We start from the raw sequence: 71366 nt of genomic DNA, 5'->3' as shown, positions 1-71366 counted from the left end.
GTTTAAGAGGCATACTAGGGACTTCTTGTTTGTCTACATATCACACATGTACTAATGTTTCGGTTAATACAATTCTAGCATGATATATAAACATTTATCATAAACATAAAGATATAAATAATAACCACTTTTATTATTGCCTCTAGGGCATATCTCCTTCGATCTCCCACTTGCACTAGAGTCAATAATCTAGATTACATTGTAATATACCTAACACCCATGGCATTACGGTGTTGGTCATGCTTTGCCCTAGGGAGAGCTTTAGTCAACGGATCTGCTACATTCGGATCGGTGTGTACTTTGCAAATCTTTACTTCTCCATCTTCGATGTACTCGCGAATCGAGTGGTAACGCAGCTTGATATGCTTCGACCTCTTGTGTGACCTTGGCTCTTGTGCATTGGCGATGGCACCCATGTTATCACGATAAATGATTAATGGGTCCAATGCACTAGGAACCACACCGAGCTCTACAATGAACCTCTTCATCCATACCGCTTCGATGAAGCCTGCGAAGCCGCTATGTACTCGGATTCTGTTGAAGACTTCGCCACCGTGCACTTGCTGAGCTTGCCCAGCTTCTGCAGCACCATTCAATATAAACACGTACCCGGATTGTGACTTAGAGTCATCGGGATCGGTGTTCCAACTTGCATCGGTGTAACTTGTTACAACGAGCTCTTGGTCACCTCCATAACAAAGAAACATATCCTTAGTTCTTTTCAAGTACTTCGGGATATTCTTGACCGCTGTCCAGTGTTCCATTCCTGGATCACTTTGATATCTGCTAGTCAAACTAACAGCATGCGCTATATCCGGTCTTGTACATAGCATGGCATACATAATAGAGCCTACTGCCGAAGCATAGGGGATTTGATTCATCCTTTCTCTTTCTTCTGCCGTAGCCGGTCCTTGAGTTTTACTCAAGACCTTGCCTAGTAACATAGGTAAAAACCCTTTCTTACTTTCGTCCATTCTAAACTTCTTTAGAATCTTGTCCGAGTATGTACTCTGTGATAGCCCTATTAGGCGTCTTGATCTATCTCTATAAATCTTGATGCCTAATATATACGATGCTTCACCAAGGTCTTTCATTGAAAAGCTGTTATTCAAATAACCTTTTACACTTGCTTAATAGTTCTATATCATTCCCGATCAATAATATGTCATCTACATATAATATCGGGAATGCTACAGAGCTCCCACTCACTTTCTTGTAAATACGAGGCCTCTCCATGACACTTGTATAAACCCGAAGTCTTTGATCACCTTATCAAAGCGTCGGTTCCAACTTCTCGATGCTTGCTTCGAGTCCATAGATTGAACGCTGAAGTTTGCATACTTTGTCGGCATTTTTAGGATCAACAAAACCTTTGGGTTGTACCATATACAACTCTTCCTCAATGTCTCCATTAAGGAACGCCGTTTTGACATCCATCCGCCAAATCTCATAATCGAAAAATGCAGCTATTGCTAACAAAATCCTCACAGATTTTAGCTTCGCTACGGGTGAGAAAGTCTCATCGTAGTCAATTCCTTGAATTTGTCGGAAACCCTTTGCGACAAGTCGAGCTTTATAGACGGTAATATTACCATCAGCATCTGTTTTTCTCTTGAAGATCCATTTATTCTCGACAGCCTTTCGGCTATCAGGTAAGTCTACCAAAGTCCATACTTTGTTATCATACATGGATCCCATTTCGGATTTCATGGCTTCTTGCCATTTGTTGGAATCTGGGCTCATCATCGCTTCTTCATATGTCGCAGGGTCCTCATCATTGTTATTCACAATCATGACATTTAGACAAGGATCATACCAATCAGGAGTGGCACGTTCCCTTGTCGATCTGCGAGGTTCGATAGTTTCCTCGTTCGAAGTTTCATGATCATTATCATTAGCTTCCTCTGTTGCCGGTGTAGGCGGTACAGGTACATCTTCCGATCTTGCGCTACTCCGATCAACGAGTATAGATTCATTAATCTCATCGAGTTCTACTTTTCTTCCGAGTCACTTCTTTAGTGAGAAATTCTTTCTCAAGAAAGGTTCCGTTCTTAGCAACAAAGATTTTGCCTTCGGATCTGTGATAGAAAGTGTACCCTATAGTTTCCTTAGGGTATCCTATGAAGACGCATTTCTCCGCTTTGGGTTCTAGCTTGTCCGGTTGTAACTTTTTTACATAGGCTTCGCAACCCCAAACTTTAAGGAACGACTGCTTAGGTTTCTTATTAAACCATAATTCATACGGTGTCGTTTCTACGGATTTTGATGGTGCTCTATTTAAAGTGAATGCGGCTGTCTCTAATGCATAACTCCAAAATGATAACGGAAAATCGGTAAGAGACATCATAGAACGAACCATATCTAAGAGAGTTCGATTACGACGTTCGGACACACCGTTTCGTTGTGGTGTTCCGGCGGTGTCAATTGTGAAAGTATTCCGCATTTCTTTAAATGCATGCCAAACTCATAACTCAGATATTCACCTCCGCGATCGGATCGTAGAAATTTAATCTTCTTGTTACGTTGATTTTCTACTTCACTTTGGAATTCCTTAAACTTCTCAAAAGTTTCGGATTTATGTTTCATGAAATAGATATACCCATATCTACTCGGATCATCTGTGAAGGTTAGAACATAACGATAACCACCACGCGATGCTACACTCATTGGTCCGCACACATCGGTATGTATGATTTCCAATAAGTCGGTAGCTCGCTCCATCATACCGAGAAAATGGAGTCTTAGTCATTTTTCCCATTAGACATGCTTCGCATCTATCAAGTGACTCAAAGTCAAGTGATTCAAGTAATCCATCGGTATGGAGTTTCTTCATGCGTTTCACTCCAATATGACCAAGACGACGAGTGCCACATATAAGTAGAATTATCATTCAATTTAATTCGCTTAGCATCAATGTTATGTATATGTGTATCACTACTATCGAGATCTAATAGAAATAAGCCATTCTTTTGTGGTGCTCGACCATAAAAGATATTATTCATAAAAATAGAACAACCATTATTCTCGGACTTGAATGAATAACCGTCTTGCATTAAACAAGATCCGGATATAATATTCATGCTCAACGCAGGTACATAATAACAATTATTTAGGCTTAAAACTAATCCCGAAGGTAGATGTAGAGGAAGTGTGCCGATTGCGATCACATTGACCTTGGATCCGTTTCCAACGCGCATCGTCACTTCATCTTTCGGCGAGTTGTCGTTTATTCTTTAGTTCCTGTTTCGAGTTACAAATATGAGCAACCGAACCGGTATCAAATACCCGGGTACTAGAACGAGAACTAGTGAGATAAACATCTATAACATGTATATCGGATATACCTTCTTTCTTCTTCTTGACAAGGCCGCTCTTCGGATCTGCCAAATACTTGGAGCAATTACGCTTCCGGTGTCCCTTCTCCTTGCGGTAATAACACTCAGCATCGGGCTTAGGGCCGTTCTTAGGTTTCATAGGAGGCGTGGCAGCTTTCTTGCCACCCTTCTTGAATTTTCCCTTAGACTTGCCCTGTTTCTTGAAGCTGGTGGTCTTGTTGACCATCAACACTTGGTGCTCTTTCTTGATCTCAATCTCAGCGGCTTTTAGCATGCCAAAGAGTTCGGGTAACTCCTTGTTCATGTTACGCATATTGTAGTTCATCACAAAGTTCTTATAACTTGGTGGCAGTGATTGAAGGACACGATTAATCCCCAGTCTGTTAGGAATCACTATTCCCAAGTCACTGAGTTTCTTCGCATGCCCGGTCATGGCGAGCATGTGCTCACTAATGGAGCTGCTGACATAGGCATCCCAAATGGGCCTGCCTAATATAGTACCCGGGGTTTATTGAAGGCCCACTACCCGAAGAATAAGAAGACTCGAGAGCCCAAGATGTATTTAAGGAAAAGATAGAGTTGTAATAGGAAGTGTTATTTGTAATCTGGCGGGATGAGTTAGAAACCATCCCGGACTCTGTAATCCTTGTATAGCACGAATCCCTCGGCTCCACCTATATAAAGGGGGTCGAGGGACGAGAAGATCATCGAATCATTGTTTGCAAACCCTAGTTTTCATATTCGTCGAGTACTTTTCGGCTGAAACCTTCGAGATCTACTTGCCCTCTACTTCTAACTAAACCCTAGCCTACAATCCATAGGCATTGACAAGTTAATCCCTTGTCAATTGGCGCCGTCCGTGGGGATTAGAGGCGTAAGGATCTGATCTCGATGGCACGTTCAAGATCTTCGACATCGTCAACCGGAAGCAACACTATGGATCGAGGTAAACAGATCGCTACTAGTCCTGTTGATTTTGTTCCTCACCCACCCTCCCGTTTGGATGCATATGCGTATCTGGCGGAGCCCTTGGAGATGACGTTCGGAAGGTTCCACTTTCGCGTCGAGAAGGAAGGATCGTATCGTGTCGAAATTCCGATTTCGTCGGGATCGTCGGCGGTCGATTCTGAATTTTCAAGCTATGCATCATCAACTGAGTCAGAAGAAGAAACTTCGGCAACACGTTACGTCAGCATCGAGCAAGAGAGAAACTCGCCAAGATCTTCGACAACGCATCGTTTTGAGTCATCTGCGGACTCATATATAAGCGATGGCTCAAGCGATGTCGACAGTTACGACTTCATCGACAAATCTCTCACGGTGGGCAAGGTCTTCATCAATCTCAACAATGATGTCACCGAACCCAACATAGATCTGAGTACAAAATATCATCGGATTTATGCTATCGAAGAACAAGAGGAAACATCGGAGGCTTTCGACCAATTGGGAAATCCTTTTGTCGATCCCTCGGATCTAAGGAGAGGTATGGGCACTAAATATGTCGGGCCCACACCACGCGTCGAGTTCAACTTCCACGAGCAGCACTGGGATAGAGCGGCAAAAGCCATAGATGGTTCGGAACCAATGACGACGACGGCTACGGCTCAAGAGCTGCAAGCTTATCAATATATGCTCGCACGAGCTGCCGAGAAATAGAAAAACGGACGGCTGAGTTGAACAGGAGAAAGGAGGCGGCTTACGCATCTAGCGAGGAGAAGGGCAGATCTAAGTGGACAATCTAGAGTTTCGGGTGATAGCCACGGAGAGGCTCGGAACGAGAGGAAGATCAAGGTTACAACACATACCCGAAGCGAGAAAGAGAGCACTTGATTCAAAACCTCGACATGTCTTTTATGACGATAGATACAAGAGGAAATATTATCCCTAAGACACCGGAAAGCTGGGTATATGGCGACACAAGCTTACATCCTCGCATCCAAGCCGCCCCGGGAGATCCAAGGGAAACATTATACAACATGGCATTGGCGGGAGTTGGAGCTATGGGGACGGCGTTTGTAGCAACGCCTCCCGAAGGAGCGGCAAGGCAAAATAGTCCACGACCTGCGGCGGTAACGGCGGCAGCTCCGGAAGGACCAAGTGGAGCAAGAGACACGGGAGTGCAAGCAAGGGTCGACAGAGCAAGGCAAAGCGAGGAGAGATCATCGGCGGTCCCGGAGCTTAATGACGAGGATATGTGCGGTCTACCGTGCTTCACGAGAAGAGTCCGAAAAACTCGAGTCCCCTCGGGATTCAAGTTACCCGATCACTTCAAAAAGTTCGACGGCACTGCAAGACCGGAGGGCTGGTTAATTGATTACCTCGAGACGGTGAAGCTAGCTGGAGGAACTAGAGCAACGGCGATGCAAAGTATTCGGGTGCACTTAAGTGGAGCCGCACGATCTTGGATCAAAAAACTTCCGCCGGGATCCATCGGCAGTTGGGAAAGTTTCGAGGACGTTTTCGTCAAGAACTTTAGATCCACATGCAAGAAGCCTGCATCGTTGGAAGAGTTGAGGGCGTGTCGACAAAAGCCGGATGAGTCAATGAGAAAATACATCCAAAGGTGGAACATCATAAAAAACTCGGCGGAAAATATATCGACGAGAGAGCAATAGATGCGTTTGTCGCGGGAATCGGGCGTGGAGATTTTGTCGAGGACTTGGGAAGGACCAATCCAAAAACGGTATCCGCGTTGATGGAGATAGCAAATAGATGGGCGAGACGGAGAAGACGCTGTCCACAATAAACGACACAGGTCGCCGGAGGAGGACCGTGGTCGAAATTATCGAACGAGGCGACGATTTCCTCGGCGGTATCCGAACTACGACGCCCCGGGGCAAATTTCGGCGGGATTTCGGTCAAATACGGGAGGAAGCAACGAGAGATGATTATCGGAGAAGCGATGAGCAGCGAGGCGACAATAGGGACGACTCCCGTAACGAGGCAAAATAGTGGGCCAAGGTTTCCACGACCTTTTTTGTCTCCCGAAGAAATGTTGAACGGACCGTGCCGGATGCACTTCTTCCTCGACGACAATGGGAAAAGACGGTCGGGGCATCTACGGAAAGATTGTCGAAATTTCCAAGCAATGTTCGGATGTGCGAGAAAACGCTCACGCACGAGCAGCACGAGAGAAACCCTCGGGAGCCTAGGAGCGAAGTTCATCTACCGCCACCTCCCGCGATTACGGAAGGCAATCAACACCGGCTCGGAATAGCGGCAGCACTTGCACCACCACCCTATGTTGATCCTAACTCCAACGGAGCGGTGTCGATGATCCGGAAGGGAAGGCCATCTAATAGAGCTCAAAAAGTAATCTCACGACGAGTGTTTATGGCGGAGAAAATGCCTCCACCAACGAGTTGAGTACCTCAATTGGTCGGGGCAAGACATCGGCTTCACCATAGCGGACCACCCGCGGCAAGTTCCTCGACCGGGGCGGTCGGCACTCATTTTGCCGGCGGTTATCGCGAGGATTTGACGTTTCTCGAGTATTCATAGATGGTGGCAGCAGCTTAAACCTCATGTATGCGGATACATTGAGGAAGATGAACATATCCTTAGCAAACCTGAAGCCAACGGACACAAGGTTCCACGGAATCACACCGAGAGAAACCAAGTTACCCATTGGGGAAGATCAACCTCGACGTTCGGTTTGGAACCGAGAAAATTATAGAATCGAGAAGCTGGAGTTTGAAGTCGTGGATTTTCCATCGCGGTACCACGCTTTGTTGGGACGACCAGCATACGCTAGATTTATGGCGGTACCACACTATACATACCTGTTATGGAGATTGCCGGACCCAAGGGACCAATCACGGTCAAAGGGAGTTTTGCCTTAGCGCGATAAGTGCGACAAGGATTTCCATCGGTTATCGAAACCTTCGGGATGCAAGCTGAATACTTGGCGTCGAAGAGCATGACTGATTACGACGTATTGCCGGACGTCGGAAGGCCAAATAAAGAATCAACTTTCAACACGAGAGAAAAATTCTAAGGAGGTGCGGATTCACCCGACGGATCCAAAAAGACGACATCCATTGCAAACAACATGGATATCGCATAGGAAAGCGCGCTCGTCGAGTTCCTCCGTGAGAGCTGGAAAATCTTCGCATGGTGTCCAGGTGACATGCCGGGAGTACCCGGGGAACTTGCCGAGCACCACCTAAATTTGGATCCAACGGCGAAACCAATCGGACAACCTTTGCGGCGTTTTTCGGAACCAAACCGCAAATCCATGCTATCGAGAAATAAATCGACTAGAGGAAGCTGGTTTTATCGAGAGAGATATCTACGAAGCCACATGGGTAGCTAACCCGGTGATGGTGCCGAAGAAAAACACGACAGGTCCTTCGCATGTGCGTCGACTTTACGTGTCTCAACAAACATTGCCCTAAGGATCACTTTCCCCTCCCAAGGATCGATCAAATTATCGACTCCACGGCAGGTTGTGAACGTCTTTCCTTTTTGGATGCATACTGCTGGTTATAACCAGATCAGATTAAAAGAAGATGATGAAGCCAAAACAGCGTTTATTACACCTTATGGCGTGTTTTGCTACAAGACAATGCCCTTCGGTCTAAAAAATGCGGGAGCAACATATCGAGAGGATGATGCGAAGTGTTTAGCAACACGGATTGGGAAAAACGTGCAAGTATACATCGATGATGTCGTCATAACATCAAAAAAGGGAACAACGCTGATCGAGGATCTCAAAGAAACTTTTGACAACCTCGACAAATTCTGCCTCAAGCTGAACCCGACGAAGTGTTCTTTTGGCGTCCCGGCGGGAGAACTTACGGGGTTTCTAGTTTCAGCAAGAGGGATTGAAGCAAATCCCGACAAAATACAAGCCATAGTAACAATGAGGAAGCCAACAAAGTTGAAAGAAATACGAGCGACTAAGCGGGCGAGTCGCAGCTTTGAGCAGATTCGTCGCCGAGGTTAGGAGAAAAAGCGTTACCATTTTATGCGGCGATCAAACAAGGAGATAAATTCCGGTGGAACGAAGAAGCCGATAGAGCTTTCGAGGATGCTGAAGCGAAAAATATCGACACCACCAATCCTGGTGGCTCCAAAGGAAAAGGAACCTCTCCTGCTGTATATTGCAGCCACACCCCAAGTGGTTAGCACGGTGTTAGTTGTCGAAAGAGAAGAAGAAGGGAAAATCCATGGAGTACGGCGACCGGTATACTTCGTGAGCGAAGTCTTGTCCCCCTCAAAACAAAGGTACCCTCGGTACCAAAAGCTAGCATATGGAGTGTTCACGACGGCACGAAAATTGCGCCACTATTTTTCGGCACACCCGATCATAGTGGTCAATGAAGCTCCTTTGTCAAATATCTTGAACAACCCGGAAGCTACGGGTCGTGTCTCCCTTTGGGGAATAGAACTTTCCCCTCGGGACATCACGTATGAAAAAAGAAAAGCAATAAAGTCGCAAATACTACCGAGACTTCATCGCGAGTGGATGGAGTTGCAAAATACGGGACCCCAGATTTATCGAGAACCTGGACTATGAACTTCGATGGGTCCAAGAGGCTAGAAGGGGCTGGCGCAGGAGTAGTACTCATATCACCTGAAGGCGACAAGTTGAAGTACATCCTTCGGATGACGTTCCCTAACGCATCTAACAATGAAGCGGAATATGAGGCTCTCATACACGGGATGAAGATGGCGAAAGCACTGCGGAGCAACTCGACTAAAAATCTTTGGCGATTCACGGTTGGTAGCTCGGCAAGTTATGAACCAATGTGACGCGATCAATGATAGCATGATGGCATACAAGGAGGTGTACAATGAGCTAGAGAAATTGTTCGATGGATGCGAAGTAAATCATATTAGCAGATTGAGCAACGACGAAGCCGACGTTCTTGCAAACATCGGGTCGCAGTGCCTTGCAGTCCCACCAGGTGTATTTTGGGAGGAAATAACAGAGAGATCCACTGAGACGGCAAAATCAAAAAAGAAGGAGAAGAAACCCTCGGGGGCTATCAAGGAGAAGCAAGAGGAAGAAGAAGAAGAGCAAGACTTGGTCCTAGTAATACAGATACCATGGATGCAGCCATACATATCATATATCCTCAAGAAAGAAATACCAGATGATCCAGTTGAGGCAAGGCGAGTAATTCGACGCTCCAAAGCTTTCACGGTGGTTAAGGGAGAATTATACAAGCGAAGTATTTCGGGCGTCTTGCAAAGGTGCATTACACCCGAAGAAGGAAGAATAATTCTAAAGGACGTACACGAAGGAATATGTGGCCACCACGCAAGTAGTCGAGCTATCGCAGCCAAGGTTTTTCGGGCAGGATTCTACTGGTTGACAGCAATAGAGGATGCTAAGGACATAGTACGAACTTGCGACGCGTGTCAAAGGTTTGCCGCAAAACCTCACTCTCCAGCAGCGAGCTAGCACCAATACCTTTGTCATGGCCCTTTGCACAATGGGGACTCGACATGGTAGGCAAGTTACACAAATCGTCGCCGGGAGGAAAGGAATACATGCTAGTAGCTGTCGACAAATTCACAAAGTGGATAGAAGCGAAGCCGATAAATTCACCGGACGGAGCATCTGCGGTAAAATTCATAAAAGACCTCGTCTTCAGATTTGGAGTGCCCCACGGCATCGTCACGGACAACGGCGGCAACTTCACGTCCAATGAATTCAAAGACTATTGCGAAGAGGTGGGCATCAAGCTGAACTTTGCATCAGTTGCACATCCTCAAACCAATGGGCAAGTCGAGAAAGCCAATGGCATCATCTGCAATGGCATCAAGAAGCGTTTGTTAGGACCACTAGAAAAAGCTCGACATACCTGGCCTGAAGAACTACCAAGTGTGTTATGGAGCATCCGAACAACTCCAAATACGACGACACGGGAAACTCCATTTTTTACGGTACATGGAGCGAAGCGATGTTGCCAATCGAGATAGAGCACAACTCTCCACGTGTCGCGGAGTATGACGAAGAAACGTCGAGAAAAGCGCTAGAAGATGATATGGACGCACTTGATGAAGCTCGAGATGAAGTATTGTCTCGAGTAACCAAATATCAACGGGACTTGAAGAATTACCACGGTCGACGTTTGCGGCCAAGATCTTTTCGGGTGGGCGACCTAGTTCTTCGGCTCACGCAAAAAAGTCATGAAAAACTCGAGTCACCATGGCTCGGCCCTTACATCGTCACGGAAGTAATCGGAGGAGGAGCATACGGGATAAAGGACAAGAAGACGGGGGTGGAGGAGCAAAACCCCTGGAACGTGGCGCAACTCGGGCGTTTTACGCCTAGAGTCGAAATATAGTCCTTGTAAAACTTCAATGTACTGAAACGCCCGCGAGTTTTCAGACGCACTCTTTTCCTTTTTCGGGGCACCGAGTGGGGCCGGAGAAGGTTTTTAATGAGGCGGGCTCGCGGTGCTGCAATATAATAAAGATAGTGGCTACATCCCCCTTTTTCTTTATCAACGTGACCAAAGTCATCGCTCCGACGAATTTCAATATAGTTCATCGATGAAAGAAGGAAAAAACCTTGCCTTGGTATTCAAATACCTCGTGAGTCAATAAAAATACAAAATAGTACTCAGTAAAAGCTCGGGGGCTCATATCTGCCTTCAAAATATAAATGCCTTGGTCCACAACCTCGCAAATATACAAAAATAGTAAAAAGTCACCGAAACACTCGGGGGCTAGACAAATATAGAAATATAATGGTTGCTTTACAATATAGTTATGGACTACAAAGAAGAAATTTCTACAAGAAGCATATAATTAGTCTTGATTCAATATGTCATCAAGAGTAACTCTATTCTCTTCAGGAGCGGCACCAAGAAAATCGGCATAATGGCCATCGGCAAAAAAGTCGGCATCCATCCGAAGAAGGTCCTCAATCATTTCTTCGGCTATAGGTGTAACCTTCGTGTTAATCCTATCAACACCAACTCTTCGACGCTTTACCTTTTGATGAACCCTCTCGACAACTTGGGCAAGGTCAAGCTTCGAGTGGCAGATCTGGAGCATGATAAGAGCAAATCTGGCACCGGCTACCGGTTGTGCTTTGACAAAATCGTGGATCTTGCGAGCATCTTTGAACCTTTCCATCAATTCGGGAAGAGTTTTTGGTGGGACATTCGAGGAAACATGGAGTTGTAAACCATGGATAAGGTTTTGGTACGAAGTGAAGGAAATCACGGGTTTGAGAGGTACGATCCTGAAATCCGGTAATTTGGCGGGTCCTCTCCGGAGTGGCCCAAAACAAAGAACCATGGTCCAAGGAAAGATTGACAAGGAGGTTTGTCCTAGTGTTTACCCTCTCTTCCTCGGCAGCGGCATCAATAAAGGCACCTATCAACACAACGAAGGGACAACCTTTAGGAGACAATAGCATGAAGATGAAAGATATCACAAGACGAGACAAACATACCCGACATATACTGCACTGGCCTCATTCATTAACTCGAGCATGAAATTTTCTCGAGTGACCGCTTTTCAGCTTCGAAACGGCAATCTCCTTAGCAGCCACGGCCTCGCGGGCTTGCTTGAAGAGCAACTTTTTCGGCTTCGAGATGATTTACGAGACTGCTCCATCATCGCAAGTGTTTGCTTTTCGCATACTGAAGTTGTTGTCGAAGATCATTCAATTCTTGCGACAAGGTATCATCGACGAGTGCGATATCGATGCTGAGTTCTCTCGCGCGGGAAGAAGGCGAAGCATTGGAAGGAGTAGGAATTGGAGTATAGTTATCAAATATCAACTGAAATTTAAAACAGAACAACATCAAAAAACAGGCAAAGATAGAGTTCTTCATTAATCTCTTGGGAATAATTACAAGGGCACTACAGTGGAATTAAGAAAGTACGTGTCGCCAAAAGACTACTTTGGCGACAAGAGCAAAGAAGCAAAAGAAAAACGAGAGGCATGCAACTAGACCTCCGGCCTTGACGAACTAGGAGTCGACGTTGGCTGGATCCCGAGATACGCCAAGATTTTCTTCGTATTGGGCTTGGCCGCCTTCATCGGTGACTTCCACCTCGACTTGTTCTATCGGATCGGTGTCGCCAACCTTCGTCCGGTCGACAGTCTGGCGACTATCGGCAACCAGAGCAACGAGTATTTTCAACGGCTACCTTCATGTTCTCATGGCGCAGCTTCAGCCCAAGATCTTCGATGTATTGAACATCTTGGCGAGGTCAAGGAAAGTCGAAGGTTCCTCTTTCTTCGGGAAGAAGTAGGGGAACAACGCCGACAAAGCCCCACTGGCATTGGCCACGCCTTCACGAATTTCGCGTCCATGGGACTCTAGAAGAGAAAGTGCGTCAAGGAGAGGGTCATTGACAGATTTCTCCAGATCAAAATCTTGGTTGGTTTGGGCTGCCACACAAGAAAGAACATTAGTCAAGAACCAAGAAACAAGAAGTACAAACAAAATAGAAGGGACAAGTGATATTACTCAGCGTGCGTCGACTTTGCGAATTCAAACGCTTGATGATCCCTTGTTCTCGTGCAACTCTGTGCAGATTTTTGCTCGAGCAAGGCAGATTCAGCATCTTTGAGCCTTTGCTGCAATTCTTCGACACTAGCGGCCTTTGCTTTGGCATCATCGGCTTCGGCTACGAGCTTCGCTAGCGGCAAGCTCGGCTTTCTTACGAGCCGTCTCACTTTGCTCGAGTTTTCGAGCAAGTGTCTCGGCACGTTTATTAGCCTCTGCAAGTTTTTACGTTGAGGAAGGAAAAGAAAGAGAAGAAAGATCAAAAATAGCGACAAGCGGCAGGAATAAAAAACCAAGGGAAACGGCAAGTATAAAAGACGTTACCTTCGGCCCTGGCTGCATACTCGCGGTACCCAATAAATTGGGACCCGATGCGGATAAGATCCTTGATCATAGGCTGTCAAAGAGGAAGAAAAAGAAGGGGAAAAACTTCGGCATTACAAAAAGTAAGGATCCACAAAAGCAAAATAGAGGAAATATAGATCTCGATAAACTTACATCATCCAAGAGCTGCGACGAAGAGCTGCCCAATTGAGGAGGAGGCTCAATGGTCATTTCAACCCTTGCCCTTTTTGGCGAAGGGACAAGGGGGCTTGACGGTGGAGTAGTGGCGACGACGTTTTGTTGAGGAGGCGATGTTTCATCTCCTTCAACTAACGTGTCTGAAACAAGCACAGTACGTGACGTGCTTTGGTCCGAGGAGCTACGTCGATGGCGGCACTTCTTCCTCATCACTAGTAAACAAAAATCGACAGTACAAAAAGCAAGACAGAGTTAAATCTTTCGGGTACATCAAAAAGAGGAGGAGAGATAAAATTGACTTACGAGCTGATGAGGGACTCAAAATAAGGATCATAAGCTGCCTTCGGATCAGAAGGACCAACTTCTTCAGCCTTAGACATGCCAGAATCCTCGACTTCAGTCCTCTTCCTTTTGTTCTTCGGAGAAACAGCGGGAGGAAGGGATTCGGTCGATTCACTAGCTTCGGACTCAACCTCTCTCTCATGGGAAGTCGCAGATTTGTGAGAACCGGCGACTTCACTTTCGGGAAGGAAGAGCCTTGAGCATCTTCGGCAACTATACCCATTTCTTCGACTTCTCCATCCTCGGGAAGAGGAGGAAGGGAAGCCATAGTAGGGTGACCCTATAAAAATAGTGACAAAGGAAAAATAGCGAGATGTTAATACAATGAGATGCGAGGAAAATTCAGAACAAGATAAAAATTCGAGAAGACAAAATACCTCGGGAAGAGGATTGGTGGAGTTGTAGGGTGCCACGCGACGGGAGGAAGGAATAGGATCCTTCTTACTCGGAGAGGTAATTCTTCGAATAAGCTTCTCCAAGTCCTTCACGGAAAGATCATCTGGAGAGCCTATTGGCGTCATTGGCACCGAGTACGTCCAAAGAGGATTTTTGCGAGCATCGAAGAGGCTGCACTCTAATTCTAAGAAAATAGGCTGTGATTTGGACACCGAGATAACTCTTTGCCTCGAGTATTTTGGAGCTGATGAATACGAGACATAAGAGCTTCGTCGCTTTCTTCTCTTCTTCGGAAGCTTCGGCGTCCCGGGAGTGGCGGCGTTGAATCTTCGCGTTTCCGTCGAAGGGAACTATGTTGTGTTCCACGGAGTTGGCGCTTTCTTCGTGTATATAGAGCCACCTCTTGCGCCATCCTTGGACGGAGTCGGGAAATTTGACGTCGAAATACTCGACATCGGTTCGGACACGGATAACTACGCCACCTATGTTGTAGGTGGCGTTGTGCGCGCCATTGCGGCGAAGGCGAGAAAATGCGCTTCCAAAGAGCCCAATTGGGAGCGACTCCAAGGAAGCATTCACAAAGAGTGATAAAAATAGAAATATGGAGGATCGAATTGGGAGTCAGCTGGTGCAACTGAATCCCGTAAACAAAGAGGAGACCGCGGAGGAAATCATGGATTGGGGGAGAGAGGCCACGGATAAGATGATCAACAAAACTAACCCGATACTCCATGGGAGGCTTGGGATAGCTTTCTTCACTGGGAAAGCGGATGGCGCCTTCCTTCTTCATCAGGCCAAGCCTTTTCATCAGGTTGGCGTCTTGGTTGGAGATTTTGGATCTCTCCCACTCGGGATTTTCAGCGGCCATCGCGGACTGCGGAGTGCTTGTGGCGGGTCAAACGCGCACGCGGTGGCATCCACGGCAGCGGATTGAGCAATGTATGCGAGAGCGGGAAATCGGCGAAGATTGGGCGCGAGAGGAAGATTTGCGAAGAGGAACAGGTGAGCGGCGCAAGCGAGGGATGAACGGAGGTTGAAGACGGGTTTATATAAGAATTGGGTGAAGCGAGTGTACCGTTGGATGAGGAAATCGTGTGGTGAGAATTGATCTTCTAGTAACAAGGGCAAAAAAGTATTTTTACTTGGGATAGGCGTTACCGTACGTGCACCAGAAAAAGCGGAGGACGTGTGTCCCCCACTTGCACGACGTGTCAACATGGTGGGAACGATGGACCCACAAAGCGAGAAAAATATCGACGATTGATAGAGTTGAAGAAAATTTGACAAGGGAAAATATGTCGACAAGAGAAAGGAGAATGGCGACAGGATAAGTTATTTGAATGCATCGGGAGCCTTTGGTCAGAAACAAGTTTTTGCCCAAATGCTCGGGGGCTACTTTGAAAAAAGAAAAATTTCGACAATGGCAAATATAGAAAATGTTGAGCCTACAGTCAAGCACAAGTTCTTGGCTGTAGCCTCGGGGGCTACTCCCATCGGGAGCGCTGTTCGCGCACCCGATATAAAAAAAAAAAAAAAAAAGAAAGAGAGAAGAAGAAGGAGGAAAGAATATCAAGGGATAATGGCAATATAGTGACAAGGTGGACTAAAATGTTGAGCCTACAACCAAGCACAAGTTCTTGGCTGTAGCCTCGGGGGCTACTCCCATCGGGAACGCTGTTCGCGTGCCCGATGAAATTAACAAAGGAAAAATAGAACAAGCAAGAGAGTATATTTCGAGTTATCGTTAAACTCTCCATATACTCCCATCGGGAAGGCAATATAAGTCATATTTGACTCGATAAAATGTGCCATTCCAACAGCCGGAAAAGCACTCGACAATATATTCTCAGAACGCCGAAGTTGCGATCAATTTCTGAATGCCGCAAAAATTGCGAAGGTAAGACCCCAGACCTATTCTGCTGGGCGTGGCATCGCCGAAGACTGCGCTCTGCTACTTTTATCCGTATCAACGGATACGAAGAAAAATCCTAACGGACGCGTTAGGTACTCGATAAATTTAGCCGGGACTCGACGGAATGGTAAGACCTTAAGCGGCGCTCGTCGAAGTTTACACCGGTATCCCGAAATCATGTCCGGGGACGTGATTTTGAAGTAGGTTTTTGCGGATTGCCACTAGAGCGGTTAACTAGTACCCGATCCGTCGGATGAACTAGCCCCAACTACCAATATCCCTGTACAATATAGAATTTTATGAGAAAAAGTATAAAAGTTAGAGCTTTCGAGTAAAAATAAACAGTGGAGATTTTCCATGATTCTACGATTCAAGCAAAATCTCGGGGGCTACTGACATAGGCATCCCAAATGGGCCTGCCTAATATAGTACCCGGGGTTTATTGAAGGCCCACTACCCGAAGAATAAGAAGACTCGAGAGCCCAAGATGTATTTAAGGAAAAGATAGAGTTGTAATAGGAAGTGTTATTTGTAATTTGGCGGGATGAGTTAGAAACCATCCCGGACTACGTAATCCTTGTATAGCACGAATCCCTCGGCTCCACCTATATAAAGGGGGGTCGAGGGACGAGAAGATCATCGAATCATTGTTTGCAAACCCTAGTTTTCATATTCGTCGAGTACTTTTCGATCTGAAACCTTCGAGATCTACTTGCCCTCTACTTCTAACTAAACCCTAGCCTACAATCCATAGGCATTGACAAGTTAATCCCTTGTCACCTGCCTTCTTCCATCATACAGCTGAAGAAATGTTTCGATGCTTCATAGCATTCCACGGCCGCATGAGTCTCAAAAATAGCTTTCAGCTCATTCATCAACTCATGAGGATCGTGGTGCTCAAAACGTTTTTGAAGATCGGATTCCAGATCGCACAGGATGGCACACCGAACTTGAGAGTACCGAGTTTTCCGAGTCTCGTAAACAGCTTTTACTTCATCGGTTTCGGCTTCAGCAGGAGGGTCACCTAGCGGTGCATCAAGCACATATTGCAGATTTCCGCCGCAGAGGAAGATCCTCACATGACGGAACCAGTCGGTGAAGTTGCTACCGTTGCTCTTAAGCTTTTCTTTCTCTAGGAACTGGTTAAAATTGATTGAGGACGCCATCTCTACAACATATATTTGCAATAGTTTAGACTAAGTTTATGACAAATTGAGTTCAAATTTTAATTCAACATAATTAAAAATCTAGGTGAACTCCCACTCAAAACAATATCCCTCGCATTGTCTTAGTGATCACACGAACCAAATCCATCGCACCTTAAATCGATCATCACGAGAAAAGGTGTAATTTCAATGGCGAACACTCAAAGTGTTCATCATATCAATCATATGATTCATGCTCTACCTTTCGGTATCACGTGTTCCGAGACCATGTCTGTACATGCTAGGCTCGTCAAGGCCACCTTAGTATCCGCATGTGCAAAAACTGTCTTGCACCCGTTGTAAGTACTTATCGAATCTATCACACCCGATCATCACGAGATGCTTCGAAACGATAAGACTTGATAACGGTGCTACTAAGGATGAACACTTTATTATCTTGAGATTTTAGTGAGGGATCATCTTATAATGCTACCGTCGCGATCTAAGCAAAATAAGATGCATAAAAGGATTAACATCACATGCAGCTCATATGTGATATGATATGGCCCTTTTGTCTTTGCGCCTTTGATCTTCATCTCCAAAGCACGGACATGATCTCCATCATCTTCGGGCATGATCTCCATCATCGTCTGCGAAGCACCAAGGTCAATGGCGCCGTCTTCATGATTGTCCTCCATGTAGTAACTATTACAACTACTTTGAAATACTACTCAACATGAAATTTAAAGACAACCATAAGGCTCCTGCCGGTTGCCACAATACAATAATGATCATCTCATACATATTCATCATCACATTATGGCCATATCACATCACCAAACCCCGCAAAAACAAGTTAGACGCTCTCTAATTTGGTTTGCATATTTTACGTGGTTTAGGGTTTTCGATATAGATCTAATCTACCTACGAACATGAACCACAACGTTGATACTAATGTTGTCAATAGAAGAGTAAATTGAATCTTTACTATAGTAGGAGAGACAGACACCCGCAAAGCCTCTTATGCAATACAAGTTGCATGTCGAACGAGGAACAAGTCTCATGAACGCGGTCATGTAAAGTTAGTCCGAGCCGCTTCATCCCACTATGCCATAAAGATGCAAAGTACTCAACTAAAGATAACAAGAGCATCAACGCCCACAAACCATTGTGTTCTACTCGTGCAACCATCTATGCATAGACACGGCTCCGATACCACCGTAGGATAACGTTGCATAGAAAACAAAAATTTTCCTACCGCGAACACGCAATCCAAGCCAAGATGCAATCTAGAAGACGGTAGCAACGAGGGGGTATCGAGTCTCACCCTTGAAGAGATTCCAAAGCCTACAAGATGAGGCTCTTGTTGCTGCGGTAGACGTTCACTTGCCGCTTGCAAAAGCGCGTAGAAGATCTTGATCACGATCGGTTCCGGCGCCACGAACGGGCAAGCACCTCCGTACTCGGTCACACGTTCGGTTGTTGATGAAGACGACGTCCACCTCCCCGTTCCAGCGGGCAGCGGAAGTAGTAGCTCCTCTTGAATCCGACAAGCACGACGGCGTGGTGTCGGTGGCGGTGGAGAATCCCGGCGGAGCTTCGCTAAGCGTGCGGGGAAGAAGGAGGAGTGGGGCGGCTAGGGTTTGGGGAGAGGGTGTGGCCGGCCTCCAAGGGGTGCGGCCAAGGTGGTGGCTTTGGTGTAGCCGGCCCCCTCCCCTATGCCCCTCATTATATAGGTGGAACCCAAGTGTTGGTGTCCAAGTCTTCGAATAAGACCCGAAACCAAAACCTTCCATAGGAGGGGGCAATCCTAGCCCAACTAGGACTCCCACCCAAAGGTGGGATTCCCACCTCCCATGTGGGGGGTGGCCGGCCCCCTAGGGTGGAGTCCACTTGGGACTCCACCCCATCTAGGGCTGGCCGGCCATGGAGGTGGAGTCCCTTGTGGACTCCACCTTCCTTGGTGGTTTCTTCCGGACTTTTCTAGAACCTTCTAGAACCTTCCATAGAACCTTCCGCGACATTTTATTCACATAAAATGACATCCTATATATGAATCTTATTCTCCGGACCATTCCGGAACTCCTCGTGATGTCCGGGATCACATCCGGGACTCCGAACAAATATTCCAACTCCATTCCATATTCAAGTACTACCATTTCAACATCCAACTTTAAGTGTGTCACCCTACGGTTCGAGAACTATGCGGACATGGTTGAGTACTCACTCCGACCAATAACCAATAGCGGGATCCGGAGATCCATAATGGCTCCCACATATTCAACGATGACTTTAGTGATCGAATGAACCATTCACATATATTACCAATTCCCTTTGTCTCGCGATATTTTACTTGTCCGAGGTTTGATCTTCGGTATCACTCTATACCTTGTTCAACCTCGTCTCCCGACAAGTACTCTTTACTCGTACCGTGGTATGTGGTCTCTTATGAACTCATTCATATGCTTGCAAGACATTAGACGACATTCCACCGAGAGGGCCCGGAGTATATCTATCCGTCATTGGGATGGACAAATCCCACTCGTTGATCCATATGCCTCAACTCATACTTTCCGGATACTTAATCCCACCTTTATAGCCACCCATTTACGCAAGTGGTGTTTGGTGTAATCAAAGTACCTTTCCGGTATAAGTGATTTATATGATCTCATGGTCATAAGGATTAGGTAACTATGTATCGAAAGCTTATAGCAAATAACTTAATGACGAGATCTTATGCTACGCTTAATTGGGTGTGTCCATTACATCATTCATATAATGATGTAACCTTGTTATTAATAACATCCAATGTTCATGATTATGAAACTAATCATCCATTAATCAACAAGCTAGTTTAAGAGGCATACTAGGGACTTCTTGTTTGTCTACATATCACACATGTACTAATGTTTCGGTTAATACAATTCTAGCATGATATATAAACATTTATCATAAACATAAAGATATAAATAATAACCACTTTTATTATTGCCTCTAGGGCATATCTCCTTCGAATAGTGTGCACCAATGTACAGCATGCAGCAGCGCGCGAGCACTCGTCAAGATGGAGACACTAATTTCATTTCCGAACTTGGACATCGAAGTTCTACCTTGTGAAGTCGGATGGTGATCTCGTCGCTTGTGTTGTTGGTCGGCCGTGGCTTTGGCGGGCAAACCATTGGTGTACCGTGTGGACACTCAGAGCCGCTCTCTCCATCCGGTCAGTAACATTGGCAATAATGCCTTCTTCGTGAATTATATCCGGTGTATCTCCGTCGACACCAGAGTGTACCCGACACTTCAACCTGACTGCATCTACTACACGGATTTGGGTTATATCAGAGAGTACTCTCATGATACAAAGGCCTGGGATGAGTGGCCACTACATGTGGATAGAATAGGAAACTACGGTATGAGAAATGAACACAGGCCATGCCGTTTGGAGGATGTATTGGCCGCACACTGCAGACGGAGGGAGTTCAATCAATATTTCCTTGGGGTAATGCACGAATGGAGGGACGAAGAAATATATGAGGAGGAATGAAGAACAAATTCATTCATCCTGGGGTATCCTAATCTTCTTGTTGTCCATACATTGCGTGCGTCTTGTATATTTTTCAGCTTAGTTTGTCGTGAACATTAACAACGTTATTGGCTGCTTTTGGCTGATGTATGCAGCTTTATGTATTATACTTAGTTTTCTCGATTATGTCGTTGTGAATTTATCATATACTAGCTTCTAGATTTGCTACTAGATTTGCTGCCATATCGGGCAAAAAACGAGGGCCAAAAGGCATAAATAACACCAGAGATTTGCTACTAGATTTGCTGCCATATTGAAGAAAGACAGAAATAGAAGCTTCTCTAGATTTGATACTAATTTGGTGAAAAAGACAGAGAGAGAAAGAGGGGAAAAGGTGCTCTTAAAAATGCCAATTTGGGCCGAGAGAGACAAAACCCAGCTCTTGCTCACGTGCAACCAAACGCTTCTCGTCCTGTCCCACGCGGTCCCTTTCTACCAGCCCCCACGCGACGCGGCCCCACACGACGCGGCCCCACGGACGACGCGGCGCAAGCACATCGGCACGTAACGTCCAAATAAACGGATTCCTTCCATCTGAGCTCCTTCTGCGGGTTTCAGACATAGGCTTGGGGAAAACTGAGGAAAAACTAAGGGGTTAGGGAAAACTGAGTACAACTAACGACCCGAGGGCACGAAAATAGAAATCCCAAGAAAAAAACCATTTGCCACTATTGTACTTGCAAAACTAAAAACAAAATGATTATATGCCCCCGCATAATTTGATGCAGTGAGTCACACACCTACTCGCCTGTCACATTATTCATTTCCTCCTCTCTACATATAGGAGAGATCCGAGTAGTTCATAATGCATTTAGTCGGGCATACAAAGTGAGAGTTTGGTTATATCTTGTATCTCCATCTCCATTCACAAAACTCTTCGCATCTTTGAGTGAGAATTTTTTTTTTTTGATTGATATCCTGCTATGACCACAGGGGATGAGATGCATCGGGGATACAAAACTCCCAACTTCCAAGTGAATACCGACCACAAAACTCTAGCGTGTCTACATAAGGTGCAGCACTCCTCGGTACGTGTATATATGCTGGAATGACATAGAGATCCCCCAACCTACGCAGATAATGGGTGTGCTTCAGTAGCACCATAATGTGTTACGAAAAATGTGATGCAAAGTTGTGTCGAAATTGTAGATAGGACACCGGAAGGTATTTCAGGAGATCAAACTTCTTTTGGCCACCTGGGGATCAGTCGTGGCAGGCATAATGATGGAGCACGGGTGATGGAGGACAGGGCTAACCTACAAGGATTGGGTTCAACTAACTGACACCAATGGATACACGTAACACTGAACAACCCATGGGGGCGGATGACGATGATGCACCTTTTTTCTGGCTCTCGGTCTATTAGGGGAGGCCGACCCCAGTCTTCTTGCAGTTTCTACTTTTCTTGGCTAAGCTGTATGCCGCAGCATGTAATGAATTGTTGTGAACCTGTGGGGCTTTATTAATTTAAAGTCGGGCACATAGTGCCTTTTATCTAAAAAAAAAAAACAACCCATGTAAAATTCGAACCTAAACTAGAAGCTCCCCACACTTAAGAGCACTTCTCCAGCTTAAATTATCGCGTCGCTCTCATGAACCCAGTCTCAAGCCACCCCGTCGCGAGCTGGCCCGCCGCACCCCCTGCCACGCAGCTGAGTCGCCCTCACAGTCGCACTCGCCTACTCGCATGTTCCTCGTCCTTGAAATTCCGCCGATTGTCGCACAACTCCTCAACACCGATCCGAAAGAACATTAAAATTTTGTCCAATTTAACTCTAGAAAAAGACCAGTGAGTGAGTATTCTTCAGTTCGGCCAACTTTTCAAAATCAGAATTAACTTGAGCATAGATTCAAATCAGAATTTAAGAAACAATTTTGATGTATATTGTTGATTTATATGTGAGAACATGGATAAATTTTAGAGTTAAATTTTAATTTTGTTGAGCTAAGAAACAAAATGTGGGAGCAATACTTGAATGATTGCTTGGTTATTTCTTTAGCGTCAATTCTTCTTGCAAGTAAAAGACGAGGGAAATCATATTGCTAAACTGTAGTTTTTATTTGTTATTGCAATGTAACTTGTTGGAGATGTTTTCACTACTATGAAAACCTGCAATTCAGTTCTTGTTATTGTGAACTTCATTATCTGATACCGTCGTGTTGTAGTTTGTTATTGGCACCTCAGTACCCATCATGGAAATCCTACTACCATTCTAGCACATATGCACCTTTTAGCATTTGAGTTTTTATCCGCAGATTTTGTCCATCTGTGTACATGAATTTTCTTATGGTTTCTTACTCGAACAAAATCGACATAAATGAGAAATGGCCTCAAATTTCATGAATAAGTCACCGCAAACAAAAAAAATCATGAAGAAGAAGAAGAAGAATGAGTACTAAGTGCCAGCCCATTTGCATATAGCCCACGATATCCTAGCCCACCTAGCGAGAGTCGTGCTGGCCCAATCTCCCCCACTTCATAGCCCCCAGTACCGGCAAATCCTATACACTGGGCCTAGCCCATTTTCACATTTGTTTTTCTTTTTTTCGTTTTCGTTTTCGTTTTCTGTTTTTTTTCCTTTTTTCTGTTTCCTTTTTTCCTTTTCTTTCCTTTTCTTTTCTTTTCTGTTTTTTTTATTTTTATTCAAAATCGAAAAAGTTCACATTTGAAAAGTTCAAAATTGAGAATAGTTAAAATTCAAAAAATGTTCAAAACGAAAAATGTTCAAAGCTAAAAATTGTTGGTATCCGAAAAATGTTCATATTAAAAAAATGTTCAAATTTAAAAATGTTCATTTTCAAAAAATGTTCAAATTTTGAGAAAATTGAATTTTTGAAAGAATGTTCAATCTAAAAAATGTTCAATCTAAAAAATATTCAAATATTGAAAAACAATATTCTAAAAAATTTATTTTTTTGAAAAAAAAATAATTTAAAAAAGACAAAAAAAATTAAACTTCTAGGTTTAAGAAACGGATTAAAAAAAATCTTCTTAAAAATCGAAAATATGTAAACAGAAAAGAAAAAGAATAAGAATAAGAAAAATAAAAATGACCTTACCTGATGGGCTGCGGCCCACTACACAAACGCCGGTCAAGAGTGGGGGTGCGCGTCACAACGTCCGCACCGACCCGGTCGGTGAGGTCCCCCAGTACCCCTAAAAAAAATCACAGCCCCACAGTTACTAGAGTGGGGATTCAACGCCAGCGACGTCGAGGGACCGCGCAGCAGGGGCGGAGCCAGGCCCAGGGCAACAAGGGTCAGGGCATCTCCAGCAGCGCGACGCAAACGGACGCTAAGCGATCGTTTGCGTCCGACGGGCCGAAAAACACGTCTGGTACCACTTCCAGCTGCGCGACGCATGACCGGGCCGTTCGGAGAGGCGCAAACCTAGCGCATATTTGCGGCAGGTTTGCGTCTCCGCGGACGATGCACGGACGCGCAAAGTGTCCGCTTGCGTCTGTACCGGGCCCGCCTGGCAGCGAGCCTGTATCGAGGGCATCGCTTCCGCGGCCATCGCTTTCGCGATCAGCGCTTCCTCGTCTGCGCTGCAGCCTTCACCATCAATGGCGCGGCTGCCTGTTCTGCGCGCGCACTGGCGGGTGGCGGCTGGGCTTCTGCGCCGCCTTCAATGGCATCGTATCCCGCGCGGCCGGCCTTAAAAGTCCACCGGCCACGTTCCTTCATCGCCCACACATCCACTCGCACCACCACCGCCGCAGCACCATGGGGAAGAAGAAGAACGACTTCGAGGCGTCCGACAGCGGCACAAAGAAGGACGAGCGGCCTAGCAGGGTGGCGCTACCTGTCAGTATACCTGGCCATGGGCAGCCCGGCCCGGTCGGCCCGGCCCGGCCCGGCCCAGCCCGAAATTCCCGGGCCAAGCCCGACCCGACCATGCTATGGGCCGGGCTTGGGCCATCATTTTGCGCGATTTAAGGAAGCGGCCCGGCCCGGCCCGAGGCCCGAGGCCCGACGGGCTTAGCTTATGATGGGCCGGGCTTGGGCCAATATTTCCGGCCCGACGGTCGGGCCGGGCCTGGGCCGAGATTTTCCGCGTCGGGCCTTGGTCGGCCCGGCCCGAGGCCCGGCCCGGCCCGAGAAATGCTCAGGTATACCTGTCAGCATCGGGAGGCTGATGCACGCGCACTGGACGCCGTGCGACACCTGGAGGGACGTGCACATGCTTGACGGCTGGCGGCTCAGCTACCACCGGGTGCCCATCCTTCCGGTGCCTGCGCGCGAGCCAGATAGGAACAACGAGATCCGGCGTAGGAGGCGGTACCTGCCGCAGGACCTCCGCTCCGATCCGGCGTACGCCATCGACTCCGATAGCTGGCGCACGTATCTCTCGACCGAGAGGGATCGGAGGAGGAGGGCAGGCTTCATGGGCGACATGGATTTTCCCTTCGACCGTCCACCGCCGCCTCGTCCTTGAAGACAGCAGTCGTCAACGCGTGCGCACTAGTCGTCGACGCGTGCGCAGTACAACGACGACCACGACGACGACGAGTACGACGACGACGACGACGACTACATCGAGGCGCTGGCGTACCACAACGAGGAGGTCAAGGACGACAGTGACGACTACGTCGCGGTCGTCTTCCAGGAATGGCAGCTGGCCATGGCGGAGGGCCGCAACCTCGAGTTCCCGGACAACATGACGGACGACGAGATGACGAAGCTTCGGCGTCCTCGTCTCCGAGAACGACCCACCTGTGCAGCCACCGCTGCCCCGCTACGCCACCGGCTTCATGCCGCCGGGCCTGTCGGAGGATGAAGCCCTTCAACTGGCGCTACAGAACTCGACCGCGCCACAACCTCCGCCGTACAACCCCTGGGTTCATCCACCGTCGCCACATCCCTGGGCGCCTCCACCGCCGCCACAGCCATGGGCGCCTCCACCGCCGCAACAGCCTTGGGCGCCTCCACCGCAGCCAGAGCCCTGGGCGCCTCCACCGCAAGCACCGCTGGCGCGCCCGGCGTACGTTCCGCCGGTATCCAACTGGCCCTGGACGGTACCGGAGCTCATCGTGCTCGACAGCGACGACGAACAGCAGTAGGCGCAGCCATTTAGGTTTTATTTTCATGTGTTAAACTATGTAAATTATGTTTTCACGTTATAAAAAATGATTCGAGCGAAAAAATGCGTCAAGCCGCTGGAGCCACGCCCGATGCAAACGGACGCACGATCGATTTCGATTATTTCGACCGACGTAAACGGACGCGCGCGGATATTTCCGGACGCTAAAATAGGTCGCGCCGCTGAGATGCCTCATGGCCGGGAGCCGGGGCGCTGGGAAATTTTCTTCCTCCTATTCCCGAAAAAAATAGTTGGCCCTGGGTGCGGATCAGGTCAGGCCCAACTCGGTTTGGCCTTCGGACTGCCGCTCGCTGGCGTGACCCGTCGCCCTCGCTCGCTTCGTCTCTGCGCCGTCACGCTCCAGGTCGCCTTGCTGCCGGAGCCCGCCCCTGCCGCCGCGGCGCCGCGGCGCCGCTTGCTCGCTTTCGTCCTGCACGCGACGCACTGCCTGGCCGGGCCGCCTCTGCTTGCCCTTGTCGGCCGGCGACGGATTTCTGCGGCACTGCCTCGCCCTCCTCTGCGCTTAATTCCTATCTTCATCATACCAACTGCAGAACTGCAGATTGCTTCCGGATCGGCTGCTGCTCCTTTCAACTAGGTAATTTCGTGTTGGGTTTCTTGTTTCAGGAACAGATGATGAATGACTCCTGATTGAATGAGTGATACGGTGCTATGTTTTACAATTGTTTGCAATTGACTTCACGTTTAGGAACAGAACATGAAGAGATGATTTACCAACAATTATTTCTAGATTTTATTCATCTTTTATGCACCTTCTTTGAGCGTTAACAATGGATTTGTAACTATATGTTCGTCTTTCCTGTTGTACCAAATTTTATGTGTTATTGCAACTTGCAAGAGTTATTTTTTTAGAATGTTTTGTTGCGCTTAGTTTTTTTTTGGCTCGGGGCTTGCTCCAATCCTGGCTCCGCCACTGCCGTGCAGCACCAGGTCGAGCGCACCGGCCACGGCGGAGAGGAGATGTTCACGAACCCACAGCGCCAGGTCGAGCGCACCGGCCGTGGTGGCACTCCGAGAGACCAGTACCTTCAGGTTCGCCTCCTCCCCGCTTGTATTGTTCGCCGTCTTCCGATTTCTCCCGTCATTCTTCTAACTGCTTACCCATATCCGTAACCACAATTTCTCTCAGGATCTCGTGACCCAGTTCCAGGACTCCACGGATGAAGGTAAAATTCGGTTGGCTACTTTGTTTCTTCTGTCTGAAGCTTGCATCATAGGAAAATCTCTGTGTGATTTCAGCTAGAATTGCGTATACTCGTTTAGAGGGAACAGAAGTCTGAAGATGATTTCAATTGGAATCTTGGCAGAAATTGTTGTCAGCACATTGTGCTGCAAAGTAAATTTGGTCGCCCGCTGAGGGGCTGAGTAAAGAACATTTTGTTTGGGTCCAAAACAAACAACTTAGTGCAGTAGTGAAGTTCCAAAGGGCACCAAGGAAAAGATGCACAAAAGATTCTAAGCAAATTAAAAGGTTGTCATATAGGCTGTATTTTGTTGTTTTCAATTTTGGATAACACAAATGGTTTGAAAATCATGATAGGTAATAGGTTTGTAAAATGGTACTATGAAAATAGCTCCATTTTGCTATTGCGTGCTCACCAAATTCATCGTTTATTGTCATTTCAGAGTGCAAGGAGAGGATAGTTGCAAACTTGTCAAATTTCGCATATGACCCTTATAACTACGCCTTTATGCGCCAGGTTGATGATTTCACATGCCTTTTGTTTCGGTCAATTGATGGATTGCAGATTCAAATGAGCACTGTTCTGGATTACCTTTCCTATTCAATAAGATGGTATATGTGTTCTGTTTGCTCAGCTGAATATTCTCGAGCTGTTCTTGGACTGCATTACGGAGTCAAATGAAAGGCTTGTTGAGTTTGGCGTTGGTGGAATATGTAATTCGTGCGTTGGTGAGCAATCTGTTGCCTTCATTTCTACGATTTCTTGTTGTTTGTTTACCATGCAAGACATCTTATCTTTGTGTCTTTACTGAACTTAGTTTTTTGGTGTGGTCATCTTATTTTGTTTGCTTATATGCAGATCCAGCGAATGCTTCAGTAATTAATCGATGTGGTGGAATCCCATTGGTTGTACAATGCTTATCTAGCCCAGTTAGGAATACTGTGAGTATTTCTGAAGCTGTGAACTACAAGCATAACAGTATAGGTCTTCTCTATTTTGAAGACTATTTGTTTTGATTTGTTCCTTCGTATGCATGTACTCCCTCCGGTCTCTTTTAATTGACTCAAATTTAGTATAAATTTGTACTAAATCTGAGTCAATTAAAAAAGAACGGAGGGAGTATATTTTTTACTCTTGATCGATTTTGGCACTTTGGGAACTAGGCTAGAGAAGGAGAGGGGGCATGTGACTTGGCGATTTTCTTTTTCCAGAACACTCACAGTCGCTCTTCTCTCTATTCCATCCACTATCTTCATATATTACAACATCTTTTGGGTTCTATGTAACTATATATTCTCATCTCACCAACATTTCCATTTGGTTAATTTTGTAACAGGTTATTTATGCACTTGGAGCCTTGTACTACTTATGCAACCCTTCGACAAAGAAAGAGATTTTGAAACCGGACGTCCTTCGGGTGATAAGAGAGTATTCTGCAGCTGGAGCCGTCAACAGCAGCTTCAGCAATCTGGCAAATGCATTCCTGGACAAGCACGTCAACTCGTGAGTTCAGTTCAGAACGGCAGATGGTAAAGGCTTGTAGCGCCATCTGCTAGAAACTAGAGAGTAGGGCTATTCAGGGGTTACAGTTCTGTGCCCGTTTATTCAAGCACAACAACAGGCAGTAGTGAGCCAGTGATATAAAGCTGGAAATTTTGAACCTATATGAGAACTCAATATTATCAGTGTTGGTATTCCGGTATTTATTCCAGACAACCATGGAGTTGTATACTGTAGTTGATTAGTATTTGTATTTGATGATGGTTTTGCAGTAAAAGGAAGAAGGATTAGAATACATCGTTGTTGAATTCATGTTCTGGAATGCAGTTTATAGCCACGTGAGCATTAACAAGCGGTGATGTGCTAAAAGAGGATTTTTCATTAAGGCTCGTGAGCTATCAAACATGCGGTCCAAGTGCAACTAACGAGAACGGCTCACACCGACACCATCTGTAATTTTTGGTGCTGCGGTTGCTCTTTCAGGTTACTCTGTTGTACAAAGGCTTAGCCCAACATGTTCCACCGAGATGATCGAGGATGGCCATGACATTCTACCACCAAGGTGAATAGTTATGTATGCTCCGAGACGTAAAACTATGATAGCAATTGCATCGGGTTTTTTGCTCAGAGTGTGAGGCTTGTCTGAATAGAGATGGATGCAAAAGGTAAAAAATACATGCAGCTTTCTTTCCTTCACTACATTGGTTGGTTGTGTGATTGTGTCATCTCTCGGACCTATCCCCTCTCGTATATGTAGATATTCAGAAGGTATGATGTGTCAGGCAAGTAGGTGCTGTTTGCTTTGCCCGCTGCATCTAATTATCTAGGGTACATTTAGTTGATTCCACGTACAGTTGTCGTAAAGGTACTAGCCTCAGTGGATATCGATTGTGCCAAATGCCTTGCCGCCTTGGCACAAACTGAAATCTTAAAGAGTCTCATAAGAGCATCTCCAGTCGCGTCCCCCAAACCGTCCCCCAAAGCGATTTGGGGCGCGCCGGACAAAAAAAGCGTTCCAGCCGCGTCCCCCAAAGCCCTTTTTCGTCCGGCGCGCCCCCATTCGGTGTCCGGCGCCCCGAGCCCGTCCCCCGTCCCACAGGGGACGCACCGGGGACGCCGGACACAACGAAAAGCGAGGCGAGGAGGCGTGGGGCCGACCCGTCAGCGGCACAATTAATTTAAACCTAACCGTCGCCTACCTCGCGACGGAAGTTATTGGCGCGCAGCGACGGTGCAGTTCCCGCAGAGGGCGCAGCGACGCGTCCCGTCGCGCCTAGCTCGCGTGCCGGCGTTAATGAGCGCCACCGCTCCTCCGCCTCCCTCCGGCCTATAAAAGGGGCGCCTCTCATCGTCCCTCTCACACACAAACCCTAGCGCCTCTCTCCCAAACCCTAGCCGCCACCATCTCTCAACAAGACTCGACGCTATGTCCGGTAGAGGCGGAGGCGGACCTCGCGGCCGCGGCCGTGGTCGTGGTCGTGGTCGTGGCCGCGGCGCAGCCTGAACGCTCGCCGTCGCCTTCCACGCCGCCGCCTTCATCATCGTCGGAGATGGACGTGGAGCCGGACGTCCCGTTTGAGTTCGTTCACGTCCTCAAGGGCGACCCACGCGGCATCCGCAGGCTGCCGGACTCCTTCGCCGAGTACGTCGGCGGCGTACGCCCGCGCACGATGCATCCGCGGGAGCATTCGTGCGGCTACCGCCGGTGGATCGTCAAGGCGATCTACGACGCGCGCGGCAAGATGTACTTCAACATCGGCCGGGAGAAGTTCGCGCGCCACCACAGCCTCCAAGCCGGCTTCATCCTCGTGTTCTCCTACTTCGGCAACAGGGACATGAGCGTCAAGGTCTTCGACGAGAGGCGCTGCCTCCCGGGACTACCACGTCGACAGGGACGACGACGAGCACCGACGAGGAGGACGACCGAATGAGTGTTGTTTCTTCGCAGCGAATACGTGCACGGAGGTTTCTGCCTCGTTCGCCTCATCGGTAGAACCAACAAGGGCACCATCCTCCCGCTGGATTTTCCAGTTTAGGTGATCTGGGTGTGCCCTCGAGTGTTCTTTCTTAGCAGCGAACACACGAAACCTTCGATGCACGGCCTAGTTAGGTTTAGTTTCTTTGCAATATTTTATATTTGTGTCCACCATGGTTCAAACTATGTATTAGTTTGTGGAAAACCATGTTCCAAACTGTGTTTTCGTGTAAACCACGTTCCAAATTATGTATTAGTTTGTGGAAATTGAAATAAAAATGCTAGAAAAATTATTTTAAATGTTTGGGGGCGGCGTTTGGGGGACGCGGCTGGGGAGCGACGTCCCCCAAACGCGGCACGAACGAAACACGTCCCCCAAACGCTCGATCCGGCGCGGTTTGGGGGACGGTTTGGGGGACGCGGCTGGAGATGCTCTAACTAGTTAGCAAGGAACATGGCCCTCTATAACAACTACTACTAAAAGCTAAGTTTCCTGAAAACTACTTAAGATTTAAGAAGCACATTAGCTGCAGCATGACTCAAATTAGTACTAACAAAAACAAAACCCAAAGATGTAATACCATCCACCAGCTCAATTTACACAGTATTTCCATACTATTCCTTGTTAGTTGGTACTTCATGAACATTTTGCTTGAAACTACTTCGTGATGTCCTACCTACTGAGATTCCATGTTATGTTCCTGAACAATGGACGCTGACATTTCAAGATAGCTGATAGGAACTGCTTACAGGCATTAGAGAAAACATATTACCATATACTAAAAAAGTAAATGAAGGCAGCCGGCAATCGATTCTTGGCAGAGCAGAATTTCCCATAGTTGGTTTCAGCTTGCATATTAATTGTTAATATACACAATCTGAAATAGACTCCAAGCGGCACATAACAACTGTTCATTAAATTGGACTCAAATTAGAAATTCAGCTTCTGAAATTATTCCTGCTGCTACAGTACCTCCAAGCGAAACTAGAAATTATAGGGAACCGGCATTTTGCACAAAGAATGTGCCAAAATCAGCATTTGACTTGATGCTTCAATAATATGAACCATCAAGCCCACATGAAATAAATATCAGTGCATCAGGTTTACATCGATTAAGTCAACCAAACCAGCAGTAACCAGCTGATTAGGACCGCTTTCCACAACACAGGCAACATCCAACAATCTTGTTGTCTTTTGCAGCCAGCAGCTTAAAATTTAATTCACGTATGACTGAGCTTACAGCATATGTACCAGAGTAAGAATACTCAATCATAACAAACAAATATTGTCTTATACAGTAGTTTGCTTTGAGACAACTAATTACCCATCTCAGATGTAAAACTGTCATGCAAAAAAAGAAAGGGATTAGATCCTGAAGTATAGCGCTTGACAGCACAAGACACGCACACAGCCATGGCGCAAACACGACCCAGAGCACCATGCCACTGGGCAAGACAGAACATTCTGAATAGCAGCAAACTAAGTTCCACACAATTTTCTTGCCACTGGGCAAGCCATAAAAATAGACGGGTAAGACATGTTTAAACCAAAGCAATCACCACAGTAGTCCCTTGATTTGGGAGAACACAATCAATTTGCATGGCTTCGTCAAACAGCTGAGCAGATAGACATCATATTTGATGTTCAGAAGCCACACAGCTCTGTACTTTCTCATCGTGCACATCAGCACAAATTTGTTTCAACAGAACTAACAGCAAGGATAGCACGTTTAAATGTCAGAAGGTACCAAGATAAGAGGAACTTACAAAACTATAAACCTGAGAAGTAGGATAGTTAGGACAAATCACGAAATGGATGAGGATCTTTCCTTTCAAAGGGATCAGCTAGATCCAAATCATGGGCACGAAAACCCTTAACGCAGCGATGAGGCTCATCTGTTGTAAAACGAAACCGAGCACCTCTTGAGGCCTTGCTGTCCAGCCGAAGCTTCTTATGGTGTTCTGCAAAGAACGCCTCATGGTAATCATATTTAGAGACCTGAATGGTCATTAACTCTAGCACCTTGGCGTTTTCCACAAAGAATGTGGCAAAGTCAACATGCGACTTGATGCCCCGGTAATATTCCCACGAAATTTTCTTCAGACGGATGTCAAAAGAACTTGTAAAACCTAGGTGTTTTTTACGCCATACGTTGGATTCCCTCGTCCACGAGACTGAAAAATAAAATAGAGAATTTAGAACCGACCATTTCAGAACAGTAAGCAGATCAAGCAAGCAATGGATATTATGCACCATCACAAAATAATTCTCACCTTAATGTATAGCTTTTCCAAGCATGGAAAACACCTCAGCAAGCCAATGACAACATCCAGACTAAGAGCATGAGTATTAACAGCTAAAATCTTGACGGTGCGCACCTCTGGCATTAGGTTATCAACAATACGCAATTCCTTCATGAACATGGAAGACAGCATTAGGCCATCAATATGTGCAGATAATATGTAATTCATTATTAGCACATAGAAATGCAGGTATGAAGGCAAGTAGGAAGGGCAGAGCTACCTGAATAACTGTCAAGCCAAGCGCGAGTCTGGCATCAGATGAAATGAAACCTAAGGTCTCCAGTCTAGGCGCGGAGATTACCGAAACATGCGGGTTATATGAACCATGTTGGATCAACCTCTCAAGACAAGGGGCATTCTCGATGATGAGTTCCCCAAAGTGGAGCGGTCCGCCAGCAAAATAGCCCTTCACACATATGCTTCTAAGGCTAATGGAGTTGATTTGGACACGACGGAAGCCATAGCTGTGCGCAATCAGCAAGCACTCCAAAGCAAGGCAACCCGTAAGCACGGTGCGCAGCGAGGATTCGGAGATGGTTACATGATCAAGCTCGAGCTTCTTAAGCTTGGGGAAGTGAATCGCTTGGGCTGTGATATCGGGGACATGGCAATCTGCAATGGTAGCAGCACAGAGTGTTTCCGAGAAGCAGAAGGCAGCCGTCGCTGGCACAGGCTTTGGCCATAGATGCGCGTACTGAAATCCGAATCTGCACATGTCAAGCTCCTGGAGGTTGCGGAAGGCGGGGGACCGGATCCAGGCCTCGACGGTGGCGACTTGGCGGAGGTCATCGTAGAGGAAGGGGACGCAGAAGCGGCGGACGGGGCCCTTGTGGGCGGAGAGGATTCGCGACACAAGGGCGGCGAGGTCCTTCACGTCTTTGCGGAGCCCGCGGTGGTCGAGGTTGAGAGGGGCGTCGCTCCAGAGGTGGCGCCATCGGGTTGCGAGGAGCGATGTGAGGGCGCCTTCCTTGGTGGGGAGGAGCGTGATGATGTCGCCGAGGACGCCGTCGGGGAGGTGGCTGATGCGGTCCTCACCTCCCCCACCCGCAGCTGGAAGCGGCGGCTCCTGGTCCTCGTCCGCGGGATCCGGACCATGTCCCTCTGCAGCCGGCGCCGCCGCCTCGTCTGGGTCGAGTCCCGCCGATTTCCGCTTCCTCGACGTGCGGGCGCCTTCCTTGGTGGGGAGGAGCGAGATGGTGTCGCCGAGGACGCCGTCGGGGAGGTGGCTGACGCGGTCCTCACCTCCCCCACCCGCTGCGGAAAGCGGCGACTCCTGGTCCTCGGCCGCAGTTTCCGTACCATGTTCCTCTGCAGCCGGCGCCGCCGCCGCCGCCTCGTCTGGGTCGAGTCCCGCCGATTTCCGCTTCCTCGAGCAAGAACCGCCAGCATCCATCTCCATCGCCGGCGGCCCGCACGGCGGGAATAGACGAACTCTCGCGAGGAGGAGGGCAGGGTTTTTCTGGGGCTAGGCTTACGCGTCGACGGAGCCGAGACGAGCGGCGGAGCAGGAGGCGGTGCGGTGCCGTGGCCGTGGCCGTGGCGGTGCGGTTTGGAAGGAGAGAAGCGGCGATGGAGGATAGAAATGGAAATGAAAATGGAAATGGAAGAAAGCCCAGTAGAGCCCGGCCCAAGACTAGTAGTTGGGCCCGCATGTCAGCAGCAGTCCATTTCAGTCCACCTCCTGTCCTGTTCAGTTCGTCGTCCTTCCTCTTCTCCCGATCTTATCCGGAGAAGGTTTAATGGCGGATTCGACGGCGTCATGCCTCGCCCACGAGGCGAATGATCCAGGTTCGGTTCGCGCAGGACGTCTCCCCTCCCTATCTCTCCCTTATTCCGTTGCCAAATTCCAGGCGGTGCTACTGTTAGGGTTACAAAAGAGCAAGTAGATCGGTCGGCAGTTCGGCACTGCTTGCTTGGCTACCTAGCTAGCTAGCTTGTTCAGTTTTCCAATTCTTCTACTCAACTGTTTGAGCGTTTCGTTGCTGTGGTGATAGAGAAGTTGTGCAGCTAGACGGCGGGCTCACTGGAACCAGGGCACTGTCCCTGCTGGTCTGGATCCTGAGCACATTGACCTGATTGATATATTTTATTCAACTTAGCTACTGCTGAGAGTAATTCATGTAGCCATCTTATGTGTACTAATACACCGAATGACCATGGAACACTGGACTGTCCAATTATGATTCCTGTATATTTTGCTTTGCCCGTATGTGAGTCAATGCCTGTCTCATGATGATTGGTGAAGAAATGAAACTGAGCGTTCAACTTAATTGCGCCTTCGATTTAGGTAGCTCAGAAGCTGTCCGTGGCAGTTCGCATGACACGGAGGAGCAGGAAGGCACTAAAGGAGAAGCGTCCACCGCGACATCTGAACCAGTGAGGGAAGAACTGGTTCAGAGCGCCGTTAGTTTCCTGAAACACCCGAAAGTTGTGGCCTCTTCTGATGTCCAGAGGCGTTCCTTCCTGGAAAATAAAGGGCTCACTGTGGACGAAATCGAAGAAGCGTTTCGGCGTCTACTAGTGAGTTCTAATTTTTTTCCACTATCTACTTGGCTTCCATTTTGAGAGTACGTCCCTGGTTGTTCTAAGCTTGTTCTTCTTTATTGATCTGGATTTTGTAATTTGCAGAGCCCGTCTTCAAACTCTTCAAGTTCAAATACGTGCAAATCTCAAGGTATGTGAGGAGAGTCCCTTTACTGGTGATTTTAACAAGGCAAGTTTAATTTTAATCTGATGTCATCATGGATCATGCGAGATTGTTTATTGGTGTTCTGGATAAGTAAATGGCCATTCCAATTCATCTTTCCTCTTTTAGCTGTATGTTCAATGCCGCTCTAAATGGCTTCACCGAGATATGTCTAATTGCATTGCCTTGTGTTTCCCTCTATTTATCAGGGGTACCTGAACGCTCTTGCGGAATTACTCAGGTCAGCTAAAGATTCACAAATCTGTGTTATATATTCCCAGCAAAGTCTTGGTCTGGTGTTGCTGGTTCTATGCTCGGAAATTAAACTAGCTATTTTCCTTCACTGCTGCAGGAAGCTAAAATCAGCACAGAATGTGTAGATGGTTCAGGTTTTCCATTATAGCCCTTCTGAAAATATGTTATTGGCTGCTTTTCTTGGTTTCGTTTTTTCTGACATTTCTACTTTACTTTTATAGGGACTCCTGACTCTGAAACTGTCACCCCTGTGGTGCCCCGGCACCCAAAATCATATATGGAGGTTCGCTATCTTGGGCACCGCTTTTTTCTGTCATGCACTCACGCTAGCATGTGCACTTAGTTCAGTCTGAATATGTTGTAATTTGTTAATTTAGTTTGCTAACTACAAGATAAATGTAGAGTGAGTAGAATTTTGATGTTGCCCAAAAGTTTGCTCTGAAGTCTGAACCATGACAGGTCATGGAAATGATACAAAGGGGAGAGCGGCCAGATGATATTCAGGTAGTCTTTGATTTCTATTTGTCTCCTATTACTGTTGCAACAATAGGACTCTATAACTCTATTGTTTTGTGATATACTGTAGGATATTAACGATGAGCCTCCTAACCCTGATCAACCAATCTCCAAACCACGTATGGCACCAAAGCCCAAGGTTTGCACCTCAAATTATTGGCTAACCAAATGTTTCACAGTATGAATTTGCTTTTCTTTTAGCCTCACCGTCTTGGAGAGAACATGTGTATGTACATAGTAACAAAATTTAGAGTTTCCCTATGATGTCCATCAGGCTTGTTTGACAACTATGGTTCGCTCACATTTATGTTGCTGTTAAACAGCCATGGGAAAAGCAAGTTCAAGAAAGCTCTGGCTTGGATCTGAAAGCTCACCCAAGCGGTTCCAGCAAACAAACATCAGGAGTTCAAACCGATAGCACCAACCAGGGCATGGAATCAAACAACAACTCCGGTCACGGTGATGCGCTGCTGATGGCAGAGCCAGCTATGGGCTCTGAAGCTCCCACGGATGATGATGCCGCCTCACCGGAGCAGTAAATTTGAAAGCACATAATGATGAGGCGAGGTCAGACATGATGAGCCCAAGAGCAGGCTTCAGATTCAAGTACCACATCAGTATACTCCGTGGTCTTTTGGAATTATCAGAAACTACTTGAGCTTGGGGGTCAAGCATACTTGGGGTTGGATCATTGCTGGGAATGAGCACATACAATATACACTTGTTATTTAATCATGTACGAAATACAATAAAATAAAGTGTGTACCATTGTTCTTGTCTCCAATGTCTGAACCCTTGCAATGCCATATGTTTCTTGGGTCCTAATAACATAAAAAGGTTTGCATTACATCCTTAGTTTTTGTCATGTGATTTGCGAGCATGCTCGTGGTGATGTGTGCGTGTGCTGCTGGTGCTGTAGTGTGACCGCATGTGTTTATTCAAAAGGAAGACAATAGGAAAATAGTGGAAGAGGCAAACAGAAACTCAATTCGGCTCCCGGGTGCGTATGATCCCTCTACCATAAAAACATATTTCCAAGTGTTAAAAAATTTTAATAAAAAAATTTGCATGTACATATCCATAATATATGTGTATTCGTCAAGTTTCACGAAAAAATCATATTTTTTATAGTCTAAGCGAAAAAGAGAAAATTTATCTTGTGACAAGTCTTTGTTTTAGCACCGAATTTTGTCTTTTTTACACACGCCACATGACACGTCGATTTTTCATGAAACAACTTTGTGAGCGCGTAGCACATGAAGATGTACGTGCGAAATTTTTGTTTCAATTTTTTGATATTTTAAAATGTGTCTAACATGTATTTCAAAATAAAGGGAGCATACGACTCCCATGTGCCAAAACATCACTCCCGCAAACAGAAACAATACTTTAATATCTTTGTTACAAAGTAGTTGTGCAGGTGTCTCAGTTTTGTTGCAAAGATGTTTGTCCATCCACACCTCCCATGCCAATTCATTAATTGCGTTCCAAGTTTACTCTTACAAGCGATCGTTATAACTCCATTTACCACATTTTGTGTGCTCACATTTACATATACACAATGATGCATTCAAGAGGAACTTTGCCATTAAAGATCTTGATGACTTACATTTTTTCCTTGGCACTGAAATAAAGAAAATTGTGGATGGCTTGCTTCTTACACAAGAAAAATATGGTATAAACTTGCTACACTGTGTTGGTATGTTGTGATGCAAATCTGCTCTACACCCTTGTCCTCGACTGAGCCAATGTCTCTTACTGCTAGGACTCCTCTTGGTTCGAAGGACAACACCTAATATCGCAACATTGTTGGAGGCTTACAATACTTGAGCTTGACCCGGCTAGATTTATTCTTTTTAGTCAATAAGGTTTGTAAGTATCTTTTGCCAATGCTACAACATAGTTAATATGGGTTGAAGCACTCCTAGGTGAGCATAGTGTTAAGTTGCAACAAGGATAATGTTTACGGTGTGATAACTTGGGTGCTACATATTTGTGTGTAAATCCTATCTTTCATGTCAAAACAAAACATATAGATTAATTATCACTTTGTGAGGAAAAAAGTAGCAAATAAAAGTCTCGACATTCAGTTTGTCTCAAACAAAGATCAAGTTGTTGATGGGTTCACAAAGGCATTTCCATTTAAAAATGTTGATGAGTTTAAGCTTAATCTCCATCTCTTTAAGGTTTAGATTAAGGGGCTGTTAAACATCTATGTACAACATACCATATAGGCATGTAGTAGTTCTCTAGCCTATATGATATACCCCATGTAATGCCACAGTCGGGGCTTTATCTATCCTATATAAACACGAGCCGAGAGCAGGGCATCGTTTCCACTTATGTTGATACTAAGACATAATAACTATGATTAGCAATGCATAGTCTTACCATGAAAAAATTGCTAATGCCCACATTCTCTCCATGGCACCCTTCATGTTCCCAATATGTTGTCACAAGGCATCCAGTCATTGTTAACACGGTCGTCTCTGTCAGCGGAGGATTGGCCCTCAGTATACCCTTGAAAGGGTTCGAATTATCCCCACCGCTCCCTCAAATATTCACTCACCTGCTCCTAAAATACGCATGCCACCGATGCATCAAAGCCAGACTGGCACAGTTTTATTTATTAGATACATAAAACAAAGAAAATTCGTAACTAATTACTAATTAGCAGATGTTAAGATATATACATTATACGGTGTGGTAATTAGTATTATGTGAAAAAATATTACTAAGATTAAAAATAAAAATGTAGCATATAGAAAGTTTGCAAATACGAGTGCACATATTATGGTTCATATCTTTCGAAGAACCAAATAAAAAATTTAGATGCATTAACAATATTTGTGATACATTTTATTCGTCAACTCATGTCAATTCCATGTGCCCCTTGTTGCATTGTTCTCCCTAACTAATACAAATGTACAAGATTTTTTTTTTTCCATTCTACTCAATTATCCAGGAACAATGAAGCGAATAGAAAAAATAAATTATATACTGCAACAACGAAGGATATCTCATATTCCCTCAATGTTGTCTTGCAAACTTAACCTCTTCTCTACAAAACAATTTAGAGAGATGAAGTGATCAATATTGTTTTGCATTTTATTCGCAAAAAACAAATATTGTTTTGCATTTGGCGCCAGAACTAAGCATTGAAGGCTCCCAATAGAAAAAAAAAATTAGCGGTGGATTACACTCAACTTTCACCAAAGAAACAACCGTAGTTTTGTGAAAGGCTAAAACAGGCTCAAGACTAAGAAAGTATAGGAGCGTATATCCGATGTGTGTGCTCCTGGTTGCCCTGGAGCAACACTGATGCAGTGATGCTTACATGAATCTCTACATGGACCGATTGTCGACCACATAATCAAGGATGGTTATGAAGGGCAATAAATGTTGTGTCATCTTCGCTACACGCCAGCATACATACCTACACGAATATCCACATATATCGACCGTTCACCATAAAGCTGGTAAGGGTTGCGAAAGGCAGGGAGAACACGAAGATGCCGTAAATATGAACCAATTTGCATCATTGAGAGTTCGTTTAACGGATTGGCACATTTTACCAAACACATGGCGTGCACACAATACATATAATGCTAACCTCTATCCAAAGTGTTAACAAATCAATTAATAGCTGTTGCTTGTTGTTGCATGCCGCAGATAGGCTCACCGAGGTGGGAGGCATAGCGGATCGGGATGTAGAGCTACAATAGTACATGGTGAGGTGGATGCAGTGGCAGATGCAACTTGTGTGTGCACCACCATCACCGGCGACGCCCTCTCCTCCGCCCAATGCATGATGGCCACAACAATTCTACCTCTCTCGGGTGGCCTCTGCTTGCATGCCGCTTGTCCGGCGTCGTCGCTCATCATGGCTGGACCGAAAGAAGCTCTCTACGAGAGAGAACCTATCGTCGAGATGGACCTAGACCGGAACGGGCATGCGTAATGATCTGATGAGAGAAAATGGGCGAGGGGCGTACCGACTAGGCCGATCGGGAAATAGAGGGAGGGAGATTTGTAAGTAAGAATTTGATCAAATCATCTGTTTTGGCAAGGAGTAAGAAGTAAGGAGATTTTGGTATGAACTCATTTGGTAATTCCAACAATATGTTGTTTGGCTGTCACGGAATTGTAGGGTCATTTCATTTGCTAATAATTTCATCCAAATGATACGGTGCGTTTCAGTAAAATTCTCGACCCTAACCCGTCATTTTTTCGGGAATGTACCACGCAGAGATACGCCCCTCCTCCGCCCGAATAGACACGCTCCCTTCGTTAAACCTCATCCTCTACTCGCCGCCACGGATCGCCGGTGACGCTTCCCGCCGCCTCCGTTGACGCTTCCAGCCGCCTCCATTGACGCAATGATCCCTTCCCCACCTTCCCCGCAGTACCTACTCGCCGTGGATCCTCCCCACCGCGCTTTTCTTGCTGCCTGCCCGATGACCACCCGCCTCCGGTGAGCGGCCGAAGACCTCAGCAACTTCTCCGACGCAGGCAAGTTTCCCCTCCGCCTCTCCTCCTTTTCCCTCTCTCGCGCGTTTCCTTTCCAAGTTACTGAACCTTAACCCTACCCGTTTCTAATCTGCAGGTTCCGCAACACATCAACCTCAAGATCCAGACTCCTCGCGAGAAACCGGGCTGGATCAGCTGATCCGCGGGTTTATTGGTTGGTGACTGATTCCACTGAGTTCAGGTAACACTCTATGGCTTATGCCATTGCATTTTGTGCATTCATGGAAAGCATTGTGCCAGTCCTGTTACTGGTAGGGATCATGTCATGGTAATCATTCGGAACGTCCTCACGCGCTTGTTTGTAGGATTACATAAGCCAGCCTCGGTTGTTGAATGCCCAAGACGGAAAGATAACTAGAGAGTTCACAAGGTAGAAGGAGAATGGGGAACTAGGGACTTCAATTGGTAATATGCTCTGCACAGAAAGTTGAACCGTCACTGTCTAAAGGTGTTTTAGGATCAGCGTAGTCCTCTTTCTGGTAATGTAAGTGTGCAACGAGTCTCCAAGAGCAAGAGTAGAGCAGAGGCATTTCACATATTTGTTGCCTGCTGATATCTGTATAGCATTTGCATTGCCATTCTTGGCATTTGAATTGAAGAAACATGTTACTTCCTGTCCATCTCAGCGTAAGGTAGTTAATTTGTTCAACAAATGCCGTGGTCTGCTGTTAGTCTGATCCTAAGCACAGAGTAAGCGCAGTTATGAATTTGGTATCTAGGGTTAGTCTTGACAGTAACAGGTTCAGGTAGACAGTAAGATTGGGGTCTGACAGTCTTGCGACCATGGGTTGGCTGGCACTACTCTCACCGAAGATCTGAGCCGCCTCGTCGTTGTTGCCGCCACCATCGCCGTCCCACAGCCGCCGCCCTGCCCATACCTTGGTTTCACCGCCGGCGCCTCCACCCCACGCCGACGCCCACCCCCACCCTCACCCCACGCCCCCATCCACCCTACACACACGACCGCTTCCGTCCTCTCACGTGTGTCACCGTTCCCGTTTATCCTCACTGGGGCATCGTGTTCACGCCGTCCCGGTCTTCGGCCATTGGCTTTTGAGGTATGAGCTAGGTTTTTTTCATCCACCGAGCGATTCTCTTAGTTAAATCCCACTAGGGAGGGGACCTTCGCAATTTCTGGGATCCGCCCCTGCCCAAGGCTGTTAGGCTGCTAGCTGTTCATCGAAACGTGTGTTTGCCAATTTCCCATTTCCTAGCTGCCCTGCCCCGAGGTTTGTTTGTCGTCTGTGCACCCGTATTATGGGATTACAAACTTTTATTTATCCTCTGATGGTGAAATGTTATGTGTCTGTGTCGTCTGTGCACCTGTATTATGGGATTACGAACTTTTAGCTATCCTCTGTGATGGTGAAATGTTATGTGTCTGTCTCATTTGAGGGTGCGAAATCCATGTTCTAGGGTCACCCAGGCTTGTGTGTTGGTTGCATTTCATGAAGATGCCCAGTGTGTTGTGGGCTTTTACTACTTTATGTGCAATCATAGTTGAAACCGAAATGAGTAACCACTGTGTGCACATCACCTGCTTCATCGTATGCTCATTCCTTATTCTTAATATGCTATTGCTCTTATTTGGATGGTATTTGGGATCAGTTGGATTGCATTGAACTGAGATTTGGAGAATGATGTAATCAAAACAAGAACGTCAAAGTAATTTCTGTTTCTGTTGTCAAATACATTGCCTTCTGTGTTGTATTTTTTCAGCTTTTCATATCCTAGTCTCATTTACAATAGTGTTTCCTACTGTCAAATTTCTGGTTTTAAATGAAAAAATATGAGGACATTTTTTTGGCTAAATGTAAGCTTTTCATTTTGTTTGTGCTACTCTAGATGCCTACAAATATATTGATGGCCAAAATTAGGAAAGTTCAATCCCACTGCTCCACTGTTTTTCTGTTAAATGTGTACGATGTGCAAGAAAAAAATAGGGATGATAATTTAAAATAAAATGTGTTTCACCTTCCATACGTATACCCCCTTTGCTCCATGGACTAGGCATTGTTTATATAATCCTGTTATAAGTCGAAGTGAGCTTTGAATTGTTGAGTCCTATAGCCTTTTATTTGTGTACTGATATTTGAAGGGGAATAGGGGAATTTGTTGCCACTCTTCCTGTTGTTTGCGCACTATATTTTATTGTTCACAATTCGATATTCTGAACTCCTTTGTGTTACATTCATATGATATAGTCCATCTTCGTTTTATGTTTTGCCGCCTTATCTATTTACAGTAGAAATGTTCTAAACTTTGTGTTTCTTGAAGATCATCAGGGCAATGGATAAAATCTAGATGCAAAGTTGCTTTTCTGCGGATTTTCTAATCTTGAAGATGCACAAAGAGTCTACAGCTCCAGGACTGGATGCTGACAAAATAGAAGTTCCTTCACCAAAGGAAGAAAGTAATTCCACAAATTCTGAAGCTGCTACAGATACCGAAAACTTTGAAATTAGCGACGATGACGACGATGATCGTAATCACAAGCACCGAAGAAAAGAGGCTATGCCTCAATCTTTTGGTGAGAGTACTGAGGAGCAAGCTGCAGGGAGGCCTTTGAAAAGAAGGCCCATGATTTCTGGTAATGGACAGCCATTTGGTGGAGCTGATTCACGTGGGGAAGCACAGAAGGACTTCATACCAAAATTCAAGAGGCGTCTTGGACCAGGAGCTCACAGTCGGGGAGGTAGAATGAACCAATCTTTCCATTCAGCTTCGGCTGCTACTCGCCCTCCTATGACGCGGGGAAGAGGAAGGAATGGTGCACCCTGGACTCAGCATGACCCAAGATTTAACACACTTGACATGATGGATTTTGCATCACACATGGCGTCACAAGGACCGCCTCCACATCCTAGCTTATTTATGGGTGCTCCAATGCCGAGTAGTGGTAGTGCTCAAAATGGTTCATGGGGTCCACATGGGTTTATGCCTGGAATGCCTAATGGAATGCTGGATCCATTTCACCCACATGGAATGCAGGGCCCTATTCAGCCTGCAATGTCACCTTTAATTGATCTTGGCATGCCTCGTCAACGTTGTAGAGACTTCGAGGAGCGTGGATTTTGCTTGAGAGGGGATATGTGCCCCATGGAGCATGGAGTAAATAGAATTGTTGTTGAAGATATGCAGGTCAGTCTGTTTCCTGATCTTCAAATAATATTCTGCATTTTCCTGCACCTTAGTACTATCCTTTACTTGCTTGGAGCGCTCAATCGTAGCATTCAAATAGGTTGATCTGTTACTTCACATGATTACTGTTACGTTGTGCCAATATAACAAGTAACCTTGAAAGCTGTTCTCTAAGTGCTATTATCATTGATAATATGAGTTGCAGTTAACATTCTTCACAGTACCTTGTTCAACATCCTAATTGAGTAATGTCAGCTAGCAGCGGATTCAAACCCCACTATGATGTAACTCTTCCTCGACTGTTTTTTGTGCTGCAGCATTTTATGTTCTGGTGTTATTTAATCGTATCTAGCTCAAGTATTTTCTCTAAATTATTAACTTTCTTGTAATGTTCTTATGTGCCCAAGTATGAGTACTGTGAAATCTTGGAGGATTTTAGATCTCAGTATGATGTGCTGTTGAATTACTTGGAGTATTTTTTCTGGTTGTATTGAACTTAGCTAACTTATGCTGTTCTTTCTAAAAAAAACTTTGTTATACTGTGTTGTGTAAGGCAATGTTTTTGTGGTTAAATACTACTAGTTAGTTTTTTTGTGCTTAGATCAAAACATTGATGTTTAATTAATAGAATAGTTTCTTAAACACTTTGCAGAGTCTATCACAGTTCAATCTTCCAGTCTCAGCTCCAAATGCCCCGGGACTAGGAATCCAAAGTGAGGCAGTAACTGCTCATGTTAACTTAACAAACCTAGGAGGCAGTAAAGGTGTTACTGCGAAAGATAGCAAATCTGGTGTGGCAGATGATGCATTAAAGCTAAATGGAAGCACTGGTTCAGCTGTTGTTAACACTGATGTATACGATCCTGATCAGCCTCTGTGGAACAATGAACAGCCTGAAGCATCCTGTGCTGGTTTTGCACATGCTAATGATGGAGTATGGAATGCTGAGACCTCAAGCTATGAAGCAGGGTGGGAGCATGCAAACCAGGGTTTTGCAGCTGATGGTTCACAGAATTTGAAGTCTTCTGTTTGGGGGAGAATAGCATCAAAGAAAAAATCAGGACCTAGTAAAACAGCTAATACTACTTCAACAAGTGCCACTGGAAACAAAAGAAGTGACTACTATGATGATATGGCTCCTAGCACCGTCCAATTAAAGCCGGCTTCTAGTAAGGATACTAATGGTCAATCTAATTCAAGAATGCTTGGAGATGTGGGCCGGCAAAGTAATAGAGCTCCTCACAAAGCATCTCGCACACTTTATGTGAATGGCATTCCGCAGGAAAGCAATAGATGGGAGGCCCTTCTTTCGCACTTCCAAAAGTTTGGTCAAGTAATAGATATCTATGTTCCAGCTAACAGTGAGAAAGCTTTTGTCCAGTTCTCTAAAAGGGAAGAAGCAGAAGCTGCCCTAAAAGCTCCAGATGCTGTGATGGGAAACCGTTTTATAAAGCTATGGTGGGCTAACAGGGACAGGATTGCTGAAGAGGGAGAGGGTAGAATCTCTATAAAACCTGTGGTGACAAATTCGGCTCTAGCTCAACCATCTTCATCCAACAGAGGAAACGATCTTCAATCTACAACTCCAAGGGCCAGTTCTGGATCTTCTGCATCAGGTCCTGGTGTAGGTCCTAAAACGCTGCCTGCAAACAGTATAACATCAGTACCTCCTGCTCCCAAAAGGCAAGAAAGTATGGAACTCCTGGAAGAACTCCGTAAAAAACAAGATATGTTAGCTCAGAAGCGTGCTGAGTTACGCCAGCAGTTAGAGGCATATGTGAAACAAGTACTTACTATTATCCCTTGACAATACTTTGGATTTATTTTTTTGTTAATTATATAAACTATGTTGTTAGCTGAACCAACTTTTCATTAAGTACTTGTTTTTACTGCTGCAGAAAAATTCAGGAAATCCAGTAAAACAGACAGAGACTAGTGGAAAAGAAGTTGGGCCAAATGCTGCTGGGAAAGTGGTAGATATAAGGTCAATGAACACCAGGAAAGAAGGGCTGCAAGAGGTTGCTAGTACACTGGAAAAGAAAATTTCCGGGGATTTGGCTTTATCTTCCCCAAAATATGCTCCAACGTCCACTCAGAAACCAGCTGTAGCTGTAAAGCAGACATCTCCTCTGGTAGCACCACCTCAGAATAGGTTTAAGCTTGACAACCGCACCACGTCGTTTAGGATCCTTCCTCCTTTGCCACCTGAAATTGCAAATGTAAGTCGATTACCTAACCTCCTGTCCTTCCATCGCCAATATTCGTAACATGTCAAAAAGTGTCATCATGCTTATAAGCACAGTTCCATGTTGTCCTCTCACAATAGAGACCAAACATGAAATTTTATGTATATGCGGGATACCCTCTATTGCTTTTACCATTTAATGGAAGCTACTCTTGCACTGTATTGAAATTAGTTTGTTTGGGTCTGTCAAGCAACTGCAGTTTATGTGTTTCAATCTTTTTTTCAGTCACACAACAGTGGATCTTACTGTAGCTGCTACCAGCATTTAATTACATTTTTCATTGATAATGATATCTGTGCTCAAGATTACTATTACTCCCTCCTTCCATAAAAGGATGTTGGAGATTTGTCTAAATTCACAGGGGTAGTTTTATTCTGTGACTAATCTCACACATCCACTCTACAAGAAAAATACTTGGTATAGATAGCTTCTGTTTCGCTGTGCTAGGGTATTTATTGTCATTTGGGCTTCACATGCATTACAGTACTATGCATGCATAGTGCATTGCAACACTATTCCTTGATGGATGCTGGGTGTAGTGTCTGCATTGACATTTGTTGCTTCTTAATGCAAGATCCTCTGATCTCAGCTCACGTCATTTTAAACATTATAGCTTTGCTTGAGATTGTTATTATTTTTTGTTCTGTGGCTAAATCTCATACACATCTGTTTTACAAAGATGCTTAATACAAGTAGCTACTTTGGTGTGGTAATTCATTTGACCTTTTGGTTCCAGTTTTATGATGCTACTCCCTCCGTCCCATAATATAAGACGTTTTGGCAAGCTGTCAAGCTTGCCAAAACGTCTTATATTGTGGGATGGAGGGACTACTTTTCACTAAAGAGAATATTTGGTAATAGTGACAGACTGACAGGGTATTGTTTGGATGGAGATGGAGGCCAAAATCTGCCCACTAGTACTTTGGCCCATAACCAAAAGTTTGGTCTTTGTTTGGATGGTTGCTTGTTTTTTGTAAATGCCAATGGCTCTTTGTCCATTCTTGTTCAGTTTTCATTACAACATTGGCCACTCGCTAGGCAAGCTTGGGCAACATGCCCATGCATTTCCATTTGCTGCTTCTGACTTCTGAGAGATGTCTGCAAGATCCAAAGTTATATATAGGGTCTGATAATCTGGTGTACTTAGGCTATAGGATCTTGTAGCTCTGTATCTGTATAGCCACACTCTAACACGTACTGCAGTTAGCATGGTTATATGGTATTGAAAATAATTTTGGGACCATGTTTCTCTTGTAAATTTATAATCTAGCCATAGTTTTTCGAATGATGGTGGTTTCTTTTGTAGTTGGATTTTGCATGCATTTATGTATGTAACTTAACTGTATTTCATATGTATTGTTGTTAACTGAGAAGTTAAAAGCTTGAGAGTAGATAATGCTTACTCAGCTTTGCATCTGTAAAACCAATGCCATCATAATCAGTACATAATGTAACTTGTCTTTTCAAGTTCAAGCAAAACAAATCTTAAGTTTCTCCATGCACGTAATACAGTTACTTCGGTTGATAGTTCATGTAACTTAGATGGACGATTTGGATATTGAAAAAAAAATAAAGACCACTGTATCCTTATGCTAACTTCGGTTGATAGTCCATGATTCCTTTTGTGTTGATGTGCTTGACACGAGCTGTTTTTTTGTTTTCTGATGTCCTTGACTACTTTGTTTACAGGAATCTGTCTTGAAAGATCATTTTGCAGCATTTGGGGAGCTCTCATCTGTTGTTCTAGAAGACACTGAAGCCCACAACCATGATACAACCTTGCCTTCTCTGAGTTGCTCAGCTTGTGTGACCTACACAACACGGCAATCTGCTGAGAAAGCATTTATTACTGGCAAATCTTGTAAAGGGCATATGCTACGATTTATGTGGTTGACGGCTTCTCCTGGCTCAAATAACCAATCGAGATTTCAGAAAACATCAAGTCTTGTTGGGGCAGCCGAGTCCTCAAGCCCTGTTGCGAAAATCTCATGCATTGTCACATCTGGTACATCAGTCATTCCTCATAGTGAATCCATTCCAACCGCAGAAAGTTCAGAGAGATTTCCTGTTGAGATTTCCAAGGTATCATCTTCTAGTGTCGAGTGCCCACCTGAAAATGATTCCACAAGGAATCCTCTCCTTACAGACCCTTACGTTCCACAATGAGGTATGCTACACTTTTTGTTAAAAATGAGTTATGGTTCATAGCAATGTTACTGTAGCATCAGGAATATTTCTAGAAGCTAACTTTCTAATTTTGAGTCATTAATGAACGGTTCTTATGTGCGGCATTGCGTCTAATTCAGATGTGTATAAATATGCAAACTGAAACCAACTATGGGAAATTTGGCTCTGCCAAGAACCTATTTCCGTCTGCCTTTATTTATTTATATGGAAATATGTTTTAATGCTTGTAAGCAGCTGTCTATCAGCTAGCCTAAAAAGTTAGTGTCCATTGTTCGGAAACAAGACATGGAAACTCAGTAGGTAGGACATTTATATAAAAAAAAGGTTTCAAGCAAAATGTTTACAATCTAACAACAAACAAGGTGTGTGGAAGTACTCTGGTAAATTGAGCTCATGGATGATATGTTACATCTTTGGGTGTAGATATCTGTACCATATTAGTTCACACCTGCTTTTGTTGTTGACCGTCATGATTTCTTGTACTGGTAAATGCACAGGTTATTACATACTGGCGACTAGTTTACTTCTCGCCAGTAGCCAACAGTTTATAACTTAGATGGTCGATAAATCCGAACTTTTTTTTCATATTATAATCTTGGCACGGTAGATGTGCTGGGCCTGTTAAGCTATTGTTTAACTCGCCCATTATCTTTATCCTGTACACCGGTAATTTTGTTCTATACTAGTCTAGATGGTTTTCGCATTTGGTGGTATGTATTATTATAAATCTTCTTATATTGGGTTTGACTTGTAAAGCTTAGGCATACAAATGGCTAGTATGTAGTGGGGTGATGTGATCACTTGTGTGTGGGCTGTGGCAAATAGATTGCAGTCAGGCTCCTCAGAGGTAAACTCTGCCAGCCTAAACATGGATGCTATTGCTGATCTATGTTACATGGTACGGGGATACGAATACGGGGATACGGATACGGCGATACGGGAAAACGGCTTTTTCTCAATGTAGCCTTACGGGGATACGGCAAATATATGTATAAATACATTAAAAATCAGCACCAATGAACAATATATTTAAAAAGATGAGAAAATCGACGTGAATGAAGTTAAGCTAGCAGTCTTTTCAAGTCTGCTGACAGCGACTAGGCAGGAGAAGTCCAGCCGATTAAGTTTTAACCATCGATTTAGGCTTTCGTTGGGTTGTGGATCGAGTGGTAGCAGCCCTGGACGTATTCCTTCGGTATCCCCTGCGTATCCCAGCCGTTTTCTCACCTTTTTTCTTGCTTTTTAATTCGAAAAATGAGATACTTGGGATACGAGTATCCCATGCGTATCCTTGGGTATCCCCGTTCTGGTGCAGTATCTTGCACCGATACGGCACTTCTATGCCGTATCCCTGCATCATAGTTGCTGATTGCCTTGCAAGTTTTGCTTCTTTGTCATCTATTTTTCCAGCTTCGTTGTTGTCTCAGGGCTATCTAGTCTTGTTGGTCTGTGTTCTAGCTCTTTCGTACTAAGCAGATTGTCCTTTAAACTACTTCCTGATAGGTCATATAGGTGTGCTAATATGGTACCTACAGTGACTCTAATCTGATATATATGACATGGTTACGTGAACAGTCTCTGGGGTAATCATATGACTGTCAAAGTTAATCAACTATTTTTTGTTGTTTTAGCCCTGCGATATAATACTACGGTGGATGGCTGCAAAAAAATTTCACTGTGTAAAAACTTGTGGCGCTAAATATTGTTTTTCTCGCAGGTGACGGAGCAAATAGCTGGGTGATATTCCGACACTTCGTTTTGGTGGCTTGTCTATTACATGAATGAGTGCTGCTACACGTACGGTAAAACATGTATCAGTGTACGGCACGGAACACGAACCATCCACACGGCCCATTTACTCGTCGTACCAAAACCGGACGTAGTTTGTCGTACGTGAACCAATTCCGTACATGAATCCTGGGGAAAACTCTCTTACACATCTCAAGTCATACAAAGAAGCTCTGAAAATTAATCCTGGGGGAAGCTTGTTTTAAGGGAAAGACTACAAAGGGAATGTATACCGGGCATTTTGGCGACTGTTCATGTTGCCCATTTCTTAATTTATGGAGAAGATGTAGCTTCTGTTTGAATGTTGTAAGATTCTCGGTTCATACCTTGCGAGTAGCAGCAACCTGCTAAAAGCGGTTGGCACAACGCTAGCTATAGGCATGCATGCACTTTCTGGCTGAAATCAGCTCCACGCGCCATTGACATATTTCTCTAGGTTTCCTGTGCTAAACTTGTGTTACCTGTGCATATTGAACCAACTATAGGGTCGACACCTTCAATGCAATTTTTGTAACCTGGCTAGTATATCTTCTACCATGTCCGCATTACTGTGGGGCCTTTTTTGTTTTTTTACAGCTTCATTTATCCATCAAGCCAAAATAACACCATTCTTGCTGCTTGAGTGTGTACACCGGTACTTTAGTCCGAGTATGAACTAAATATCAGTTGGCCAACCTTTTGTTATTTGTGTAGGCACGCGCGATCCAATGACATTTTTTTTTAAAAGCATGCACCGTAGTATACATGCCTTATATTAAAGTATTGAGGAAAACAGTATGAAGACGTATAAATAGGACAGAAGACCAACGGATAAGAGATAGCTGTCCCGATGCAATGGCATTTTCTACCATCTTTACTTTGATCACTTCAGAGTTGTATATGATGACCACGAAAGATGCATTCACTTGACTAGTCCTAGTGATGAATTGGCACACACGCGCGCGAATGGCAGTCAATCAAGGGAACCACATTAGTCCGAATTACGCGCTGGTGCTCCCCTATTATTACCTATATGAAAGTTGATCAGATTCACGCTCTCTGCTTACTAGTGCTACTGTTCATGAGCTATTTTCTCTTTCGTTCCTCTAATCAGCTCCCGACGCGTCTTTAAGATAGACTGATCAGTATTTGTAAAATTATCTTTTAACCGACCGTGCAACCGGCTACCGGTTATACCACGTCGCGGTCAAAGCGGCGGACGACCGGTCTTCGGTGATCAATTTCCACTTGCCCTTTTCCCACCGCTCAAGAGCACCATGTATATCCTTTATTTTTTTTCTTTCCTGTCCATCACCCACCACCGCGCCGCCCTTTCCCTCAATGAAGCTATGGATGGCCCAGCGACATGCGTGCCGACGGAGGCGACCTCGGAGCAGAGCAGCAGCAGCCTGGAGATGCCGACCTTGGGGGCGACGCACGTGCCTGCCGACAACATCCATCGCGGAGCAGGCACGGGCCAGGGATGGCGCTCTCGGGGCGGAGCGGCCTAGGCGACCTCCTGGTGGAGCAGCAACGGGCAGGGGACGGAGGTGGGACACGCGCGTGCCGCCGACGGCCGACCGCGGGGCGGGCGGCGCGCCGCCAAAGACGACGTCGGGGCGGAGCAGCGACGGGCGGGGATGGCGACCTTGGGGGCCGGGCACCCGGCCGCTTGCCGGCGGCGGCGACGGCAGGCGGGGCGGGCGCGTGCCGGGGACGGCACCCTCGGGGCGGAGAAGCAGCAGGCAGGGGACAGCGGCCTTGGGGGCTGGGCACGCGCTAGCCAGCGGCGGTGACCGCGGGGCGGGCGGGCGCGTCCCAAAGACGGCGCCCTTGCGGTGGAGCAGGTGCGGCCTTGGGACGGCCACCTTGGGCCGGACCACGCGCGGGCTGGCGTCGGCCACGTCGGGGCGGAGCAGGCACGGCCGCAGGGGTCCACGCGCGGCCAGTGCACCGCCGCGGCTGCCAGGACGAGGAGGAGGCTGCCCCGCTGCTTTCTCCCGATGGCAGAGACGATGCTGCACGGACGACCTGCTGTTGCTGCTCACCGACGCCCGACCTTCGCCTCAGCTCTCCGGTGAGCACTCCGGCGGTGGCCGATTCCCCTCCAAGCGAGTTCATGCCCCAGCACTAGGAGACGCACGTCATTTTCCAACTCTTACATATTAATCTTGGAGCTGCAGGTCAAGTGCATGACGCTGTACGAGCAGATGTACAGGTTGGTCTGAAGACGACGATGAGCGGCGATTGGTTCAAGTAGAGCACATTCTGGATGGGCAGATCAACGACTCTAAGGGGCATGATGCCATCAACCTCGACTAAATCGGTGTGCAGGTCAGTGTTCTTTAGCTATCAACTCCGTTGTAGTTCCGCGCCGTTTTGACTTTTGACTCATGCATCGGCGGCTTGAGCTCAGTCCAGCTCCTCCCCAACCCTCTCCCTAGCAGTTGTCGGATTTGGGCGTCGTGGCCCGGATGTGTACCATGGGAGCCTCTCTGATCCTTGCATCCTCTGGGTCCTCTTCCCCTCTCCATTGCATTTTTTTGCTTTAATATTTCTTTCTCATCTGTTCATGTAATTCTGGTTTGCAATGCAAAACGTTTAGATTTTCTCTCTTGTGTTCAATAATTTTGGCAGGAACAATGCAGAAGTACATGCCTCCTTACGAAACCGTTCACTCAAAAGCATCAGCTTGCATTATTTTGATGTGCATGATTCCATTCGGATCTAACTTATTTATTTCAGAGGAAGTGGCAACTATACGATTTGTTGAGGCGCGGATCCTAATCATAGATGTACTTGCAGGCTGCAGTTGTGCCGCTGGAGTTGCAGGCGACAGCTGCAATACATACTTTCCGTATGCTGTAGTTCACGGTCTGGGTCGGATGGCTGCCTTCTGACTGGGCTATAATTGTACCTAGCTTGAAACCTGCTGCAGAGTTTGCCGTCTGTTGATTTGGTAAGTCAACTTGCCTTGCAAAATGTTTTATCTTTGTTTGCTGCTCCTTCATTACGATTACGTAAATTATGGTTTTCTGCTACTTCGTTGCTATTACACAAATTAAGTTTTCACTAAATTTTCTCAAGACCGTTCAGGGGGAAACTAACACTTATTTTTGTTTCCATTCCCATCATCCCACGTGAGCTCTGAAGTTGTTAGTCGAAGGCTCTAATTGAATATTTGATGCAATTATTTCTTGCCGTAGCTGAGAGGTCAGTGGTCTAATGTCAGCTAATATCACTTCCATCTTGGTTAATTGGTCACAGAAGTTTCATGGGCCTAAATGCCCAGTTCATATACTCTTTGTTCCTGGTAGTTAGGCTTACTACATGTCTGTGTTATTTTCTGCAGGTAGTCCTGGTTTTGCCTGTTCTCATCGAATGTCTTTGGCAGTCTCAGCTGCCTATAATTTTAGATTCTTCTTCAGGTTCAGGTGCTACATAGGGTGGTTTGTGCTGACATATTTTTTTCAGATTTTGTTGTCTTTCTATTTCTTTTTGTCATGTACATATTCTTTATTTGCAAGAGTTAATGGACTATATGTAAAAGTATGCACCTCAGATCATATCATTGTTGCAGGTAGATTCACTAAGTTAGATATAGCTTGAGATTTGCATTCGGACAATCAAAACATTTCCTGTTCCCTTATCCAGTGTTCAACTGATATAGATGCAATTTGGTAGCTCACATCTTGATCGTTGCACATTTTAGTGAACTGGACTTTGTATTATCTGCTTTGTCTGATCAATTATATTGTATGCCATTTTTAAAACCATGACACATATGTTAGTCTGTACACTTCTTTGTTAGTGCTTTCATTGGACTTTATAAATCGGTGAGTATTTTCCGTGAACTTACCAATGAACAACACACCATGCTTTACGTTAATTAGACATATTGTTCTTACTGTCTATATTAGAAAAATAGAAATCAGATCATGTTTCGGGTTCCAGTTATCTTATAATTAGACATTGTTCTTGCTGTCCCTGTTAGAAAAAATAAATATTGAATCATGTTTTCAGTTAAGTTATCCTAAAATTGGACAGACTTCTTTTGCTGTCCAAGTTGAATAGTTCGTTACGTGTTGCACTCCATTTACCGACTCGCAGCAGGCCATCGGTCATAATTATCCTTCTGCTCGAAAGAATTTCTTATTTGCTTCTTTTGCTCTCCTCCTCTTGGGGATGTCTTGCAGACATGAGCCTGTCACCTGCTATTGACGAATTTTCTTCTGAAGACGATTCATTTTCTATGGAATGTGACATTGCAGCTGAAACGCACCTCCAGGTTCTTTGGGTTGCTTCTGAGGAGGATTGTCTTCCTATGGAAAAGCGGCATTCCAGCTGCCTATAGTGTTACACGGAAATATTAACCAGTCCATTGATTTATGTAATGGCACCTGCTCATGGTACAAGGCTTGGAGAATAGGTTTTGGAACCAGAGATAAAGGGAAGAAATCGAAGATGAGTTCCTGACAATCTGAATGAAGGGCATCTTGATTACTTCTTCTGGCTGCTTCCGTGGCTCAACATTCTGACCTTTGTGGTGTACATCTTGTGTGCAAAAATTCAACAGCTGCACTACGGATTAAGCTGCTACCTCTACGATTCTGCTCAGATCTACACTACTTGCAGTTGCAGAGGCTCAGTACTCATTGAAGTATCTTTACGAGCACATGCAATTGCCGATGCAGCATATCCTCTTTATGTGATGTTGCACGATGGTTGTTTAATGCCTATGATCCTTTATTTTCAGTCTCGCTGTCATGAGTGTTCCTTAAGTTTGTAATGGGTTTAACATTAACAGTTGATGTCTCTTATTTTCTGTCTTTGGCCTCTACATTTTACTATGTCTATAATCTATTTTATCAGTGTGATTGTGTTACTATCCATTAAGTGATCACTTCTGTACCCTGAAAGAAAAGGTTGGATGACTGCTTATTAAACATAGTGATCTTTCCCATTGGTAAAATAAAAAGATTGCAAGCTGAGAACTCCATCTTCAAGGATGTAGTTGACCGACTGAATAGCACCTCAGGATACTCTTGAGTAAGATGATCACTGAATAATAATGTATGTATTCGGCTTTCCTTTCACAAAGTCACAAAAAACTATTACCGTAGATATTTTGTTTTCGGCTATCCTAATACCTACTTGAAATTCTTACCAAGTAAAGCAATATGAGCACGGATAGCGCAGTTAGTTACTTAATCCGATATGGAAAAGTTAGTATTGTTAACTACATTCTCTTACGAATATATGGACCTTTTCGGTGGTACTACTACCAGTAGTCTACATATACATATTCCTTATCTGCATAAAAGTCGCTCCACGGGTGCGGCGTGCCGCCCTCTTCCCACGCCAATAAAGAGATGTCACTTGCCAGTAAGCATAAACCTCAAAACAGCGGTTACCCAGAAGCAATGCAGTTGTAAGAAAATACTCAACTTTACCTTTCTCTTCGCATTCGACACCTGCACATATCCTCAGTTCCAAGAACAGGTCAATTCAGACTGAGAAGAGAAAGATTGGTTAAAGGCAGATATCATAGAGTACTACTGATCTGCTATGTGTAATATTATGGAGCTACCAACTACTCTAGACAATATGTGCCTTTGATGCATTGTGGATGACGGAGTAGCTGTGACCCATCTGTGTGTAATAACATAAGATGTAATCCAATGTTCCACAATAGCACGAAGACATCTACCACTCCAGCAGCAACAAGCCCTTCTGCTATGTCTTCAGTTCAGATCCATCACTTAGATGTCTCGCCACGGGCGCGGCGTGCCGCCGCGCCAATGCCTCCTAGTAGATTGAGTCAAACCTTTGGGATTTTGATTGCTAGTATACACTACCTTATAGTAGTAGATACTATTAGATTATTAGGTAATTCTTGAGTGAGTTCAATTACCGAAAACAATATTATAGATGCACACCTACCATATCTGAATATGGAACAAGTGGTAGTCAATTTAAGAGAGGATGAACACGCACATCGTGATCGGGAGGGTCGCTTCAGCAACAACGTCACCATGACGCGTCCACGGTGTTGTTGGAGTAGCCGGATCCATCGAGGCAGCAGATGAACAGTTGAAGAAGAACTCGAACCACAACGAGCAGTTACGTTGAGCCGCTCCCCAGCCTACCTCCCAGTGCAAGATCGCGACGGACGGGTTTTAGAGGCTTGCTCTTTGTGCACGCAATAAGATTGGAGGACGGCGCAAGAAAAGGAACTGGACACGAGATAGAGGCAGAAGCGAGTGGATAACTCTAGATCTATTTTATCTCTCGTCTCCTGGTATAGCCTAGGAAGGGAGTGCCGACAGAACCACCATGTGTAGGAAGGCAGGGACACGTGTCACACACATAGGCCGACACGTAGACAACTCAGTTAGTGCACCAAGCAATGATTTAGTCTTCCACGAGGCGAGCCGCGGAGGAGTGTGCGTGAACTCTTCTCTTCTCGCTCACTTACAAGAACTGGAACAACAACCCTTATAAGCTGCTCGAGTTGTCTCCCAACTAGCAATGTGAGACTAAACTTTATTTCCAAATGTGTCCCCAAGCTACCGCCGTGTTGGGCTTTGAGATTTCAGAAATTGTAGACTATATGGGATGCTTTCCTTGGCTGCAGCCCATCTACAACTAACAATCCCCACCAGATCTTAGAGGCACATCTGGTGGTGGCACATTACTTCAGTTCACTTTAATATACCCGCACTTCAGTGAAGACTATTAAGTTAAACTTTCACTTAGACAAGGAGCTACGCTTGACTTAAAATGAATAATCAACTAGGCCTTGAATTGTCAGTCTTGTGTAGCAAGTTTCACTCAATGCCGACACAGTACTAGGATGCCATGGGCTTTTCCTCGGGTGGAGCTTATAAGTCATAATCCTCGACCTTTCATGAGCCTACTAGAGATTCACCCAAATCTTACACACCGTGAGCAACAATGTCGCCCATATAGGATAGCTTCTTCTCTCATCAAGAGTCACATAGAACAAATTAAGCCATAGACAACGGACAGGGTGTTTCTGCACCCGGGTGCATATGCACCCTTTATTTTAAATGCATATTAAATATATTTCCAAATGTCAAAAAATACAAACAAAAATGCCTCATGTATACCTTGACATGTTACATGTTCACAAAGTTGTTTCAGCAAAAACCCATATGTTTTGTGCCTTGTACTAAAAAGACAAATTTTTGGTGTTAAAATAGTCTATTTCTCGAGGCATTATTTGTCTTTTTTACACAGGGTACAAAAATTGTCGGTTTTATGTGAAACTATAGGTGTACTCGTAGAACATGTCCCTCTATATGCTAAAAAAAATTCCTAAATTTTTTACCTTTTGAAATATGTTTTATACATACGGGGTGCATATGCACCCATGATCAGTTTTGGTTTTCTGATAGACAACGTGCCTTACAGTAGTTATGAGAGAGAATTGCATCTGCAGCGGAGTGAGGGTATAAAGTTTCTCTCATCAGTTGCTCCAGTTTGTTTTTCAAGATCCTAATTCACGTGATATCCGATCACATAGGTTGGGTTATCCCCTCGGCAACTCACGTAGGTCTAAAACCCATCTCCATCAATGCAAGGTGTATCACATTTCATAGTCCTTTTGTCAAAGGATATGCTAGATTCTTAGTTGTTTGAACATAATCCAAAGCTATAACTCCAGGGTTTTTAGTTTTCTGGCAGACTTTAATCTCCTCTTGACATTTTTTGAACTCTTCATACTATTATTAGAATTGTTCACTTTGATAATCACAGTGTGATTATCACAATTTATGAGGATATCCGGTATTGGTTTTTCACCAATAGGTAAGTCCGTCAAGAGCTCACGAAGCCATTTCACTTCGACAATGGATGTATCAAATGTTGTGAGTTCTACTTCCATTGTTGACCTCGTTAAGATGGTCTGCTTGGAAAAAACACCACCTCCAGGAGTGAATACATATCCACTTGTGGCCTTCATCACATCAGCATCTGAGATCCAATTTGAATCACTATACCCTTCAAGTGCCTTTGGAAACCTGGTACAATGAATTCCATAGTTTATGGTTCCCTTTATGATGAGGTCTAAGACCCCGTTTGTGGCCCGATCTTGCGGATTGACGTCGAAACCAAAGGGGAGATGGGAAAACGCGAGGAACACGAAGAACACGGTGATGAACACGAGGAACCCCGAGACTCACGCACGCACACCAACCCGATACACCCGATGCTTACCTCCGTGGCTCGATGGACCACGCCAATAGAATCTCCGTGGAAGAGACACGCGGTAGAATTCCCGGAGAGAGATTGGGATTGGAGAGGAAGAGCTTGGGGAAGGAGAGAGAGTAACAAGTACTAGAATCTCCTTCAACAAGATCTAAATCAACAACCAAGGTGCCTTGATTACAGAGGGATGATACCCAAGGGAGACTAAGCTCAAAGTTAGGGTTTGAGTTCAAAACAAGTCTAAAGAGCTAAGGGGCGTCCTGGGGGTATTTATAGTCTTACAAGGCATCACAGGCCGAAAAGGTAAGTTCGGGCCGAAAAGATAACTTAAGTCGTGCAGGCCGGTCAGGGGGCCGGTCAGACCGGGCCTGTGACCGGGCAGGCCGGTCAGGGGGCCGGTCAGACCGGGCCTGTGACCGGGCGGCCGGTTTCAGACCGGGCCTGGGACCGGGCGGCGACCGGACGAGGCCCCAAGTCCCCTGGATGGCGTCCGGATGTCACGAGCGCGAATCCCGGTTTCCGACCGGCGGCCCGGTCAGAGGCCGGTCGGACCGGGCTGTGGACCGGGTGACCCGGTCAGGAGGCCGGTCGACCGGATTCTGGACTGGCCGTCCATCTTCTCTTCCTTGCGCTCTTCGGGCGACTTCCGGTCCAGCTCCATGTCCATCTTCGCGTCCAGCTGCTCCTCTCCTTCCCTTGACCTTGGCTTGTCCTCCTCTCCGTGGTCTTGATGCTCCTTGTACCTAATGACACATAGCACGTCGGCATGAGGTAGCAATCCATCCAAAGGGGTACCAAGATCAAGGGTAGTGAGGAGCGAGTTCACCTCATCATGTAGAGCCTTGGCTCGGGCTCGTGTCATTGGTCCACTTGGGGGACTTGTTGGTCTTGGTGTGGAGGTGACCGAAGGCCACCCCGCATCATCTCCCCCTTGGGAAAGAGTCGTCCTCGACTCTTGCTCCTCTTCATCTTCATGATATGGCGATAAGTCCGACACGTTGAACGTGTTGCTCACCAAGTACTTGGAGGTGGGGATGTCGATGACGTAAGCGTTGTTGTTGATGCGTTTGAGGACCTTGAAGGGACCATCTCCTCTTGGCTTGAGCTTCGAATTGCGGTCATGAGGAAATCTTTCCTTTCGGAGGTGGATCCAAACGAGGTCGCCTTCCTCAAAGATGCGTTCCTTCTTCTTGGCGTTGAGTCTTGTAGCTTGACGAAGCACATGTTCTTGTATTGTTGCTCTTGTCTCTTCATGAAGTTTCTTGACGGCGGCGGTGCGCTTGTCGAAGTCCATGTTGATCCGCTCATGGAGGGGGAGCGGGAGCATGTCGAGTGCCGTAAGCGGCTCAAACCCGTAGACGACCATGAAGGGACTCCTTGATGTAGTCGAGTGCTTGGCGCGGTTGTAGGCGAACTCCGCGTGTGGAATGCATTCTTCCCATGACTTCAAGTTTTTCTTCACGAGGATGCGTAGAAGGGTGGAGAGGCTTCGATTGACCACTTCCGTTTGGCCGTCCGTTTGCGGGTGCGAGGATGATGAGAATAAGAGCTTTACTCCAAACTTGGCCATGAGCGACTTCCAAAGATAACTCATGAACTTGACGTCTCGATCCGACACAATGCTTCGTGGTACTCCATGTAAGCGAACAATTTCCCTGAAAAACAACGAAGCAATGTGTGAAGCATCATCGCTCTTATGGCAAGGTATGAAATGAGCCATCTTAGAGAATCTATCCACTACCACAAAGATAGAATCATGTCCATGCTTAGTGCGAGGCAATCCTAGTACAAAATCCATGCTAATGTCCGTCCATGGTGCATGAGGTATAGGCAAAGGCATGTAAAGACCATAGGGATTAGAGGTAGACTTAGCTTGTAAGCAAGTGGTGCACCGGCGGCAAAGGCGTTCCACGTCGCGGTACATTCTTGGCCAATAGTAGTGGGTCGAGAGCATGGCATATGTCTTCTCTCTTCCGAAGTGACCCATGAGACCACCTCCATGTGACTCTTGCAAAAGCAATTTGCGAAGCGAAGACTCGGGAATACAAATCTTGTTAGCTTTAAACAAGTAGCCATCATGCAAATAGAAATCATCCACTCCTCGTTCAATGGAGCATTTCGCAAAAATTGGAGCAAAGAAAGAATCGGAAGTATAGAGTTCTTTGATCTCTTCGAGTCCCAAGACATGAAAATCCAAGCGAGTCAACAAAAGGGTGTTTTTGCGGGAAAGAGCATCCGCCACTACATTGTCCTTGCCCTTCTTGTATTTGATGACGTACGGGAAGGACTCAATGAACTCAACCCATTTTGCATGACGTTTGTTTAAATTGTGTTGGCTTTTCAAGTACTTCAAAGACTCATGGTCGGAATGAATGATAAACTCTTTTGGCCAAAGATAGTGTTGCCAAACTTCAAGAACACGAACCAAAGCGTAGAGCTCCTTGTCATATATAGGATAGTTGAGGCGTGCGCCATCTAACTTCTCACTATAGTATGCCACGGGTTTGCCCTCTTGCATAAGAACACCACCAATACCAAGCCCACTTGCATCACACTCAATCTCAAAAGTTTTGGAAAAATTTGGAAGAACAAGAAGGGGAGCTTCGGTAAGGCGTTTCTTCAACTCATCAAAAGCATTTTGTTGGGCTTTTCCCCAAACAAACGGAACATTCTTCTTGGTAAGCTCATTCAAAGGGCAAGCAATGGTGCTAAAATCTTTCACAAAGCGGCGGTAAAACCCGGCAAGTCCATGAAAACTTCGGACTTGGCCAACATTTGTAGGAGTAGGCCAATTATGGATGGCCTCTACCTTGGAAGAATCAACTTCAATTCCATTAGCGGAAACCACAAAGCCAAGGAAAACCAATTTGTTTTGAGCAAAGGTGCATTTGGGGAGGTTAGCATAAAGCTTTTCATGACGCAAGATGCACAAGACTTCTCTCACATGTTGTACATGGTCCTCGAGACATTTGCTATAAATAAGAATATCATCGAAATAGACAACCACACTCTTGCCAATGAGAGGACGCAAGATGTGATTCATGAGGCGCATGAAAGTTGATGGAGCATTGGATAGCCCAAATGGCATAACAAGCCACTCATATAGACCAAGTTTGGTCTTGAATGCCGTTTTCCATTCATCACCAATAGCCATGCGGATTTGATGGTAGCCACTACGCAAATCAATTTTAGAGAAAATCGTGGCACCACTAAGTTCATCAAGCATGTCATCTAAACGCGGAATGGGATGGCGGTAACGGACGGTAATGGCATTGATGGGGCGACAATCCATACACATCCGTTGCGTCTCATCCGGTTTAGGCACAAGAATCACGGGAACCGCACAAGGGGAAAGGCTTTCGCGAACGTACCCTTTAGCGAGGAGGTCTTGTATTTGGCGTTGGATCTCCTTTGTCTCTTCGGGGTTGGTGCGGTAGGCGGCACGGTTTGGAAGCGGAGCGCCGGGTATGAGGTCGATGCGGTGCTCGATGCCTCGAAGCGGTGGTAGTCCATGAGGGAGCTCGTCGGGGAAGACATCTTGGAACTCCTTCAAAATAGACAACAAGGACGAAGGAATTGTGGTTAAGTCGTTAGTCTCCGACGACGGTCCCTTGCAAATGAGGACGTAGTGCAATATGGTGGATGGGTTTGCTTGCACTTCTTTCCACTCGCTTTTGGTGGCTAGGAGGACACTCTTTCGCTCACTCATATATGGCTTGTGGCGCTCACTCTCCATTTGGTGGGTCGCTCCCTCACCTCTCAACTCACTATGGTGGGAGTGGTGTTGTGCCCTCGCTAGAGCCTTCGCATTGTCGGCGATGATTTGACTAGGAGTCATGGGGCGCAACTCGAACTTCTTGTCGTTGACCTTGAAGGTGTATGTGTTGGAGAGTCCATCATGTATAGCCTTCTTGTCATATTGCCAAGGGCGGCCAAGCAACATGTGGCACACCGTCATGGGTACCACGTCACACTCAATAGTGTCCTCATAAGGTCCAATCTTGAAATTGACGGTGACGGTATGTTGTATCTTGACGTTGCCCTTGTCACTCAACCATTGGATATGGTAAGGGTGAGGATGCTTGCGGAGGTTGAGGTGGAGCTTCTCACACAACTCGGTGCTTGCAAGGTTATGGCAACTTCCACCGTCTATGATGACCTTGATCGACTTGCCACCAATGCCGGCACGGGTTTGGAAGATGTTGCACCGTTGTTCTTCCACATCATGAGGTTGCGTAGTTAGCACCCTTGTGACCACAAGTGATGGACTTGGGTCATGCTCACATAGGAGAGGATCTTCTCCACATTCTTGCTCATAAGCTTCTTCACTTTCCACGGCGGCTTGCACAAGGGCTTCATATTCATCCTCATCAAGCGTCTCGATATCACCATTCTCCATAGTGATCATGACCTTGGTGTTCTTGCACTCAAACGACTTGTGGCCTTGGGTGCCACACTTGAAGCAAGTGACACTAGAGGGTCCCGTGGATGCCTTAGAAGAGGCGGTGGAGGAGACCATTTGCTTCATGCGACTTTGGATAGTCGGCTTCTTGGATGTTGTTGATGACACGTCGGCCTTAGCACTTGTAGCATGAGGGGTTGACGTAGTAGAAGGAGTCGATGTAGCGAGCTTGGAGGTGAAGTAGGTCTTGGCCTTGGAGTACTTGATGTCCTCAATCACTTGGCGCTCGGCCTTTGTTGCTTGATGGACCAATTCAACCATGTTGGAGTAAGGTTGGAACTCCACAATTCGCTTGATGGGATAGTTGAGGCCATTGAAGAAGCGAGCAATGGTTTGGTCATCGGACTCTTGGATGTTTGCTCTCATCATAGTGAGCTCCATCTCCTTGTAGAACTCCTCGACGGTCTTGGTACCTTGCTTCAACTTTTGGAGTTTGTTGAAGAGGTCGGTCATGTAGTGCGTGGGGACAAAGCGAGCATGCATCTCTTTCTTCATTTCTTCCCAAGTGGCAATTGGAGGTTCACCCTTCTCTTCTCGAAGAGTGAGGACTTGCTCCCACCAAGTGTTTGCGTAGTCCTCGAATTCAAGGGATGCCATAGCCACCTTCTTGGCACCGGAGTAGTTGTGGATGCGGAATATCTTGTCCACCTTGAGTGCCCATGAGAGGTAGGCCTCGGCATCTTCTTCACCCTTGAACTTTGGCATGGTGAACTTGAGTCTTCCAAACATGTTCTCTTCATCCTCCAAGTTTCTTCGACGAGGAGGGGCACCTTCATCTCTTGCGGCTTGAGGAGGAATAGGAGGTCTTCGACGGCCAACCATAGCATTGGGTTGGTGTTGGAGGTGCACACTTGCTTCACTTGGTTCACGGTGAGGATGTGGTTGAAGATCTTGACGAGGTTGTTGAAGATCTTGACGAGGTGGTTGGCGACGCCCAAAGATGGCCCTCTCATCTTGCTCATGTGGTGGTTCTCCTCTTCCACGTTGGTCATGGCGAGGATGATTGCGAAGATCACGCCTCGGTTGGTCTTGAGCATCACCATGTGGCTCCATGTTGTGGGAGACGTTGTCATGTGGGTGGCCGTCACGCCCATGGTGGGCGTGGCCATCCGGTTGAGGACGATCTTGTGGAGGACGTTCTTGAGGACGAGCATGGCGATGTATTTCTCCTCGCCTAGAGTTGGAGCGAGAGTCTTCATGACGAGCATGTGAGCGATGCGGTCGATGATGGTCTTCATGCCTTGAGGAGGAGCTTGAGGACGAACGGTGGCCATGAGGGTAGTAATCTTGTGATGAGCTTGAGGATGATGAAGTAGAGCGGTGTCGACGATGACGACCCAAGTTGGTGATGGCGCGCTCGAGGCTATCCATGCGCCGCTCCATGTTCGCATCATTGGCCGCCATTTGGCCATTCAAGGTGTCCGTAGCTTCGCGAAGGAGAGCCAAGTCTTGGTTCACAACGGAGAAGTTGTGTGCCACTTCATCGTATTGCTCATCGATGCGCGTCTCGAAGAGGGTGAGTTGCTCCTTGAACTCTTGGCGTTGCGTCCATAGGTTGTGTTGAGTAGCCAACCTCTCGGTGTTGCGGAGGATTTCTCCCTCCCTTGCTTCATCTCCGCTCCTATCCATGATACAAAGACAAGCACTAGGTTGTGTATGTTAGTGGAAGGAGACTACCTCGCACTCTTACCAAGGTAAGATAGTATTGAGGCAATCCACCAAGCCGAAAGCAAGATCAAGTGTATCGGGAACACACGCAAAACCACACGCAAAAGCTAGCAAATATGGTGTTAGGCGAGTGTTGTGGAAAGCCAAAAGACAAATCCAAGATCGAGTATGTTGTTAAGAGTGGTGGAAATCCGAAAATCCAAAAGTTGATGCGAAGATCACTATAAACACGGAAAATGATGTGGAACACACACACGAGATAAGCGGGGTTAGTGCAACCAAAAGTGAGCGGAAAATTGTATGTGCGGATGCTCGGTGTCACACTAACACAAGGAGAGTCAAAGCTTTGGTTGCAAAGGAAGAGACAACTAGATTCACACGTGACCTCTCTTCTCGTATCTCTCTTTGCTTAAAAGCTTTTTCTCTTTTGTATATGGTGGCACTTGCACTCGTTGTATCTTTGGTGGCGCGTGGACACTTTGTATGTATGGGCGTATGGATGTATGGATGTATGGATGTATGGTGCTACTCGCACTCTTTTTGTGTTTTTGGGGCTTTTTCACGCACTATGTTAGCGTTAGCCTCGCTTTTGCTATCTTGCCACACGAGTGTTTGCTTGGGTGCCTTACGCAACGCTACACACACACCTCACAATGCGGGGTCACGTGCAATGTCTCGCAACACTAGACAAGCAATGCTCAATGGGATAGATCGCAAAAGGAAGAGGGGTTACAAGGTGAAACCTGCAAGTTATACCTGCGATGATGGTGGTGGTGGTGGTGGTGGTGGAGATCGCCGGATGTCGAGGTCGAAGGAGGCGTCGCGTCGCCCGGTTGGAGGCCCGGTCGGACCGGGTCCTGGACCGGCTTGCCCGGTTTGCCGCCCGGTTGACCGGGTTCTGGGCCGGCTCGTCCGGTCGTGGGCCCGGTTGACCGGCTGCTCGACCGGATTTCGCGGGATGAGCTTTCTCTCTCCTGTTCTTCACGAAAACCAAGCCAAATCGACCAAATCGAAGGGAAACGATGGAATTGGAGGCTCAAAGTTGGGGAAATAGTAGATCAAGCACAACAACTCCAAATCCACGGACCAAAACCACTCAAAACGCAACCAAATCACGGATCGGTCAAGAGGCAATTTGGGGCTATTTTTGGGGATTTTTTGGAAAATTTTCTAGGGACGAAATCGGGTGGGTGGAGGGTCAAATCCGCGGAAACCAAAGGCTGCTGATACCATATGATGAGGTCTAAGACCCCGTTTGTGGCCCGATCTTGCGGATTGACGTCGAAACCAAAGGGGAGATGGGAAAACGCGAGGAACACGAAGAACACGGTGATGAACACGAGGAACCCCGAGACTCACGCACGCACACCAACCCGATACACCCGATGCTTACCTCCGTGGCTCGATGGACCACGCCAATAGAATCTCCGTGGAAGAGACACGCGGTAGAATTCCCGGAGAGAGATTGGGATTGGAGAGGAAGAGCTTGGGGAAGGAGAGAGAGTAACAAGTACTAGAATCTCCTTCAACAAGATCTAAGTCAACAACCAAGGTGCCTTGATTAAGAGGGATGATACCCAAGGGAGACTAAGCTCAAAGTTAGGGTTTGAGTTCAAAACAAGTCTAAAGAGCTAAGGGGCGTCCCGGGGGTATTTATAGTCTTACAAGGCATCACGAGCCGAAAAGGTAAGTTCGGGCCGAAAAGATAACTTAAGTCGTGCGAGCCGGTCGTGGGCCGGTCGGACCGGGCCTCGTGGACCGGCAGGCCGGTCGTGGGGCCGGTCGGACCGGGCTCGTGACCGGCGGCCGGTTTCGGACCGGGCTCGGGACCGGGCGGCGACCGGACGAGGCCCCAAGTCCCCTGGATGGCGTCCGGATGTCACGAGCGCGAATCCCGGTTTCGACCGGCGGCCCGGTCGGGGAGGCCGGTCGGACCGGGCCGTGGACCGGGTGACCCGGCCGAGAGGCCGGTCGATCGGATTCTCGGATCGGCCGTCCATCTTCTCTTCCTTGCGCTCTTCGGGCGACTTCCGGTCCAGCTCCATGTCCATCTTCGCGTCCGGCTGCTCCTCTCCTTCCCTTGACCTTGGCTTGTCCTCCTCTCCGTGGTCTTGATGCTCCTTGTACCTAATGACACATAGCACGTCGGCATGAGGTAGCAATCCATCCAAAGGGGTACCAAGATCAAGGGTAGTGAGGAGCGAGTTCACCTCATCATGTAGAGCCTTGGCTCGGGCTCGTGTCATTGGTCCACTTGGGGGACTTGTTGGTCTTGGTGTGGAGGTGACCGAAGGCCACCCCGCATCACTTTAGATAGTGTATCACTCTCTCAAGAGCATACGAATGATCATCTTCCGGGTTGGCCACATAACTGAGTAAGTTTGCTCACAACAAACGAGATGTCAGGCCTTGTAGCGCAGGCTAAATACATGAGCAAACCAATGATTTGAGAGCATCTCAATTAATTCGTGGTTGCCTTCTCATTCTTTCGAAGCAACACACTAGGATCATAAGGCATGGGAGAAGATTTGCACTCAGCATAGCCAAATCTGCTCAACACCTTCTTAACATAATGAGGGTTTGTTCGGAAAGTCCCGAGCTCCCAGCTCCCCGAACTCCATGTGTGAATCAGTGCCGAACAGACTAGCTCTGTGAAGGTAAGCCAATACTGTGTACTACAAAACGTGGAGCACCTCTTTAGAAAATGGGACGCGCTACGCGTCGGGCGACTGATTTGGGGCTAAAAATCGGTTGCCCCGCCCGCCGTTGGATGGGCCCCGCGTGCTGTAGGATGCTTCTGTTCACACACGTCGCTTTCCTTCCTCTTGCCAGAACGAAAGTTGCTGTCGCTTTCCTGTGTGTAGAACCGAAGTCTCCTTTTTCCTCCCACTAAACACCCAACACACCCCGGTGGACAAAAATCAACTAAAAGCCATGTGCTATCGTTGGATGTTTACAACAAAAGTAATCCAACAAAAAACAAGAGCTCCAGCACCAATAATATTTTGTGCCAAAATATATATTTACAACAAATCATCAATATATTTACAACAATAAATTAATTAACAACAAATCATCAATATATTTGGGTGTTCACAACAGTTCACATGCCATATAGTTACAACAAATCTGCAATATATTTACAATATTAATTAACAACAAAAAACAATAATTAATTTGGGTGTTTACAACAATAGGCAGCAACATTTTAAAAAACAACAATTCTCATGTTTACAACAAATTGACAATATATTTTCCACATTAATTTACAAGAAAAACAACAACTAATTTGGGTGTTTACAACAATACCCGGCAACAATTTTAAAAAACAACAATTCTCATGTTTACAACAAATTGACAATATATTTTCCACATTAATTCACAAGAAAAACAACAACTAATTTGGGTGTTTACAACAATACCCGGCAACAATTTTAACAAAAAAATAGCTCTCATGCCAATAAATATATTTACAACAAATTACTAATATATTTATAACAATAATTAACAACAAAAACAACAACAAAAAGTTACCGCGCCCCACGCGTCCTTGGCCATCTCCACCGGTACCTGGCGCCGGAGACAGCATATCGGTGTCGACCTCACCACAGTGATTCCCGGTGGTCAGGGCGCTGAAGTAGCCAAGCAGCAGCAACAGGCGTAGAGCACGCTCGTCGGGGGAGCGGTAGGGCGCAGCTGGATGGAGAGCAAGGCGGCAATCGCAGAGAGGAGCAGGAGGTGCTCGCCGACGGAGGAGCAGGGGCGGCGCACTTACCGGCGGAGGAGCAGGCGCGGCGCGCTCGCCGGCGGAGGAGCAGGGCGCAGCGGGAGGTGCTCGCCGACAGAGGAGTAGGGGTGGCGCGCTCGCCGGCGGAGGAGCAGGGCGCGGCGCGCCGGCCGGCGGTGGAGCAGGGGCGGCGGGCCGGCCGGGAGTGCAGCTGGGGCGTCGGGCCGGTGGAGGAGCAGGGGCTTGCCGCGTTAGGATAAGGATCAGTGGGGCCCAGCCACGTGCGTGTTGCGTGTCTTCTCTCCACAGAGATGGAACGACCGATTTTTCTAGAGTTATCGGTGGGCTGATGGAAAGCGTTTTCCTTAGAAAATTGGCGGAGCTGAGAAGCGCGGAGCAGGAACAATTTACAACCAAATGCCACCGCCAAGTGAGATACCGTTTCGTTTTGTTTGTTCCACGCACGATGTTGGAGAGTGAGAGTCAGAGAGAGAGAGAGCACGCCTAAGGACTGACAACCCGACATGTTTTCTTCCCCACGGAGGAGACTAGCGCCACCCACAGATCTCCATCCCCATGTATGCACTTCCGTCGCCACCCAGAGATTCCGCCCATCAGCACATCCCCTTCGCCGAGCTCAGCTCTGGTCGCCGCCCTCAAGTAGTGGCGTGCCCCTGCAAACTGCCGTTTAGCCCTTCCACCGGCAGCCCTCCCAAGCTCGCCGGTCAACTCTTCGATGCGGCGCCCCGAGCACTGCAGGCTCCCTCCCCGCGCCCTCAAATCTCGTCGGACTCGTCCCCGAGCACTCCAGATTCCTTCTCAAACAACTCCTCCAGATCTCACGACCCCAGATGTCGCTGGACTCCCTCATCGACAGCGTCTCCTGGCGTGACCCAGCCAGAGGCCGCGAGCCCGCGACCCACCTTTGTGCGCCTGGTAACTGCCGAGGACGAAGCAAGGACGAAAGTGGCCAAACAGCCCGATAAACAAGAAGCTCTACCCCAGAATGTTTCCTGCTCCATCCAAGACGCCAAATCTGGGTTAGTGGAGCCGGATTTGAGGATTTTGGGAAGCTGGGAACTTCTCGAACACGCCCTGAGAGTGCATAAGTGCAATCCAATTTTCTCATCTCTCAACAACTTGATTTTCAAGATAACGTCAGCTTCTCCAAGATATTTTATCTCGAAACAATGAGATATGAACGTTTTGACCTTCTCGATCAATCACTTTGAGGCTTGTCCCGAAAATTAGTATGTCATCCACGTACAAACATATGACAACTTCCTTGCCCCCACCATGGTGGTAGTACACACATTTGTTGGCTTCATTTGCAACAAAGCTTATGCCACTATTTTGAAGCTTGTTTGAGGCCATACAAAGATTTCTTTAACTTACACACATTTGTTTCGTGACCTTTTAGTATAAACTCATCAGGCCGTTCCATGTAAATTTTCTCGTCCAAATCTTCATTTAGATAAGCCATTTAAACATCCATTTGATTAATAAGAATGCTATGTGAGGCAGAAAATGATAGTAGTACTCGAATTGTGATCAATCTGTGAGTAGGTATCGAAGAAATCTCTGTTTTCCTTTTGTTACAGGCATCCTATTTTGGGAAGGAGGAAGTATGTGCACATAGTAACCGGAAGGAAGGTCCCTGGAGCAATTTCGCGACCTGCCTTTATAACGCTTATGTTATTTCATCCATAGCCACCCGCTAATTTTGTTCTTATTATCGCCCCGGCAACAAATCATTGCCGTGATGACTATTTGCTCCTCCTACTCACACAGTTTATGCAGCTCACGCTCTGGTGGTAGTTGAAATAGCATTCCTAATGTCGCTCATCCCTAATGCATGGCAGCGATTGCAACTTTGGCATGCGTTTCCTTGTTGGAGGATTCGAAACATGGGAGAAAAGGAATGGGAAAAATATTCTGCAATTTTACTTGCTTCCCTGCACCGTTTGTGTCGTGTCACGGCCTAGTTTTTTGGCATATTTGTGGAGAAGAGTTATGCTGTGTCATATACAAGTGGGAGTAGCCAAGTTGGTGCACCTTTACGCCGTGCACAAGAGTAAATGTCTATTTACTTCTCCAAGTATTGTAGTGGTGGTAAATTGAGTAAATTAAATTCATGGGTCTATTAGTAATTGTACATCCAATGCACATTAACTTGCAATATATAATGCATGAGAAATATACTCCTTGCTAGTTTATCCTAGTGTGTTAAATATACTTCCATGCTAGTTTATCTAGTTTATCCTAGATGGCATGGGGTGAGAAATATACTCCTTGCTAGTTTATCTAGTTTATCCTAGATGGCATGGAGTAGTAACACATGGAAAAGTTCATATATAAATGAAATTTATCCTTGCTAGTTTTTCTCTTCATTAACTGCATTAAGACAAATGGAGGTAAATATAAGCATATGGTGAATAGTTATCCATAAGAATGCAATGAATTATCTCGAAGAGATTTATAATTTCCAAGATTATATAATAATTTTCGAAGTAAACATGCTACGATTTTTCCATGTTAGATACTGTAGCATTTAATTTGATTTTCGGTGTACTCCTGTGGGTCAGCTGTTTGGCTGTGTGCGCATGGTTAGTTCTCACTGTAGCTAATGATCATCTTTGGACTAACAAAGATCGAATGAAACTTCCATGACATGGGCTATTTTGTTATTATTACTGAGTAGTATTTATTTGCCACGATTTGACTCTCATGTGTGGTTCCGTTCAAATTGGCCAGAGAAACTAAAAATCACCCAGGACATAAGTATTCTTCATAGTTCTTATGTCATGGGGTTATACTTTCTAAAGATAATTTAATCGAACGTAAGGATAGATGGTGTACCTTTTGCTTTCACCAAGAGACGATTTAACAATTGCCTTTTGAATTTTCCTAGGCTCGGGGGTGTGGTGTGGCATGCTAATTTTCGTATGCTTTTTAACATCACACTTCATTGTAGCAAGTCACATGTTTTGGGGCGAGGTGTTTCTAGTCCCGAGCTCACATAGACTCGTTTTGTGGACCGTTCGTCTGGTATCGAGATGTGTGTTCTGCCATGTTTTAGCAGGTTCGTTGCATGTGCTACACTGCTATGGTGGGCCACTGTTTGACGGGAGTATACCGGACGTTTTGGGCGGATTGACGGAG

General features: G+C 46.1%; 3 protein-coding genes across 7 annotated transcripts; all 3 read left to right on the top strand.

Moving 5' to 3' along the window:
• Positions 1-26285: 26285 nt before the first annotated feature.
• Positions 26286-28796, top strand: LOC124665143 (armadillo repeat-containing protein 7-like). 2 transcript variants are annotated; one of them, XM_047202546.1, is made up of 7 exons: positions 26286-26401; positions 26749-26856; positions 26954-26990; positions 27451-27524; positions 27643-27736; positions 27867-27949; positions 28345-28796. In XM_047202546.1, exons 2-7 carry the CDS (start codon positions 26785-26787, stop codon positions 28513-28515), a joined length of 531 nt encoding a protein of 176 aa, XP_047058502.1. In that variant the 5' UTR covers positions 26286-26401; positions 26749-26784; the 3' UTR covers positions 28516-28796. The 2 variants fall into 2 exon arrangements, with proteins under 2 accessions (XP_047058502.1, XP_047058503.1); XM_047202547.1 differs by lacking the exon at positions 26286-26401 and having other exon boundaries at positions 26738-26856.
• A 5652-nt stretch (positions 28797-34448) lies between these two features.
• LOC124661198 lies at positions 34449-37023 on the top strand. The gene is made up of 9 exons (XM_047199059.1): positions 34449-34575; positions 35075-35307; positions 35416-35461; positions 35683-35714; positions 35826-35862; positions 35950-36011; positions 36188-36232; positions 36315-36383; positions 36568-37023. The coding sequence occupies exons 1-9, from the start codon at positions 34527-34529 to the stop codon at positions 36781-36783; spliced, it is 789 nt and encodes a 262-aa protein (XP_047055015.1). The 5' UTR covers positions 34449-34526; the 3' UTR covers positions 36784-37023.
• A 3832-nt stretch (positions 37024-40855) lies between these two features.
• LOC124666078 (zinc finger CCCH domain-containing protein 27-like) lies at positions 40856-50149 on the top strand. Of its 4 annotated transcripts, none has more exons than XM_047203425.1 (6): positions 40856-40955; positions 43060-43915; positions 44568-45701; positions 45814-46134; positions 47851-48328; positions 50066-50149. In XM_047203425.1, exons 2-5 carry the CDS (start codon positions 43079-43081, stop codon positions 48325-48327), a joined length of 2769 nt encoding a protein of 922 aa, XP_047059381.1. In that variant the 5' UTR covers positions 40856-40955; positions 43060-43078; the 3' UTR covers position 48328; positions 50066-50149. The 4 variants fall into 4 exon arrangements, with proteins under 4 accessions (XP_047059381.1, XP_047059380.1, XP_047059379.1 ...); XM_047203424.1 differs by having other exon boundaries at positions 43052-43915; XM_047203423.1 differs by lacking the exon at positions 40856-40955 and adding an exon at positions 41721-41832 and having other exon boundaries at positions 43052-43915.
• The last annotated feature ends 21217 nt before the right edge of the window (positions 50150-71366 follow it).

Source organism: Lolium rigidum, chromosome 6 (assembly GCF_022539505.1).
Source record: "Lolium rigidum isolate FL_2022 chromosome 6, APGP_CSIRO_Lrig_0.1, whole genome shotgun sequence".
Classification (NCBI taxonomy): domain Eukaryota; kingdom Viridiplantae; phylum Streptophyta; class Magnoliopsida; order Poales; family Poaceae; genus Lolium; species Lolium rigidum.
The sequence above is the reverse complement of the archived record's forward strand: the minus strand, read 5'-3'. Positions and strand labels throughout refer to the sequence as shown.

Bases quoted from the DNA above. Each gene is read 5' to 3' on its own strand.
- LOC124665143 (XM_047202546.1), top strand. From the start codon at position 26,785: ATGTTCACGAACCCACAGCGCCAGGTCGAGCGCACCGGCCGTGGTGGC. The intron at 26,857-26,953 runs GTTCGCCTCCTC...AATTTCTCTCAG, and splicing joins CGAGAGACCAGTACCTTCAG to GATCTCGTGACCCAGTTCCA. The intron at 26,991-27,450 runs GTAAAATTCGGT...TTGTCATTTCAG, and splicing joins CCAGGACTCCACGGATGAAG to AGTGCAAGGAGAGGATAGTT.
- LOC124661198 (XM_047199059.1), top strand. From the start codon at position 34,527: ATGGCGGATTCGACGGCGTCATGCCTCGCCCACGAGGCGAATGATCCA. The intron at 35,462-35,682 runs GTATGTGAGGAG...TCTATTTATCAG, and splicing joins AAATACGTGCAAATCTCAAG to GGGTACCTGAACGCTCTTGC. The intron at 36,012-36,187 runs GTTCGCTATCTT...GAACCATGACAG, and splicing joins ACCCAAAATCATATATGGAG to GTCATGGAAATGATACAAAG.
- LOC124666078 (XM_047203425.1), top strand. From the start codon at position 43,079: ATGCAAAGTTGCTTTTCTGCGGATTTTCTAATCTTGAAGATGCACAAA. The intron at 45,702-45,813 runs GTACTTACTATT...TTACTGCTGCAG, and splicing joins TAGAGGCATATGTGAAACAA to AAAAATTCAGGAAATCCAGT. The intron at 46,135-47,850 runs GTAAGTCGATTA...CTTTGTTTACAG, and splicing joins TGCCACCTGAAATTGCAAAT to GAATCTGTCTTGAAAGATCA.